The sequence below is a fragment of the Salvelinus alpinus genome, chromosome 7 (assembly GCF_045679555.1).
Source record: "Salvelinus alpinus chromosome 7, SLU_Salpinus.1, whole genome shotgun sequence".
Taxonomy (NCBI): domain Eukaryota; kingdom Metazoa; phylum Chordata; class Actinopteri; order Salmoniformes; family Salmonidae; genus Salvelinus; species Salvelinus alpinus.
This window is the reverse complement of record NC_092092.1, coordinates 5,834,369-5,906,457: the sequence shown is the minus strand read 5'-3', so window position 1 is coordinate 5,906,457 and position 72,089 is coordinate 5,834,369. Positions and strand designations below refer to the sequence as shown.

The following is a 72,089-nucleotide window of genomic DNA, read 5'->3' as shown; positions in this document are numbered from 1 at the left end:
TAGTTAAGCAAATCTTTACTCCTGAACTTATTTAGTCTTGCCGTAACAAAGAGGTTGAATACTTATTGAGTTTTCATTTTTAATTAATTCGTTTTTTTTTAAATCAAAAAACATAATTCCACTTTGACATTATGGGGTATTGTATGTGTCTCCATTTTAACCCATTCTACATTCAGGCTGTAACATAACAAAATGTGGAAAAAGTCAAGGGGTGTGAATACTTTCTGAAGGCACTGTAAATAACATAAATTTGTCTAAACTAATCCAATTTGTTACTTGGATTTATGGCACCCGTTACTGAAATGGTTGTTACAGTTTAGATGCTTTATGTTGTCCCATATCTTTGTCTTCCCAATCCTGCAGTCATTCTGAATACAGGTTCCCGGGTGAATCGAAATATAAAATGTTGGACATCCCCACTCACTTTGCAAGCCGTCATAATGTGATTTGCCAACCCTTGAGTTTCAGGCCACTAAATTAAGGTAAAACTATGCCCTCAGAATAATGCCTAATTTATTAGTTGTATTGAATGTAATTTTAATGTTAGTATCATCCACTTAGGATCTCACTTGCTGGGGGCCACAGGACACACAGAAAGAGACCGCAACAGCCAAGTCTCTGTCACTAACAAATACAGTCATGGGTGGTAACTCTACAATTCACCAGAAATAAAAAGGCACTCTGGGAAATATGCAACTAAGGATTTACACTAAGCAGTGTGTGTATTTAACACTGAAAAGTGTGGACCTGTATAGAGACTGGGCCAGAGTTCAATTTAACACTCGTGTTGATTTCAACAACGGATAATTTGCTGTGCAGCAGACATTTTTAATACTGTGACTTACAGTATAGTGAGTGCATAAAACACATTTTAGTATTTGCATGTGATCCCTGCGGGACTTGATCCCACATTAATGTGACAGGAGATGTCACTAGTGGGCTTGTCAGAACTTCATACATTGAACTTAATAATGGGTGAGCCTCAGTCAACGTGATAAAGAGGGTGGTCCTCCGGGGTTATGCCAAGGTCATTGGTTCAAAGGATCACACATACAGCACACACCAACACATACAGCACATATCAACACATACCAACACACACCAACACATACAGCACATATCAACACATAGAGCACATACCAACACATACCCACACATACAGCACATACAGCACATACCAACACATTCCAACACATACAGCACATACAGCACATATCAACACATACCAACACATTCCAACACATACCAACACATACTAACACATATCAACAAATACCAACACATACAGCACATTCCAACACATACCAACACATATCAACAAATACCAACACATACCAACACATACAGCACATTCACATATACCAACACATATCAACACATTCCAACACATACTAACACATATCAACAAATACCAACACATACCAACACATACAGCACATTCCAACACATACCAACACATATCAACAAATACCAACACATACAGCACATACCAACACATACCAACACATACCAACACATACAGCACATACCAACACATTCCAACACATACCAACACATATCAACAAATACCAACACATACCAACACATACAGCACATATCAACACATACCAACACATTCCAACACATACAGCACATACAGCACATACAGCACATACCAACACATACCAACACATACAGCACATACCAACACATACAGCACATACAGCACATACCAACACATTCCAACACATATCAACAAATACCAACACATTCCAACACATATCAACAAATACCAACACATACAGCACATACCAACACATACCAACACATACAGCACATACCAACACATACAGCACATACAGCACATACCAACACATACCAACACATTCCAACACATACCAACACATATCAACACATACCAACACATTCCAACACATACCAACACATACCAACACATACAGCACATACCAACACATACAGCACATACCAACACATACAGCACATACCAACACATACCAACACATACCAACACATTCCAACACATACCAACACATACAGCACATACCAACACATACCAACACATACAGCACATACCAACACATACAGCACATACCAACACATACCAACACATACCAACACATACCAACACATACAGCACATACCAACACATACCAACACATACAGCACATACCAACACATACAGCACATACCAACACATACCAACACATACCAACACATTCCAACACATACAGCACATTCCAACACATACCAACACATACAGCACATACCAACACATACCAACACATATCAACACATACCAACACATACAGCACCTACCAACACATACAGCACATTCCAACACATATCAACACATACAGCACATACCAACACATATCAACACATACAGCACCTACCAACACATACAGCACATACCAACACATACCAACACATTCCAACACATACAGCACATACCAACACATACCAACACATACCAACACATACAGCACATACTAACACATACCAACACATTCCAACACATACAGCACATACCAACACATACCAACACATACAGCACATACCAACACATACCAACACATACAGCACATACCAACACATACCAACACATACAGCACATACTAACACATACAGCACATATCAACACACACCAACACATACCAACACATACAGCACATACCAACACATACAGCACATACCAACACATACCAACACATACAGCACATACCAACACATACCAACACATACAGCACATAACACACACCAACACATACCAACACATACAGCACATACCAACACATACAGCATATACCAACACATACCAACACATACCAACACATATCAACACATACCAACACATACAGCACATAATAACACATACAGCACATACCAACACATACAGCACATACCAACACATACCAACACATACCAACACATTCCAACACATACCAACACATACCAACACATACAGCACATACCAACACATACCAACACATACCAACACATACCAACACATACAGCACATACCAACACATACCAACACATTCCAACACATACCAACACATTCCAACACATACAGCACATTCCAACACATACCAACACATACAGCACATACCAACACATACCAACACATTCCAACACATACCAACACATACAGCACATTCCAACACATACCAACACATACAGCACATACCAACACATACCAACACATACCAACACATATCAACACATACCAACACATACAGCACCTACCAACACATACAGCACATACCAACACATACCAACACATTCCAACACATACAGCACATACCAACACATACCAACACATACCAACACATACCAACACATACCAACACATACAGCACATATCAACACATACCAACACATACAGCACATTCCAACACATATCAACACATACAGCACATACCAACACATACAGCACATTCCAACACATATCAACACATACAGCACATACCAACACATATCAACACATACAGCACCTACCAACACATACCAACACATACAGCACATACCAACACATACCAACACATACAGCACATACCAACACATACCAACACATACAGCACATACCAACACATACCAACACATACCAACACATACCAACACATACAGCACATATCAACACATACCAACACATACCAACACATACAGCACATACCAACACATACAGCATATACCAACACATACCAACACATACAGCACATACCAACACATACCAACACATATCAACACATACCAACACATACAGCACATACCAACACATACCAACACATACAGCACATAATAACACATACAGCACATACCAACACATACAGCACATACCAACACATACAGCACATACAGCACATACCAACACATACCAACACATACAGCACATACCCACACATGCAGCATATACTAACACATACCAATACATACTAACACATACCAACACATACAAACACATACCAACACATACAGCACATACCAACACATACAGCACCTACCAACACATACCCACACATACCCACACATACAGCACATACTACAAATGTAGATACATCTTCTAAGTGGTCCTATGTAGTGTGGCTTGCGAAAGTATTCACCCCTTTGCATTTTTCATATTTTGTTGCCTTACAATATGGATATTGTAATATTATTTTCTTTTGTATCATTTGATTTACGCAACATGCCTACCACTTTGAAGATGCAAAATATGTTCTATTGTGAAACAAACAAGAAATAAGATAAAAAAACTGAAAACTTAAGCGTGCATAACTATTCACCCCCCCCTCCAAAGTCAATACTTTGTAGAGCCACCTTTTGCAGCAATTACAGCTGCAAGTTTCTTGGGATATGTCTCTAAAGCTTGGCACATCTAGCCACTAGCCCATTCTTCAAGGCAAAACTGCTCCAGCTCCTTCCAAGACATTTAAATGTTTCCCACTTGAGTGTTACTTTAGCAGTATGCTTAGGGTCATTGTCCTGCTGGAAGGTGAACCTCCATCCCAGTCTCAAATCTCTGAGGTTTCCCTCAAGAATTTCCCTGTATTTAGCGCCATCCATCATTCCTTCAATTCTGACCAGTTTCCCAGTCTCTGCCGATGAAAAACATCCCCACAGAATGATGCTGCCACCACCATGCTTCACTGTGGGGTGGTGTTCTCGGTGTGATGAGAGGTGTTGGGTTTGTGCCAAACATAGTGTTTTCCTTGATGGCCAGTCTCATCTTAACAAAGTACCTTCTTCCATATGTTTGGGGAGTCTCCCACATAACTTTTGGTGAACACCAAACATGTTTGCTTATTTTTTTCTTTAAGCAATGGCTTTTTTTCTGGCCACTCTTCAGTAAAGCCCACCTCTGTGGAGTGTACAGCTTAAAGTGGTCCTATGGAAAGATACTCCGATCTCCGCTTTGCAGCTCCATCAGGGTTATCTTTGGTCTCTTTGTTGCCTCTCTGATTAATGCCCTACTTGCCTGGTCTGTGAGTTTTGGTGGGCGGCCCTCTCTTGCCAGGTTTGTTGTGGTGCCATATTCTTTCCAATTTTTAATAATGGATTTAATGGTGCTCAGTGGGATGTTCAAAGTTTCGGATATTTTTTTGTAACCCAACCTTGATCTGTACTTCTCCACAACTTTGTCCCTGACCTGTTTGGAGAGCTCCTTGGTCTTCATAGTGCCGCTTGCTTGGTGGTGGGGCCTTTCAGAACTGGTGTATATATACTGAGATCATGTGACAGATCATGTGAGACTTAGATTGCACACAGGTGGACTTTATTTAACTAATGTGACTTCTAAAGGTAATTGGTTGCACCAGATCTTATTTAGGGTCTTCATAGCAAAGGGGGTGAATACATATGCACGCACCACTTTTACATTTTTTTTATTTTTTATTTAATGTTTGAAAACAAGTTTTTTATTTTTTTTCACTTCACCAATTTTGACTATTTTGTGGATGTCCATTAAATGGAATCCAAATAAAAATAAATTTAAATTACAGGTTGTAATTAAACAAAATAGGAAATACTCCAAGGAGGGTGAATACTTTTGCAAGGCACTGTAGATCCTTGGCTGGACATATACTAACACATGCAGTACATACTAACACATACAGTACCACCTTGTAAGATGGCGCAGGAGCAGAAGGCAGACGTTTTACGTACCCCCTAACCGATTGTGTTTTTTTGTTTGTTTATCTGCGTTGTTTTTAACTTATTTTTTTACTCTTTTTGTACATAATGTTGCCGCTACCATCTCTTATGACCGAAAATAACTTCTAGACATCAGGACTGCGATTACTCACTACGGACTAGCAGAATCCTTTTTCTTCTTTCACTACTCTGACGAGCCCGAGGCGAAGGATATACGGATCCCTCGGGAACAGGCCGCGAGCCTCGTGATCTGCGTGAAGAGGAGGCAGAGAAAGAGAGGCCGGAGAGCGGGCTGCCTGCTGAGAAGTCGGAGGTGACCAAATAAACCCCCACTTCCCTCAATTCTGCTCGCAAACATGCAATCTTTGGACAATAAAATGGAAGCGTTATTGGGAAGATTAAACTACCAATGGGACATTAAAAACTGTAACATCTTATGCTCCACGGAGTCGTGGCTGAACGACTACGATATCAACATACAGCTGGCTGGTTATACGCTGTACCGGCAGGATAGAACAGCGGCGTCTGATAAGACAAGGGGCGGCGGTCTATGTATTTTTGTAAACAACAGCTGGTGCATGATATCTAAGGAAGTCTCGAGCTATTGCTTGCCTGAGGTAGAGTTTCTCATGATAAGCTGCAGACCACATTACCTACCGAGAGAGTTTTCATCTATGTTCTTTGTAGCTGTTTACATACCACCACAGTCAGAGCCTGGCACCAAGATAGCATTGAATGAGCTGTATTCCACCATAAGCAAATAAGAAAACGCTCACCCAGAGGCGGTGCTCCTAGTAGCCGGGGACTTTAATGAAGAGGAAACTTAAATCAGTTTTACCTAATTTCTTTCAGCGTGTTAAATGTGCAACCAGAGGGAAAAGAACTCTGTACCACCTGTACTCCACACACAGAGATGCATACAAAGCTCTCCCTCGCCCTCCATTTTGGAAATGTGACCCTAATTCCACCCTCCTGATTCCTCCTTCCAAGCAAAAATTTAAGCAGGAAGCACCAGTGACTAGATCAATAAAAAGGTGGTCAGATGAAGCAGATGCTAAGCTACAGGACTGGAATATGTTCCGTGATTCCTCCAATGGCATTGAGGAGTACACCACATCTGTCATTGGCTTCATCAATAAGTGCAACGATGACGTCGTCCCTACAGTGACTGTACCGAACAGAAACCATGGATACAGGCAGCATCCGCGCTGAGCTAAAGGCTAGAGCTGCTGCTATCAAGGAACGGGATTCTAACCCGGAAGCTTATAAGAAATCCTGCTATGCCCTCCGACGAACCATCATACAAGCAAAGCGTCAATACAGGACTAAAATCGAGCCGTACTACACTGGCTCTGACGCTCGTCGGATGCGGCAGGGCCTGCAAACCATTATAGACTACAAAGGGAAGCACAGCCGAGAGCTGCCCAGTGACACAAGCCTACCGGACGAGCTAAACTACTTATATGCTGGCTTCGAGGCAAATAACACTGAAACATGAGAGCACCAGCTGTTCCGGAAGATTGTGTGATCACCCTCTCCGCCGCCGATGTGAGTAAGACCTTTAGACAGGTCAACATTCACAAGGCCGCAGGGCCAGACGGATTACCAGGACGTGTACTGCGAGCATGCGCTGACCAACTAGCAAGTGTTTTCACTGACATTTTCAACCTCTCCCTGTCCGAGTCTGTAATACCAACATGTTTTAAGCAGACCACCATAGTGCCTGTGTCCAAGAACACCAAGGTAACCTGCCAAAATGACTACTGACCTGTAGCACTCACATTGGTAGCCATGAAGTGCTTTGAAAGGCTGGTCATGGCTCACCTCAACACCATCATCCCAGAAACCCTAGACCCACTCCAATTTGGATAACACCCTAACAGATCCACAGATGATGCAGTCGCTATTGCACTCCACACAGCCCTTTCCCACCTGGACAAAAGGAACACTTGTGTGAGAATGCTATTCATTGACTACAGTTCAGCGTTCAACACCATAGTGCCCTCAAAGCTCATCAATAAGTTAAGGACCCTGGGACTAAACACCTCCCTCTGCAACTGGATCCTGGACTTCCTGACGGGCCGCCTCCAGGTGGTAAGGGTAGGTAACAACACATCCGCCACGCTGATCCTCAACACAGGGGCCCCTCAGGGGTGCATGCTTAGCTCCCTCCTGTACTCCCTGTTCACTCATGACTGCACGGCCAGGCACGACTCCAACACCATCATTAAATGTGCCAATGACACAACAGTGTTAGGCCTGATCATCAACAACAACGAGACAGCCAGAAACCTGGCCGTGTGGTGCCAGGACAACAACCTCTCCCTCAACATGATCAAGACAAAGGAGATGTGTTATGAATTTTATGAATAATGACTAAACGATGTATACATTTAACTATAACTATAACTAATTGAATTCTACCCTGTTTTTCTGTATTGATAAATAATGTTAGTTCATAAGAAAGAGGTTATGTAGCATGTACCTGGGAAGAGAGGAAGGTATGTGTGTGCCTAAAGAAAACTAAGTGAATCATTAACCTATGATTGAACCTACCCAGCTATAACTCTGTGGAGATAAAATAAGACAGCGAGAGCCCCTCCAGGTTTTCCGTATCTGGGGGGGACTGGAACTGTCAGCTGAGTGGTAATAAAATGTGGTGAGACCTCAGGAGATAATCCAAATATAGCGTGTACTGTATGTTCGTTAGTTTAAGAGAAGGGATAAAAATAACTGTTTTGTATATGCACGTGAGAGCTCTCTCGAGAATAAAGCTATTGATTAATTTTGAGACTGGTCTTTGTCTATTTTATGCAAATGAGGACCTTACAAATTCTTATAAACGGACAGAGTGTTTGCTTTGTTATAATTGAATTGGTTAACGAACACATAGGAATCAAATTCCTCTAACAAGATGATTGTGGACTACAGGAAAAAGAGGACCGAGCACGCCCCCATTCTCATCGACGGGGCTGCAGTGGAGCAGGTTGAGAGCTTCAAGTTCCTTGGCGTCCACATCAACAACAAACTAACTTGGTCCAAGCACACCATGACAGTTGTGAAGCAGCACGACAAAACCTACTCCCCCTCAGGAGACTGAAAAGAGTTGGCATGGGTCCTCAGATCCTCAAAAGGTTCTACATCTGCACCATCGAGGGCATCCTGACTGATAGAATACGGCACAATACTATTCAATAAAACACAACTATATTTGTCCACCTGTTACATCCAAAATGCACCATTTGCTCTGCCCTCGACCCCATTCATGAACAACACAAAAACATATATTTTGAGATTAGCACTTCAATTCCTTTGGTCCGGGGTAGTATATGTATTCATTGTATGTATAACTAATCAGGTAGTCCAGATAAAAGTGCCATACAGTTTACAATAACTTGTCTTTAATACAGTAACTCTCAAATAAAACAAATTTCTTTCCTCAGAATCAGTATTCTATATATACAGTATTATACAGTATAACTAATACTGTATAATATATAAAATATATCCCTTTTTTCCTTCAAACGAGAGCAACATTTACACACTGGGAATGCGAAAAGCCTCATATATTATTCATACTGTATATATTTGCGTTCGTTTAGCTAGGACAGATTCTGCTCTAGGCATTGGCTAGAGATCATACTTATTTATCCTATTCATACTTATTTATCCTATTCATTGTCATTGTAAATAAACCATTAGCAACGCAGCTGCGGCTTATTCTTTTATTCCAGTTCCAGGGGTGTAGAGATTTAATGTGATGCTCAGTGGTGGGCTTTGGAGAATTATTGTCATGTCCGTGGGGACGAGTCATTGAGACCAAATCTGTTTCTGTGACCTTTCGTAAAAGCGTCCTGGTGTAGCATATGGATGTGCACTGCAACATTTTGATAGCTTTATCCATCTCTCTATATGTCACACACTCACACACGTACACACAAATGTACACACACACACACACACACACACACACACACACACACACGTGATATTAACACGTGTGTGAGAGAGAGGTACACTGTAGAATGTTGTTTTGACAGTATTATACCATAAAACATTCAAGTAAAGTACTGTATTAATTATTTACAGTAAATTGCAGTAAATGGCAATGCACTCTTGGTGATTTTAGGCATAAACAGTAAATTATACTGTAAATTCCAAATAAACTTTGGTTTAACAGTACTTTACTGTAACCGCACAGCATTTGGGCCTCCCTAGTGGCACTGCGTCTCAGTGCAAGAGATGTCACTACAGTCCTTGGTTCGAATCCAGGCTGTATCACATCCAGCCGTGATTGGGAGTCCCATAGGGCGGCGCACAATTGGCCCAGCGTCGTCCGGGTTTGGTCAGGGGAGGCCGTCATTGTAAATAAGAATGTGTTCTTAACTGACTTGCCTAGTTAAATAAAAGGTTAAATAAAATACTTTTTATTTTTTTATTCTTTGACCAGAATTCTATTTCTGTCATTTGCCAATGCATGTTAGGGATTTAAGTAATGCCTAAAATGCACATTGTGGCAAACGGTGACTTATACAGCAAATGTGTACATTTATCAACAGTAAAACACTGTAAAGCGTTGAACTTCTGCACACTGTAAATGATGGTGCATTGAGGGAAAATGTTGTGGGCAGGAAAATAATTGCTGTATTTATAATACACACACAGAATACAGTACTGTATCGTATTTTTGGAGTGCCAAAAACCTTTTGACCACTAGAGGTTGCATGGTATTGTGTTTCTGGCTCATTAACATATTTTGAGGCGTGCTTTATAAGAGGCTAAATTTGTACCACCCGTGAGTGAGAGTCCTGTGCCAATTGAACTGATTTGTCGTAGTAGTGTTCCTACACTGAAATGTGTATAGGGGACAGATTGGAGAGGTGACAAGTCTCACTATTTCCCATGTCCTTTGGCCTGTTGTATCCAGTATTCACTGCCAGTGTGGGAGCCTTTGTTAAGGCCTCTTGAAGTGAAAGTGATATTAAACAGATACATTTGGTCTTTTATACCTCCTAAAATTATGGTAAAATACTGTAAAAACAGTATTCTCCCCTTAGTTGTTTGTAAATTACAGTAAAAACAACAGGAAAGCTTTTACGGTGTAGCTAAAGTGTGTCTCTGCACAAGTACAAAACAATGTGCTTTATACTAAGTATCTTCTTCTTTATTTATCTATAAGTACATATCCTCCTCTCTCCTCAAGTCAGGGGCAAAAAGCTGATTTCCATGGTGTTCATGTTGAACTGCAGCTCTGCTCTACACTGAACAAAAATATAAACGCAACATGTAAAGTGTTGGTCCCATGTTTCATGAGATGAAAAGGAAAGATCCCAGAAATGTTCTATACGCACAAATAGCTTATTTCTCTCCAATTTTGTGAACATATTTGTTTACATCCCTGTTAGTGAGCATTTTTCCTTTGCCAAGATAATCCATCCACCTGACAGGTGTGGCGTATCAAGAAGCTGATTTAAACAGCATGATCATTACACAGGTGTACCTTGTGCTGAGGACAATCTCTTTGTGAGACGCGATGTGGGTGAACGGATGATCTCCGCATGTGTATTTCCCACCGTAAAGCACGGAGGAGTTGTGACACTGTCTGTGATTTATTTAGAATTCAAGGCACACTTAACCAGCATGGCTACCACAGCATTCTGCAGCGATACGCCATCCCATCTGGTTTGGGCTTAGTGGGACTGTCATTTGTTTTTCAACAGGACAATGACCCAACACACCTCCAGGCTGTGTAAGGGCTATTTGACCAAGAAGGAGAGTGATGGAGTGCTGCATCAGATGACCTGGCCTCCACAATCACCTGACCTCAACCCAATTGAGATGGTTTGGGATGAGTTGGACCGCAGAGTGAAGGAAAAGCAGCCAACAAGTGCTCAGCATATGTGTGTGAACTCCTTGAGACGGTTGGAAAAGCATTCCAGGTGAAGCTGGTTGAGAGAATGCCAAGAGTGTGCAAAGCTGTCATCAAGGCAAAGGGTGGCTATTTGAAGAATCTCAAATACAAAATATATTTTGATTTGTTTAACACTTTTTTGGTTACTACATGATTCCATATGTGTTATTTCATAGTCTTGATGTCTTCACTATTATCTTACAATGTAGAAAATAGTAAAAATAAATAAAACCTCTTGAATGAGTAGGTGTTCTAAAACTTTTGACTGGTACTGTAAATACTGTATTCTATTCTACTGTATTTTAGTCAATGCCACTCCGACATTGCTCAATCTAATATTTATATATTTATTAATTCCATTTTTTTACTTTTATATTTGTGTTTATTGTTAGATATTACTGCACTGTTTGAGCTAGGAACACAAGCATTTCGCTACACCCACAATAAAATCTGCTAAATATGTGTATGTGACCAATAAAATTTTATTTTATTTTATTTGGTAGTAAGTGCCAGGTGCACCGGTGTGATTGTGCTTCTACACCTGCATTGCTTGCTGTTTGGGGTTTTAGGCTGGGTTTCTGTACAGCACTTTGAGATATCAGCTGATGTACGAAGGGCTATATAAATACATTTGATTTGATTTGATTGTGTCAAGAACTGCAACGCTGCTGTTTTTTTTTTTCACGCTCAACAGTTTCCCGTGTGTATCAATAAAGGTCCACCACCCAAAGGACATCCAGCCAACATGACACAACTGTGGGAAGCATTGGAGTCAACATGGGCCAGCATCCCTGCGGAACGCTTTGGACACGTTGTAGAGTCCATGCCCCGACGAACTGATGCTGTTCTAAGGGCAAAATGAGGTGCAAACTCAATATTAGGAAGGTGTTCCTAATGTTTTGTACACTCAGTGTATATCCAAATTGATATTGTGCAGATATGAGTTATTCTTCCAACATGTATTCTAGCAGCACAACTGGCTGTAGGTAGTAGACATCTGCCTTAACTCGTTCTATTTTTACACCTGAATGACCTCGGCTCAAAATATTTCTGGCATCTCTTCTGCATACCCCCAAGGTTATGTGAGCTACCAGTAGGTATGGAGAGTGGGAGTGGACACACTGTTTGGTTTTTGACGGCAGCGACAAAAATAGCTTTAGAGATACTGCTCGTGTCTTCTGTGTTGATATTTATTTAAAATAATGTTCCTTCACTGTGTGGACACAGCCATTGTCTGAGCTCTGTTTACCAATGCCCTCGTTTGATGGCACTGCTGAAAATAGAGGAAGTCTGTTTTTTTTTAAACATTTATACAACATCCATATACATTTATAATGCCAATAACAGTCTGCTCTTTCAAATGAATTATAAATCCCCCCAAAATTTTGCAACATATTTTATTCAACATACCGTATGTAGGTGAGGTATACTTGTTTGTTTTAGGTAGTTTGTGCACTAGAAAGGGATTTGACATAGATTCATTCCCACTTGATTTGAAAATCAACTTCCTCTTTTTAAGCTTCTTCGTTGTGCACTAATACAAATATTAACTTGTGGCATTTGGTCTGTTTTGCTGTGTTCTGATCTCTACAGAATCAGACAGGTTTTCCATGTTTTCTGTTTTCTCTTCAGCTGAAGATCTAGGTCCAGCAGCAGAGCCAGGAAGTTCCTGTTAGGGTAAATGGCTCTTTTCTGGATGACTTTCTGAAGAGCACAATGGAGGGGGATGTGACAATACAACATGAGGTACGCCAACACCAAGGTAGACGATCTGCTCATACCCATAATGCAATGGACGAGAATCTTCCCTGGAGAGGAGAGAAGAGAATTGTTTGTTTAATTATTTAACTTTATATCCCAGCGAGTCAATTAAGAACTAATTGTTATTTAGAATGACGGCCTAAAAAGTGGCGAGAAAAGATGAAAAGAGAAAATGAAAGTGATGGAGAGGGAGAGGGATTAGTGAGAGGCCACCATGTTATTAATATCATACATGACTGCCCGCCTCAAACTGTGGCCTTTCTGTTCCCCTCAGAGATCTAAAAATAGTTTCCATAATTCATTGCCTTTGATCATTTAAGTTTCCTTTGCAGAAAGAGAGAGAGGCCTAGGCTGCTTGGCTGTCACATAAACCCAATGTTGCCTGTCCTCTGGTGGTGAGGCTCTCTGAGAGGATCCATGGTTAGACTTTATAAAGTACTGTAAGGTAAGATTTTTTATTCTTGTTTGTGTGGATTGGAAGTAGTTACTGTATAACTAACTATTCAATGTGCTATACAGGGACAGAGTGGGGTATTGTGGGAATGGGTTGAGGTCGGTACTATACAGAGACAGAGTGGTGTACTGTGGGAATGGGTTGAGGTCGGTACTATATAGGGACAGAGTGGGGTACTGTGGGAATGGGTTGAGGTCGGTGCTATACAGGGACAGGCTTGGGTACTGTGGGAATGGGTTGAGGTCGGTACTATACAGAGACAGAGTGGTGTACTGTGGGAATGAGTTGAGGTTGGTGCTATACAGAGACAGAGTGGTGTACTGTGGGAATGAGTTGAGGTTGGTGCTATACAGGGACAGAGTGGTGTACTGTGGGAATGGGTTGAGGTCGGTGCTATACAGGGACAGAGTGGTGTACTGTGGGAATGGGTTGAGGTCGGTACTATACAGAGACAGAGTGGTGTACTGTGGGAATGAGTTGAGGTTGGTGCTATACAGAGACAGAGTGGTGTACTGTGGGAATGAGTTGAGGTTGGTGCTATACAGGGACAGAGTGGTGTACTGTGGGAATGGGTTGAGGTCGGTGCTATACAGGGACAGAGTGGTGTACTGTGGGAATGAGTTGAGGTTGGTGCTATACAGGGACAGAGTGGTGTACTGTGGGAATGAGTTGAGGTTGGTGCTATACAGGGACAGAGTGGTGTACTGTGGGAATGAGTTGAGGTTGGTGCTATACAGGGACAGAGTGGTGTACTGTGGGAATGAGTTGAGGTTGGTGCTTTCGTAAAGACCAATTGTAAGCCTAACAGATGAAATGTGTCAACTTCAAATTATCTTTTTTGGTGATCATAACTCTGCTTGTAAAGATATTCTATGTAAAATTACAGGGAAAATCAGCAGTTGCTACATCAATTTTTGGCCTTATTCTCGAAGAATATAACTTATAAATGCTTAATTGAACTGTCGTAGCCCATCAGAACCCAAATATAAGCTTGTTTTACACCAATGTTTGTAAACATTGGAAATGTAAACAAACACTGTACAGCCTCAAAACATGGTTCAAACGATAATGTAGATATCTTGGATGGTCAGTGTTTGCATCCATAGCTCTGTCTATGAATTTGAGAGTGATTCCATTCTTGTTTCGAAACAGGGCCAGGCAAAGCACTTTGTTATAGTTTCAACTGCTGATTGGCCCTACTTGACTTAGAATAGGAGTCTTACCATCTGGTTGTTTCAATGCTTTGTGAATGAAATCAGCTGCGGGCTTGAAGTACACATCCAGATCAAAGTGAGTCGAGTCCTCTGCTGGAATACCATAATAAACAAAGCTGTTGCCATAAAATCTGTGATCCCCTATGCTGCCTCGCTTGGAATGAGCAGCGTTTAAAACATGAGTGACGCCTAACTTCTGCAAGGAACTCCTGTTTTGGGCTATTGCCCTGGTAAGACAAAAAGAGAGAAGGTGTTGAGACTGAACTAATGTGAATGTAGTGCAGCACTAGCTACATTAGTTTGTCAAATAGTTTTCATCTCGTCAGAAACTGTACAAACGATAAATAATACTTCTGTTTAATTACATTAGATGTTTGCAGTAGCCTATGATATGACCTTGGGTTATAGTTGATCTGTTTACTGTGACATCGACATAGAATTGATCATAACTGCTTGAGTATTTTTTATTTACAAATGCTTAAACAATGAACTACGTGTAATGCAGTTAAGATGAATAATTATTCAAATGAATACTTACACATTTCCTATGAATATGTTCGGCCAAACCTCATTTATCTGGGTCAACCGCAGCGTGCAAGAATCCAAAATCTTTTCCAAGTCCTTCACAGATAGGTACTCTTTCCTGGGTTCTTTTTTGGTCTTCAGGGCTGCCATTATTCCAATTCCAAATCCCCCTCAAATTACAAATCAATGACTAGGCTACTAGTCAATGTTTTCACTGTGTTAAAGCAGCAGTACACTCTATACTCCCACTTCAGCTGATATGTGTGAGCTGGCGTTTGTTTACCCTCAGTAAGTCAGGCAGAGGGCAGGATCACAAACTGGCGGCTGTGACTGTGTCCTTTCACACCACCCCGGGCGTGTGTCCCGAATGGCACCCTATTGCCTATGAATACTTTTGATCAGAACCCTATGGGCCCTTGGTCAGAAGTAAAGCAGTATACAGGGAATAGGGTGCCGTTTGGGACGCAGACAAAGACCCTTAATTCAATAAACCACAAACAGAGAGGAAGCACCTGACGAGTACGGGTGATTTTACATGATGGACATGTTAAAGATGTGTTTCTATAGTATACTGTAGAGTAGATTAAAATCATTTTATTCGTCCACTTTCATGTCCAACCTGAAATTTGACTTCCACTTGATCCCAACCTCTGACAGACACACACATATGAGAGAGGTTGGAGCAGCCACACTGGGTGCCCGTGGAGCAGTGGTTGTGGGGGTTTAAATGCCAATGGATTTTGATACCACCCACCCTCCGGTTGCAGCTTGCATCCAACCAGATTTTTCCTGTAAGATCCGGGATTCGAAATAGCAACTCTCCGTTTTCTGGCTCACCTCCTTATCCACTAGACTACCTGCTGCCATTCTACTGAGCTGGGATAGTATTTCAGGAACAGAAAGACAAAGCTGTAACACAGTGCTGCCTATTTATTGTAAATGGGTCAAATATAATACAGAAAGAAGCAAAAAATATATATTTCCAGTGAAAAGTGCATCATACGGAAGAGCATTAGGGCCAAATGAAGAGATAAAAATGTTTATTTGATGGGGATAGTTCTTCAAAAACTCGCAATACTTTGACAATGAAGTCAAAATTGAACTTTGTGAATAAATTTGCAATATTCTGAGAATATTCAACTTCAAGAATATAGTCAAAATATTTTGAGAATCAACTCAACAAAAAAATTGGGAGAATAAAGTCAAAAATGTTGAGAATAAAATAGACTTCTTGAGAATAAAGTTGCAGTTATATTTAAAGATTAAAGTAGGGGAAATGGTTATTAATTACATGCCTCACTGGCTCCCTGTTGCTGGGCATGCCACCTTTGAAATGCCTGGGTTAGACTCCCTGTTGCTGGGCATGCCACCTTTGAAATGCCTGGGTTAGACTCCCTGTTGCTGGGCATGCCACCTTTGAAATGCCTGGGTTAGACTCCCTGTTGCTGGGCATGCCACCTTTGAAATGCCTGGGTTAGACTCCCTGTTGCTGGGCATGCCACCTTTGAAATGCCTGGGTTAGACTCCCTGTTGCTGGGCATGCCACCTTTGAAATGCCTGGGTTAGACTCCCTGTTGCTGGGCATGCCACCTTTGAAATGCCTGGGTTAGACTCCCTGTTGCTGGGCATGCCACCTTTGAAATGCCTGGGTTAGACTCCCTGTTGCTGGGCATGCCACCTTTGAAATGCCTGGGTTAGACTCCCTGTTGCTGGGTGTGCCACCTTTGAAATGCCTGGGTTAGACTCCCTGTTGCTGGGCATGCCACCTTTGAAATGCCTGGGTTAGACTCCCTGTTGCTGGGCATGCCACCTTTGAAATGCCTGGGTTAGACTCCCTGTTGCTGGGCATGCCACCTTTGAAATGCCTGGGTTAGACTCCCTGTTGCTGGGTGTGCCACCTTTGAAATGCCTGGGTTAGACTCCCTGTTGCTGGGTGTGCCACCTTTGAAATGCCTGGGTCGGATGACCTGGTGACACTATACTTAGAATTGGCTTTAGTAGCAAAGAAATTCATGTTTTTTCTTTTGCATATAATAACCATATTACTATAGTGGTAAGTAGTCGCTGTCATGATGCACGTCTAATTCGCTACAATGTTATCCTCAATCCCCGGAGTATGCCAACACCTTACATAGTACGTTAGACAGTAACAGCAGCTAGGCCAGCAGCCTATTATGTCGAAAACAAAAGGGTTATTTTCAAATCTGTAATGGCATGGTGTTTTATGTACACTTATGTACACTTCCAATGAAGTACACGCTAAAAACAAAAAGGTTCTGTACAGAGCCTTCAGAAAGTATTCACACCCATTGACTTTTTCCACATTTTGTTTTGTTACAGCCTGAATTTAGAATTGATTAAATGTGCCTTTTTTTTGTCACTGGCCAACACACAATACCCTGTAATGTCAAAGTGGAATTCAGTTTTTTAGACATTTTTACCAATTAATTAAAAATAAAAAGCTGAAATATAATGAGTCAATAATTACTCAACCTCTTTGTTACAGCAAGCCTAAATAAGTTCAGGAGTAAAAATGTCACTTAACAAGTCACATAATAAGTTGCATGGCTCAATCTGTGTGCAATAATTGTCTTTAACATGAGTTTTAAATGACTACCTCATCTCTGTACCCCACACACACAATTATCTGTAAGGTCCCTCTGCCGAGCAGTGAATTTCAAATACAGATTCAACCACAAAGACCAGGGAGGTTTTCCAATCCTCAAAAAGAAGGGCACTTATTGGTAGATGGGTAAAACAACTTAAAAGCAGATATTGAATATCCCTGTGGGCATGGTGAAGTAATTAATTACACTTTGGATGGTGTATCAATACACCCGGTCACTACAAAGATACAGGCGTCCTTCCTAATTCAGTTGCCAGAAAGGAAGGAAACCACTCAGATTTTTCACCATAAGGCCAATTGTGACTTTAAAACAGTTACAGAGTTTAATGGCAGTGATAGGAGAAAACTGAGAATGGATCAACAACATTGTAGTTGCTCCACAATACTAACCAGTACCATATTTTCAAACATGGTGATGGCTGCAAAACCTGGTCCAGTCTGCTTTCCACCAGACACTGGGAGATGAATTCACCTTTCAGCAGGACAATAACCTAAAACACAAGGCCAAATATACACTGGAGTTGCTTACCAAGAAGACAGTGAATGTTCCTGAGTTGCCGAGTTACAGTTTTGAATTAAATCTACTTGATAATCTATGATTGAGTAGCAGTCCACCTGAAAATGGTTGTCTAGCAACGATCAACAACCAATTTGACAGAGTTTAAAGACTTTTGCACAATCCAGGTGTGGAAAGCTCTTAGAGACTTACCCAGAAAGACTCACAGCTGTAATTGCTGCCAAAGTTGTTTTTACAAAGTATTGACTCAGGGGTGTGAATACTTATGTAAATGACATATTTCTGTATTTCATTTTCAATCAATTTTCAATTATTTTTTTCATTATGGGGTATGGTGTGTAGATGGGTGAGAGAATTGAATCAATTGAATACATTTTGAATTTAGACTGTAACACAACAAAATGTCGAACAAGTCAAAGAGTGTGAATACCTTCTGAAGGCTTAAATTAGGGTTATTTGGCTTGTAGCCATAGCAGAAAAGCCATAGCAGAACCCTTTCTCGTGCTATATGGAACCTTTTTTTTAAGATTCTATGAAGAACCATGCTCATAAGGTTCTAAATGGAACCTGTATGGTGCTACAGCACAAAGAACCCTTTCCTAAGGTTCTATAAAGAACCATTAGAAAGGGTTCTGTATACTGTAGCACCAAAAAAATGGTTCTGCTATGGTTACAACCCTTTCTGGGGCTATATATATATAAAACTATTTTTATGGCTCTTTATAGAACCTATATGGAAAATGGTTCTAGAAAGATCCTTTTGAAGGTTATTTTAGGTTATTTTATTCTGGTTAGCCATATTATATTGTTACAATTTCTAAGGCATTGTTATTGTGTTCATTGAGAAGTTGATTCAGGTGTGCTATGGCTGGGGGACCCTGAAGAGGGAATTAAGAACCGCTGATTTAGTCAACTGTTCTCAGGTGACACAAGGCCATACGTGAGCAGAGTACGAATTATACCGTGACATTCGGGGGGTTCTCAATTTTTTTCTTGGGATTTTTTTTTATGAGCCTAATTGTAAAGACATGTCATTTAATGGTAAAAATGTAATTGCCATTTAATGTGGCATAAACACAACCAGTCATTATGTTTTCATCTGATTGTCAAACAAATCACTTCAAAAAGTAGGCTACCTGCACAAGTTTGTCCACTCCAAAGTAATTCTAGTATCCAAATCCAATCCATTTGATGAATGGAAAGACACGTCCGTTATAAAACACCAAAAAATGACATTCAGCCATTGTCATTAGGCCTACACTCTTGTTGCCCGAGTTAAATGGTGCGTCTTGCTGACAAATTGACCTTTTTGTAAAAAGAAAAGACACCTGAAACGGGGCTGAAATATGGGACCGTCCCGGGTGCAATAAGTCCAAGTAACAGATTGGAATAGTTTAGAAAAATACATGTTATTTTATATTTAAGTAGCATTAGATTAATTAATCAATCAATGTACATGAAAAAACATTGATATTGAAACAAACAATTATATAAAATCAACCTGCAATAGAGTATGCTGGGAAATATGATAATGGTTCAACTCTGGTTATTAACCCCAACACTGGGGTTCTTTTAAAACACTGAGTGTTAATTTAACATTTTACAGTGTTCATTTACCTATTGAATAACAACTAGAAATTTTACACTGAAAAAATAAAATCAACACTAGTTAACACTGGCCAATTTGCTGTGTGCTATGAAAGGGACACATCTGCAGGCTTCCAGAACCTTTCAAGAACCCACATGTTTAACTCAAAGGTTCTTTATCAGGCAAGAGTTCTCCAAGGAACCATAAGAGCTCAGGAAGAACCATTTTAAAAACTATTACTTTTTAAAGTGTACTTCCAACATACAAATCAAATAAAAGTGTATTTGTCAAATGCACAGGATACAGTGTAGTGTAATATACAGTACAATGAAATGCTTACTTGCAAGCTCTTCTGTCAAACAATGCAACAGCTGTACATGATATTCAATAGAATACATTGATAAAGACAAGAACACACATACAGTCTGGTATAAATGGCTCTCATGAGACATCAGCTATCTTTCCTTTTCATTTTCTGATGTTGTAGGATGGTAATTAGCCTAGTTGAGGCTTTAGGCGTATGTATAGTGGCAGGAACAGGTGTTGTTCCTTCGCCTCAGTCTAAAATTAAAAATGACCTGATTGATGTCTGTTTGTGTAATTGAACTTAGACCTATGTCTTAAATCTTACATGTGTCTTGCAACTTTACATAGAGCTAATGTTGGCAACAGTGACTCACCTAATTTAAATATAGTCTACATTATGCAACCTGGACTCAGGGTTAGATGTAACAAAGTAAATGTAAATCCACCAAATGGTATAATATGTTACGTCTCGTATGGTATGTATTAATTTGTGGGTGTCATCAACCATTTTGTATATGTTACAAATAACAATTAGTATATGTTACAAATTGCAATTCGTTCAATATATTATGAATTGTAATTCTTACAAATAGTTACAAAATAGCAAATTCCAATTTGTTGTGGCTAATGTTAGCTAGTTGGCTAACGTTAGCTAGTTGGCTAACGTTAGCTAGTTGGCTAACGTTAGCTAGGCTAGGGGTTAAGGTTAAGGTTAGGAGTTGGGTTAAAGGGTTAGGAGTTAAAAAAAGTAGTAACTAGTTGCTAATTAGCTAAAATGCTAAAGTTGTCCGTGATGAGATTCAAACACACAACCTTTTGGTTTCTCGACATATCTTTCTGTCTTATGTATCCATACCAAACGTAACATACCACATTAAATTAAGTATCCTGGATTTACATTTACTATGTTACGTCCAGTTTCTGAGACCAGGCTGACATGACGTTAGGTAACTTTACTGGTCATGAACAATACATTGTTTCAGAGTACATACTGTGCTGTCTTTGCATACCGATACTGTCATTTCACCAGTAGAGGTCAGGGTAGTGGCTATAAATTCAGCTATGAGCAACGTTCGACTCAGTACGAGAAAACAACCTGGTGCGCGGCTCTTCCAGTGTTTACGGAGCTCCTTCAGTATTGTCAACAGCAAAGCAGATGCTAACCAGCAGCGGACGAAATGATTTGCTTCAATCGTTTTATCACACTAAACGTAAATATAGCTTCGTCAGACTCATGTGAGATGCCGTATAGTCAATTTACTCTCCGCGGCAGCTAACTAACAGTTGAGTCTGAATTCCGGTGAATATTTACTGCTAGATTGCTAACTAGCTAACATATCAGGCTAACGTTTGCATACCAGGAAGCTGGTGACGTGATGCCGGAATGTACACGTTGCTGATAGCTAATGTATTCTGAGCCTTGAAATGTGTTTTGCATAGCTTGCTGTGTGGATAGCTAGCTAACTGGGCTTGGTGGTATATCAGTCACTCGTGCACTTAGCTAGTTATGTAGTTAAAGCCAAAGCTCTCAGATGTGTATGGCTAACTAGCTAGCTACTGTTAGCTAACTAACCCCTGTCTGGCCTACTGGAGACAGTAGGCTTTTGCCAGAGTAGCGGATATACGAGAACGGAGTTCAGCGTTCCTTGGCTATTGCCAGAGATGTCACCACCCTTCTCTGTCTTGTTTAGTATAATGAGTGACTGTGCTATTAGCACCCAACACTAGTTCTCTGTATTGCGTTTTAATGGTTGCAAGAGGTGAGTGGGGACATGACATGGGACAGTTTGTTTTGCCAGGGACACTGACCTCTAAGTAGTCTGCTTTAACTAGGCTGTATTACACAATTACTCGGTATATACAGAGGTTTGTCTGACAGTGTACTGTAGGCTAGACTTAACGTTAGTGCTTAGAAGTTTCAGCCGAAAACTGCTTTGAGTGACTACAATTTAACCAGACTGGAAGAAATGGGGAAGATTGTCTTGAAGCATTGGAAAGTCAGTGCCTCATGTAGAAATATTGTATGCTAGACAGGGAACCAGACAGTATTGCTGAAATGCTGATTCAGTGAAATGGAGAATGCCTAGTTCTCTGTGGCTTGTGTAATGACAGTGTTGCAGTGTTTTCTCTTTTGAAATGGTACTGGCTCCTCCAATCGATATGGGAACTTTTTGTCTATTCCACACAGTGCATATCTTTTAATGTGATATGCATGTTTCCTGTGACAAACTTAAAGAGCGACTGCCCTTTAAAGTTTTTCTCGTTTTGAAAATGGCCTATGTGGCATCGTCATGAGTTAGACACATTTATTCTAGTGTCAAAATTGACTACAAACTGTAAAGTCAGTCTCGTCCAAAACAGAGATTTGCAAGATGATGGGGAATAAAATGTTATGTCACGGATGAAGGGTACAGTAAGTTATCCTTGTGTTTATTTCAATCCAGCTGGCAGCACCCAAGTAATCATCAATTCGGTTTTGTTGCTGAACAACCGAACCCTGCTAGTTAGAGACCATCAGTAAATTGCACAATGCACATGGGACAATATTTTAGGAGTTCAATAGCTCCAAATGTAATGACTTAACCAATTATAAATTGTAGAAATTCAAATACAAATATTGAAAGCATTTAATGAGACAACTAAAAGATGTGCGGCATGAAAATATTTTCTTGTGTAATTTGACGGTCGCGAACTATCCCCAGAAATGAGGTAACCAACTTTGCCACGGTCAAACACCAGCCTGCTGAAGCTAATTGGTGAAATAATTTGGCTAACTCTTCCCACCTGCGAGAGACTCACATCAAACCACACCCCAGACACAAACTCATGTTTGAATTCAGTCACGGCCACTAGCATTTCTTAAATGAATCAAATATAAAACGAGGTCAAATCAGGAATGCAGTCGCCCTTTTTAAGAGCATGTTTGGTTTTGGAGTCGAGATTAATCTTGTCCATTTGTCTTCTACAGTTTACAGAGTGAAGGGGAGATGTCTAGTAGTACCCAGCTGAGCATCCGGCATTGGACCACCAAGCACGTTGCCAAGTGGCTGAAGGACGAGGGCTTCTGCCACTATGTAGACCTACTGTGCAACAAGCACCGTCTGGATGGCATGTCCTTACTCACCCTAAGTGAATACGACCTCCGCTCTCCCCCACTGGAACTCAAGGTGCTGGGGGACATCAAGAGGCTGATGGTGTCCCTCCGCAAGCTGCAGAAACAAAACCTGGATATCCTGGAGGAGCTGGGGGTCCCATTCGACGGACACTCGCCTCAGGGTGGGGACTGGCACTGCAACGGAGACTCCAGTAGAGAGTGCGATAACTCTAACACAGACACAGCACCGGTTGGAGAGCAGTATCTTGAGTATAGGAATGGGAAGTACAAGCATGGAGGGAGCGGGAGGCTGGACCCTGAGTACTGGAAGACAGCGCTTAGTGCCATCTATGTGGTGTTTGTGTTCGGATTTACCTCTTTCGTTATGGTGATCGTGCACGAGAGGGTGCCGGACATGCGCACTTACCCTCCCTTGCCAGACATTTTCTTAGACAGGTGGGTTGCTCATGCTGTTCCCCCACAACCTAAGCAATGTATGTACATTTAGACCGACTTGATCTTGTGACTTTCCAGCAAGCACCTCTTTCCGATTGTCAACATAACTGATGCTTTGACGACACGTTACAAGGAACCAAATACAAGCAAACAGGGAGGAACTAATCTGAATTTCATTAATATAAACTATTTTTCGCAGCAAAACGTTTTCCGTTTGGTGTGAATGGCTTCCGTTGCAAAATGTATTCATTAGTCAGTGTCCGACTAATGAATACAGCCCTGACTAGGCTCTCAGAGCAACAGTGAAAGTTTGTCTCGATATTGAAATTAAATATGATGGTGTACCTGCAGCATCTTGTGATCTGTTAAAACAAGCAATCAAGCTGTTGGATGGACATTGTGATACTTGCCCTACTTTCTGATAGCAACAGTCTATTATAAGCCTGACATGGGCTGTGTCCCAAATTGCTCCCATGAAGTGTACTACTCTATAGGCCTTGGTTGAAAGTTGTGCACTATATAGGAATGGGGTGCCATCAAGTGTTATTGGATTGTCTAATCTTCTGTTCACAATGAATTCCATTGGGCGGCGCTTAAATGTCCGGCTTGTTCTTACCGAGTGCTGAGTCCGACTTACTCACGGTGTGATAATGTGGCAGATTATTGTTGGCGAAATGACTAAGCAGTAACCAGGCTAAATGTAGCTCCCTATGTTTAGGGTCTAGCAGGACTAGAGGTTGACGTCGAGACGCGGCATAGTGAAATAGCAGAAGGGTTAGCCTTTTGTGAGAAACTAATTCCGGTTTGTCAGGTGTTATCCCAGTTGCATTGGATGACCCTTTGCATCCTTTAATTGGGAAAGAAATCTTCTAGGCTATTTAGTTTGTTCCAGTTAAGTAATGTTGAATATAGGTTAATACTTTATCAGGTTATTAGCGATAAGGCTTCAGTGACCCTTTTTTAATTAAGTTGGCTAAGCCTGGGAGAATAACCCACAGTGCTCCGTAGCAGACAGCTTGAAGATCAGCCTATAACCATTTTTCTTTCTTTTTAACAGTGTACCTAGAATACCATGGGCCTTTGCCATGGCAGAGGCATGTGGAGTCATCCTGTGTAATATCTGGCTGCTAGTTCTGCTGCTGCACAAGCACAGGTAGAGTACTGGCTACTGACTGGTCCATAGGGAAACATGTTCATCACACAGCCTAGACATTATTATTATTTATTTTTTTAAAGCTAGTGTCTAGGATGTCTCCCTGACTAGAATAGAGGATTCGTGTAGAATAGAAGTGTATTGTCCAGGAGTTTTCAAGCTTCTCCTCCAGGGAACCTGTTTCATGGTTTCAATCTATTCCAGAGCTATCACACCTGATTCAACTTGTCAACTAATCATTAGGCTTTTGACTACATGAATCAGATGAGTTAGTTTAAGGCTACAACAAAATTGTGAAACTTCTAAGGGTCACTGAGGAGAGGTTTGAAAACCATTGGCCTAGTTATTGAAGTTGTGGTAAGTGCTATGTTAATGTGTGTAATGTTTGCTCTGCTTAAGGTCCATTCTGCTGCGGCGGCTGTGCAGCCTCATGGGGACAGTGTTTATGCTGCGCTGCATCACCATGTTTGTGACCTCCCTGTCAGTGCCAGGACAGCACCTGCAGTGCTCAGGAAAGGTACCACCTCTCCACTAACTAAATCAACACTGTGTAGATATGATGAATCTACATTTTATAGTCTTCACTCTGTCCAGCTTGATAAGTCATCTATAGTCTTTTCACTCTGTCCAGCTTGATAAGTCATCTATAGTCTTTTCACTCTGTCCAGCTTGATAAGTCATCTATAGTCTTTTCACTCTGTCCAGCTTGATAAGTCATCTATAGTCTTTTCACTCTGTCCAGCTTGCTAACAGTAATCGAAACGAAAGCTAGACTACCCCCCCCTACTGTACATTCTATGACCCCCCCTGCTGTACATTCTATGACCCCCCCTACTGTACATTCTATGACCCCCCCTACTGTACATTCTATGACCCCCCTACTGTACATTCTATGACCCCCCCTACTGTACATTCTATGACCCCCCCTACTGTACATTCTATGACCCCCCTACTGTACATTCTATGACCCCCCCACTGTACATTCTATGACCCCCCCCACTGTACATTCTATGACCCCCCCCACTGTACATTCTATGACCCCCCCCTACTGTACATTCTATGACCCCCCTACTGTACATTCTATGACCCCCCCTACTGTACATTCTATGACCCCCCCCCTACTGTACATTCTATGACCCCCCCCTACTGTACATTCTATGACCCCCCCCCCTACTTTACATTCTATGACCCCCCCCCTACTGTACATTCTATGACCCCCCCCCCTACTGTACATTCTATGACCCCCCCCCCTACTGTACATTCTATGACCCCCCCCCTACTGTACATTCTATGACCCCCCCCCTACTGTACATTCTATGACCCCCCTTACTGTACATTCTATGACCCCCCCTACTGTACATTCTATGACCCCCCCTACTGTACATTCTATGACCCCCCCTACTGTACATTCTATGACCCCCCCTACTGTACATTCTATGACCCCCCCCTACTGTACATTCTATGACCCCCCCCTACTGTACATTCTATGACCCCCCCCTACTGTACATTCTATGACCCCCCCCTACTGTACATTCTATGACCCCCCTACTGTACATTCTATGACCCCCCCTACTGTACATTCTATGACCCCCCCTACTGTACATTCTATGACCCCCCTACTGTACATTCTATGACCCCCCCTACTGTACATTCTATGACCCCCCCTACTGTACATTCTATGACCCCCCCCTACTGTACATTCTATGACCCCCCCTACTGTACATTCTATGACCCCCCCTACTGTACATTCTATGACCCCCCCCACTGTACATTCTATGACCCCCCCCCTACTGTACATTCTATGACCCCCCCCCTACTGTACATTCTATGACCCCCCCCTACTGTACATTCTATGACCCCCCCCCTACTGTACATTCTATGACCCCCCCCCTACTGTACATTCTATGACCCCCCCCTACTGTACATTCTATGACCCCCCCCCTACTGTACATTCTATGACCCCCCCCTACTGTACATTCTATGACCCCCCCCCCCCCACTGTACATTCTATGACCCCCCCCCCGCTGTACATTCTATGACCCCCCCCCCGCTGTACATTCTATGACCCCCCCCCCGCTGTACATTCTATGACCCCCCCCCCCGCTGTACATTCTATGACCCCCCCCCCCTGCTGTACATTCTATGACCCCCCCCCCCTGCTGTACATTCTATGACCCCCCCCCCCTGCTGTACATTCTATGACCCCCCCCCCCCTGCTGTACATTCTATGACCCCCCCCCCCTGCTGTACATTCTATGACCCCCCCCCCCCTGCTGTACATTCTATGACCCCCCCCCCCTGCTGTACATTCTATGACCCCCCCCCCTGCTGTACATTCTATGACCCCCCCCCCTGCTGTACATACTATGACCCCCCCCCTGCTGTACATTCTATGACCCCCCCCCTGCTGTACATTCTATGACCCCCCCCCCCTGCTGTACATTCTATGACCCCCCCCCCTGCTGTACATTCTATGACCCCCTGCTGTACATTCTATGACCCCCTGCTGTACATTCTATGACCCCCCGCTGTACATTCTATGACCCCCCCTGCTGTACATTCTATGACCCCCCCTGCTGTACATTCTATGACCCCCCCCTGCTGTACATTCTATGACCCCCCCTGCTGTACATTCTATGACCCCCCTACTGTACATTCTATGACCCCCCTACTGTACATTCTATGACCCCCCTACTGTACATTCTATGACCCCCCTACTGTACATTCTATGACCCCCCCCTACTGTACATTCTATGACCCCCCCCTACTGTACATTCTATGACCCCCCCCTACTGTACATTCTATGACCCCCCCCTACTGTACATTCTATGACCCCCCCTGCTGTACATTCTATGACCCCCCCCTGCTGTACATTCTATGACCCCCCCTGCTGTACATTCTATGACCCCCCCTGCTGTACATTCTATGACCCCCCCTGCTGTACATTCTATGACCCCCCCTACTGTACATTCTATGACCCCCCCTACTGTACATTCTATGACCCCCCCTACTGTACATTCTATGACCCCCCCCCACTGTACATTCTATGACCCCCCCCACTGTACATTCTATGACCCCCCCCTACTGTACATTCTATGACCCCCCCTACTGTACATTCTATGACCCCCCCCTACTGTACATTCTATGACCCCCCCCTACTGTACATTCTATGACCCCCCCCTACTGTACATTCTATGACCCCCCCCTACTGTACATTCTATGACCCCCCCCTACTGTACATTCTATGACCCCCCCCTACTGTACATTCTATGACCCCCCCCTACTGTACATTCTATGACCCCCCCCTACTGTACATTCTATGACCCCCCCCCTGCTGTACATTCTATGACCCCCCCCCTGCTGTACATTCTATGACCCCCCCCCTGCTGTACATTCTATGACCCCCCCCCCTGCTGTACATTCTATGACCCCCCCCCCCTGCTGTACATTCTATGACCCCCCCCCCCGCTGTACATTCTATGACCCCCCCCCCCTGCTGTACATTCTATGACCCCCCCCCCCCTGCTGTACATTCTATGACCCCCCCCCCCCTGCTGTACATTCTATGACCCCCCCCCCTTGCTGTACATTCTATGACCCCCCCCCCTTGCTGTACATTCTATGACCCCCCCCCCCTTGCTGTACATTCTATGACCCCCCCCCCCCTTGCTGTACATTCTATGACCCCCCCCCCCCCTTGCTGTACATTCTATGACCCCCCCCCCCTTGCTGTACATTCTATGACCCCCCCCCCCCTTGCTGTACATTCTATGACCCCCCCCCCCCTTGCTGTACATTCTATGACCCCCCCTTGCTGTACATTCTATGACCCCCCCTTGCTGTACATTCTATGACCCCCCCTTGCTGTACATTCTATGACCCCCCCCTTGCTGTACATTCTATGACCCCCCCCTGCTGTACATTCTATGACCCCCCCCCCCTGCTGTACATTCTATGACCCCCCCCCCTGCTGTACAATCTATGACCCCCCCCCTTGCTGTACAATCTATGACCCCCCCCCTTGCTGTACATTCTATGACCCCCCCCCCCTTGCTGTACATTCTATGACCCCCCCCCCCTTGCTGTACATTCTATGACCCCCCCCCCCCCCTTGCTGTACATTCTATGACCCCCCCCCCTTGCTGTACATTCTCTGAACCCCCCCCCCCCTTTGCTGTACACAGGCTATGGATGGCAATTTACACGTCTCCCAACAGGCTAGAATATCAATCGTGACTCTTTCCTTCTCTTTCCCCTAGGTGTATGGTGACATGTGGGCCAAACTGCATCGAGCTCTGGCCATATGGAGTGGATTTGGAATGTCCCTCACAGGGGTCCATACGTGTGGGGACTACATGTTCAGCGGTCACACGGTGGTCATCACCATGCTCAACTTCTTTGTGACAGAATGTAAGTGTTCCATATCATTTATTGGTGCAGTCGCTCTGGATAAGAGCGTCTGCTAAATGACTTAAATGTAAATGTAAATATAAGATGTAATTGACTGTAGTGGGAAGAACTTCTGTACATCGTGTGTCCATCAGCTATAACTACATGAAGACCTGCCCACTGACAGCTTTAAACTGTTGTCTCAATCTACAGGATCACTTGAAGTTGTCATTCAATTCCTGATTTGGAACAGAACATAACTGAAACTCAAAACCATCCTAACACATTGTTCAATGTTCTGCTTGTATGTATTCACTAACAGACACCCCGCGGGGCTGGAACTTCATCCACACCTTGTCCTGGGTCCTGAACTTGTTTGGCATCTTCTTTATCCTGGCGGCCCATGAACACTATTCCATCGACGTCTTCATCGCCTTCTACATCACGACCAGGCTGTTCCTGTACTACCACACGCTGGCTAACACCAGGGCCTACCAGCAGAGTCGCAGGGCCCGCATTTGGTTCCCCATGTTCTCCTTCTTCGAATGCAACGTCAACGGCCCCGTGCCCAACGAGTACGGCTGGCCCTTCTCTAAACCCACCATGATCAGGAGCATGATTGGGTACTAGGTGGTGGAGTACACTGGTCTGCGATGCAGCCACCACGACGTTGATCTCTTCTAACACTGTTTACTCTGAGACCCGTTGTGTTATTTTCCTGCTGCCGCTGCCTTCAAGGAGTTGCCAACTGTGGTTGTGTGATATTGACTTTATATTCCAATGTCTGCAGAGACTGCGGCTTGTAGGATCCTATCGGTGCCACGGTGCGACAGGGTACGGGAGACATGACTACTCATATTCTGTGACTTAGTGGTTGGCTGGCGTTTGTCCCACGGCAGCCTGTTGAAAGGGATTAAACCTATGTGTCCAAAATGACACACTACTCATTTTATAATGCACTACTTTAGACCAGAGCCCTATGGCCTCTCGTCAAAAAGAATGCACTACATAGGGAATAGGGTGCCGTTTGGGATACATGCTAGAGACTAATTCTCTTCATTTGAAAAGGGATTGAGATTTTTGAAGATATTTCCCACACCTTTTGCCATGATCAATAACCAGGTAACAGATATGATGTATGTGCTTTAGTCAACTCATCTCTTGTTATGCCTTACGGTGTATGGTATGACAGCGAACTCGACAGACGAGTTGGCTAAAGCACAAACTGACCTGCTACTGCCAGGCTTGCATTTCCACGCTTAACAGCTCTTAACTTGCAGTCTGAGGGAACGTTGACGGTAATAAGCAAGCTAGAGGTTTGGGGAAAAACATGAAAGCGGAATTCTCAGGCAGCCTATTGTAACCAAAAATGTTTATTTTTTAAGTCCAATAGAATTTGTTAATCTAAAATTCAACAGTATTATATTAATAAAATCTTCATTTATATATCCTGAGAAATTAGGGTATAATATTATTGTGGTTTTATCTGGCTCTAATACAGGTATGGCCCACTTCTTTTTTTTCTTTTCTTTTTAAGCAATTTTCAAAATGTCAAAGATGATACTGTTCCTGAATTTCTGTATAACAATATCTAAGTTCCAGATGTTGTGACCGGTCTTGTTACTTTATCTTTATTAATTTGAGTAGTGTGAAAAGCTTCTGCATTCCTTAAGACACTACTGTGGGTTTTGGCTGTATTACTAGAATGCTGAATTAGTCATGTTGACATGAACTACATGACCAAAAGTATGTGGACATCTGCTTGTTGAACATCTCATTCCAAAATCATGGGTGTTAATATGGAGTTGGTCCCTGCCCTCTTGCTGCAATAACAGCCTCTACTCTTCTGGGAAGGCTTTCCACTAGATGTTGGAACATTGCTACTGGGACTTAATTCCTTTCAGCCACAAGCATTAGAGGTCGGGCATTGATGTTAGGCAATTAAGCTGGGCTCGCCGTTGGTATTTCAATTCATCCCAAAGCTGTTCGATGGGGTTGCGGTCAGGTCTCTGTGTAGGCCAGTCAAGATCTTCCACACCGATCTCGACAAACCATTTCTGTATGGACGTCGCTTTGTGGACGGGGGCAGTGTCATGCTGAAACAGGGAAGGGCCTTCCACAAAGTTGGAAGAACAGAATTGTGTAGAATGTCATTGTATGCTGTAGTGTTAAGATTTCCCTTCACTGGAACTAAGCGGCCTAGCCCGTACCATGAAAAACAGCCCCAGACCTCGGTAGTGAGTGTTGCAACCGAGGACAGACATTTAAAAAAAATAATTAAACAATGTATGCTCTTCAGCACTCGGCGGTCCCGTTCTGTAAGCTTGTGTGGCCTACCACTTTGCGGCTGAGCCGTTATTGCTCCTAGATGTTTCCACTTCACAATAACCACACTTACAGTTGACCATGGCCGCTCTAGCAGGACAGAAATGTAAAGAACTGGCTTGTTGGGAAGGTGGCATCTGAGCTCCTCAATAAGGGCATTCCACTGCCAATGTTTGTCTATGGAGTTTGCGTGGCGGTGTTCTTTTTTTATACACCTGTCAGCAACGAGTGTGGCTGAAAAGGCCGACTCCACTAATTTGAAGAGGTGTCCACATACGTGTGTATATAATATATTTGGTTTCCTTTATAATATTTGTATTCAGTTAATCCTACCTTTTTCCGAACTATACCTTGCCGTAAACGGGGATGTTACCCCCAAGGAGATCGCAAAAAGCAGCCAAAACTATGGAATGGAAAATGGTGAACAATCGTTTTTAAATATCATTCCATTTGCCAATAACTTTAGGTGTTATAGTAACATTGTCTTTTTTATAAGAGCTGCATATCTCAGATGTTGCGTACTCGCTTGTAATTTAGTGAATGCCCAGGCTTCGCGATTAACATACAAGGATATAAATCCTTACAAAAAATAGTTTTACTTCTTCCACAGATCCCTTGGACTGTCTTAATTTATTTAATTTTGTATATGTCAATAGAATTGTTTTATTTAATTAAATATTTGATGTACAGAAAGGATATTGCAATATACACTTGAACAGGAATATGTTTACAGTTGTGGGGAAATATATTTGTTTAAAACACAATGTGCTTTTATGTATAGGATTGATTTTTCAGAATCATCCTCTCACCCAAATCATTAAACAAATTCGAACCACCCCGTCACTCAAATCAGATCTGAAACGGCCATTAATGGTATTGGTTACAACCCACTTTTGTAAGACAATTAAGGGTTACTTTACTGGGCAGAGACGTCAATTCAACGTCTAGTTAAATGTATCCTACAATTGTTTTGAATTCACGTAAGTTGACAACTCAATGTAAGAAAATATAGATTTGAACCATGTCATTGGATTTAAGTCAGGTGAAAAAAGGACACATTTTCCAAATTCATTTTATGTTGATGACTTCTTGAATCTAATCAGTTATCCACCTTGATTCTATTTGTTTCTACGTCATAGATTTTTTTATGTTGATTCTACCGGGTTGTGTCCAGTGGGTTAAGTCTCATCTCCATCCCATGTTTTATTTGGAATTTCAGCTGTGGAATAGTTACTAGATCCCTTACATGCTATGAGTCTTTTATTACCCCCCCCCCCCCCCCCTCCTAATAAAGTAATGCGTCGAACTTCTGACTAATGCCAGCTCGTGCTAACTGCAAATCTATCATTTGCTGCTAAGATTTTTATTTTTTTGATATATACAGGAGAATTATGACTTCTCTCATGTATTTGTTCTTGTCACTTTTAACCCCCTCTAATAAATTGTTACTAATCCTTATCACTGGTGTGGTTATAATGGTATGTTACATACCTCCAAGATGCAGTAATTGGCTACCATTTTGAAATGTAGCAATCACACAAAGTGTGGTTGTATTGGGTTAATTGATTAATGTTCTGCAAATGACATGTCTTTACCATCATTAAACAGTTGACATCAATGCTGTGACTTGGATGTGATTCTTCAGAAGAGAAGGGTTTGAGTGTAGTGTGACATTGTCCCGGTATGCTGATCTTGTTGCAGGTTCCCTACAAATGGTTAAAGTTAGTATTGGGGAGGGGAAGGGGATCCTAAATCTTTACCTAGTGAAACGTCACCCTGGAGCACTGTGGGCAAGACTGTAATTCAGTTAGCTACACGGTTAGAGGACGTGGTGACACATCTGCACGGGATAGAGCCAGAGTGCAGTGGATTTAAGCGGATTCTGGGAATCGGCTCAGAGCTATCCTGAGCAGTTGACATTTTTGAAATCCCATCCAGTTGATGGCCATGGTTCCCACTGTGTCTGAGGTCCAGTGTCTAATCATGGATTTAACCTACTACTGAGTTTACATGCCAGGTCTGTCTGCTATGGAAAAACAGCATGTCTGTTCAGCCTGATCTTGTTAGCTTAGTTAGTCCCACTTCAGGTCAAGACCTCTGACGATGCTGATTCACTGTTTTTAGTTAGCTAGACCACCGGTTTCTGTTTTGACAATCAAAAGCTTTCTTCAACCACACTGCAGCCCTCCGCTAGCAGCACAGTGATCAGCTCCAGCAAATGTTTATTTAATCACAGCTCAGTTAGTGTAATTCCTTACCATGCAGAATTCCTCCAGTTAAGGTTTCTTGAAGTGTTTCTGACAGCCCGTTATAGTTGCTAATCCAGCTGTCAACAAAATGCAAACCTCCTGAAACTGTGCAGAGAAAATATGACTGCTCAACATATTACCAGGATGTGTACTCTGAGCATGTGCTGACCAACTGGCAAGTGTCTTAACTGACATTTTCAACCTGTCCCTGACTGAGTGTGTAATACCAACATGTTTCAAGCAGACCACCATAGTCCCTGTGCCCAAGAACACTAAGGTAACCTGCCAAAATGACTACTGACCTGTAGCACTCACATTGGTAGCCATGAAGTGCTTTGAAGGGCTGGTCATGGATCACAACACCATTATCCCAGAAAACCTAGACGCACTCCAATTTGCATACCGCCCCAACAGATTCACAGGTGATGCAATCTCTATTGCACTCTACACTGTCCTTTCCCACCTGGACAAAAGGAACACCTATGTGAGAATTCTATTCATTGACTACAGCTTAGCGTTCAACACCACTGTGCCCTCAAAGCTCATCACTAAGCTAAGTACCCTGGGACTAAACACCTCCCTCTGCAACTGGGTCCTGGACTTCCTGATGGGCCACCCTGAGGTGTAAAGGGGAGGTAACAACACATTCACCACGCTGATCCTCAACACGGGGGCCCCTCAGGGGTGTGTGCTCAGTCCCCGCCTGTACTCCCTGTTTACTCATGACTGCATGGCCAGGCACAACTCCAACACCAAGTTTTCCGATGACACAACAGTGTTAGGCCTGATCACCGACAACGATGCGAGAGCCTATAGGGAGGAGGTCAGAGACCTGGCCATGTGGTGCCAGGATGACAAGCTCTTCCTCAACGTGATCAAGACAAAGGAGATGATTGTGGACTTCAGGAAAAAGAGGACCGAGCACACCCCAATTCTCATCGATGGAGCAGGTTGATTGCTTCAAGTTTCTTGGTGTCCACATCACAAACTCATGGTCCAAACAAACCAAGACAGTCGTGAAGAGGGTGCGACAAACGCCTATTCCCCCTCAGGAGACTGAAAAGATTTGGCGTGGGTCCTCAGATCCTCAAAAAGTTATACAGCTGCACTATCGAGAGCATCCTGACTGGTATGGAACTGCTCAGCTTCCGACCACAAGGCGCTACAGAGGGTAGGGCGTACAGCCCAGTACATCACTGGGGCCAAGCTTCCTGCCATCCAGGACCTCTATACCAGGCAGTGTCAGAGGAAGGCTCTAAAAATTGTTCGACTCCAGCCACCCTAGTCTTAGACTGTTCCCTCTGCTACCGCACGGCAAGCGGTGCCGGAGCGCCAAGTCTAGGTCCAAAAGGCTTCTTAACAGCTTCTACCCCCAAGACAAAAGACTCCTGAACAGCTAATCAAATTGCTACCCAGACAATTTGCATTGTCCCCCCCCCCCCCCCCCTTTACACTGCTGCTACTACTCTCTGTTTATTATCTATGCATAGTCACTTTAACTCTACCTACATGTACATATTACCTCAATTATCTCGACTAACCTATGCCCCCGCATATTGACCCCAGCCTCTCTACTGTTATTTTTACTGCTGCTCTTAAATTAAAATATATATTTTTTTACTTAACACTTATTTTTCTTAAAACGGCATTGTTGGTTAAGGGCTTGATAGTGAGCATTTCACTGTAAGGTCTACCTACACCTAGTGTATTCGGCGCATGTGACAAATACGATTTGACATTAGCTGACTGCTAGACCTATCGTGTTAGGTAAAGCACCGTGGTTTCTATGGTGATAAAGACGTCTTCCAGTTGCCAGGTATATTATTTATGAAGACAATTGTATTAAGTTAATTAATACACAAATGTTCAAGTTTTTCAGTCTTGTATTAACACAATTATTAAATATGGGCATAGAAATACTCAAATAAACCCAGAACTCAGTCATCCTACTTTGATTTAGACAGGCAAAGAAACGAACAGCTATATTTATAGGGTCCTGCGATCCTGGGGTCATGAGAGGTTGTTTTGCTTTTGCTGTTTCTCCTTCATCGCCCTCCAGCTGGATAGGACTGTCGCGACGCGGTGTTAGAAACTGCTTGAACAACGAACCAACTATCTGCACCAACGCAAAACTTCCAGTAAGTAATTGCCATAGTTTTGTTTGCTATCTAATTAGGTACCTTGCTTGCCAGCTAACTAGCTAAATGTTAGCTAGGTAGGGGACATGGCCGGGATCCAGCGCTGAGAAATCTGTAGCCAGATAGCTAGTTAGCTAACGTTACATGGATAGCTAACGTTAGTCCATTGTCAAGGGTAAATACATGCCCCGATCTTTGACATATTAACTACAGTATAACTAATTACATTTGGACTTTTATTCGAGGTGGAAATATGTGCCATTGCCTAGCTAGCTAGCTACGTCTTCTTATTGTCTAGTTCAAGTTGAGAGAACAGATTGCTGCTGTGAGTAAATCCCTGTCTGTGATGTAATGGCTTGTTAACTTGCTCGCCGGCTAGCTATTTTGTTAACGGCTACTAGCTAGCTAACTTGACTTTCATTGAACCAGCCGCCAGTCACATTGATATTGCATGTTGTAACGATCTACTGTAGCTAGCTAGGCAAGCAGACAACTTGAGACTTGGCAGGGGCTTTGACGTGCAAATATCGACGTCAAGATGGCTGCTTGCAGATAACCTTGTTCTTCAAAGCTTTACGTGTGTAGAGATGGTTGTGTAGGCCTGGCTATATCCCTTAACGTGTTCACAGTCCTACGAGGAGATGATCCGTACATTCCCTATTATCTGATCAGTTACTTGGTGGTGGAGTACACTGTTACTAGTGAATAAATGGCGAACAACATGCATGTTAGGACTATCCCTTTGTGGCAATACCATCTTTGTCCTACATTTGCTGTAATAGGCTACATGCTGAACTCGGTCAGTAGTACTACGATAGCATAATTTGTCATCTGCCATTTTCCTTCTTGTCACAGGTAGAATGGCTGTCCCTCCATCATATGGTGACCTTGGTAAATCTGCAAAGGACATCTTCAACAAAGGATATGGTAAATGTCTTTGAAACTGGTTGGTTTACCCCTGTAGGAATGATGAGCAGGACACACATTGACCTTAATGTAACAGAGGCCTCTTCTGACAATTTAAACGGTTCACATCACTTTCGTTTGGCCTCTCTTGAGCCCGTAAGGGAATGTTTCCATCAATGCACAGAACACATTTCACACTGACATGACATTTTACAAGGAAGTTAACATAACACCCAGTTAACATTCAATTTGTTCAAGACATGTCACAATTGGGTCCGACTGGATCAGTATTCTCCATGTAGAAGTCCATTTGGCAAGTATTTAAATGTTAATGAGACGCCAATCAAAACAAGGTTAACGCCACTACCTTAATATGTAATGGAACATGTGGTGTCCTGAATGTTATGGTTTGTTCTTTTATTAGGTTTTGGATTGGTGAAACTTGATGTCAAGACCAAGTCTTCAAGTGGAGTGGTGGGTTTGGCTTTTCAATCCTGCCAGGATTACTGTACATTCTGGTTCTCCATAGCAAGATATAGGTGTGCTAAGTCTGTCATTATTGTTATTTAGGAATTCAAAACCTCTGGCTCATCCAACACGGACACCAGCAAAGTCAATGGCAACCTGGAGACCAAGTACAAATGGGCTGAATACGGCCTGACGTTTACAGAGAAGTGGACCACAGACAACACTCTGGGGACTGAGATCACCGTTGAAGACCAGGTAGAGAGGAGAAACCAGTCCATACTGTAATTTGTGAGCTTTCTATTCAGTTATGCTTATTTTTGTTTCTTCCATAGATCACCAAAGGACTGAAACTTACGTTCGACACCCAGTTCTCACCAAATTCTGGGTAAGGTTTGTGGCTTTTTTAATTTCAAGCACAACTAAATGTTTCTCACCAGTCTTTTGAAACCCTGATGTGGATAACATTTATTGTGCATGTTCAGCACTGCATAATCCACCACCAATCTTCCTTTATTGAAAATAATCAGTGATGACTGAACTAGAACAACAGAAATATCAGACTGATGTTTATTCATCCTATCTTCCTCCTCTATTCTCCTTCTAACAGCAAGAAGAGTGGGAAGGTGAAGACTGCGTATAAGCGTGAATATGTCAACTTGGGCGTGGATGTAGACTTTGACTTTGCCGGCCCGGCCATCCATGGGGCAGCGGTGGCCGGATATGAGGGATGGCTGGCTGGCTACCAGATGACCTTCGACACGGCCAAGTCCAAAATGACCCAGAGCAACTTCGCCGTTGGCTACAAGACGGGAGATTTCCAGCTGCACACCAATGTGTAAGCTTCATATCGATTGTATTTTTGGAGGACTTGTGTCTCAGCAGTGAAGTGAAAAGTATGACTGTTTCTACTAGAAAGATGGTCTCCTTTTGTGCTTATTGGTAACTATGGTCTTACCAAGTTACATCGATTTTGAATAAGTTGTAGGTTGATTTGAGTGTTTCAGTTCATCTTTTGTTGAGTTATTATTAAACAAAAAGAGCTCTTCATCAGACAAGGATAACACAATGTATGTTTATGTCCTATATCCCAGTAATGATGGCACAGAGTTTGGAGGGTCCATTTACCAGAAGGTGAATGACAAGCTGGAGACTGCTGTGAACCTGGCCTGGACAGCAGGCAGCAACAGCACGCGCTTTGGCATCGCTGCCAAGTATCAGCTGGACTCCAGTGCCTCCATATCTGTGAGTGCTGCTCTTTTGCTTGTCTTGTTTATCAGCCTGACGGCTGTTTAATATTCAGGGACGGGTTCTGCACGATTAGCAGTTTATTAAATGGGAATGGGTTGTATCAAATTAGATATTTTAGGAAGTAACTGGACAATAGTGACGTTCTTACGCAATGCCAATAATTATCATAACCCGTTGTATTCCATTGTTAATTGTATGTGTTTGTTATATTTCCCAGGCTAAAGTTAACAATGCCAGCTTGGTGGGAGTGGGCTATACCCAGACGCTGCGACCAGGTAAGAACTGTCTCTCACTACTTTGCAATAGCACTGCCAGCCATCACCTAAGTGGGTTGTTGTAGCGAAGTTATTTCTTTTTCCCGTTCTGCAGGTATGAAACTTGTCCTGTCTGCACTGGTCGATGGTAAGAGCATCAACGCCGGTGGCCACAAACTGGGACTGGGCTTGGAGCTAGAGGCATAAGTATCTAGCTATCCTTTCTAGTGAAGTCTTCATATTTTAATATTTGAGGGAATATCAGAAGAATTTGGCCTTATTTATTTCCAACCCAACAACCAGTAAGGGATGTCTCAAAGGAAAGTGATGAATCTAATCTAAAACATGAACAACATAGCCCTCGGTTCTGTCAGTTAGATGGATCCCTGACCTATCAGCCACTGTCATTTCCTTTCAGTTGGTTTGTAGTCAGTCATCCTGTGTGTCCTATGAACAGTAGCCCAGTACCACTAAGCCTGTTATGTATTGGTTTGTAGTCAGTCATCCTGTGTGTCCTATGAACAGTAGCCCAGTACCACTAAGCCTGTTATGTATTCAGTCATGTATTCCTGTACCACTAGTGAAATACATCCTCCTTCTCAAAGAGCGTGTTCATTCTGCATGTTTTACGTTTGTTTTCTTGGTTTTGCTCGGGACAATCCGAGGAGGGTTATATTAAGATGTATACTTTGATTTAATTCTATATATAATAACAATGTTATTATGTTGTCATTGTGTGACAATCCTGAACTGTTGTTTTTCACACTAGCGTATTATATTATACCTTAATTTATATCCTTTCTTTCCCTGTTTCATTTGCACATATAGTAGCCTTCGGTTAGCAACGCTTTGCCTGTTGTCAGGACGGCTCCTACTCAGAATGTTCATCACGTATTCTAGAGACCTTAAACCTCTATTCTATTGGGTGATCTATTTAGCTAATATTCTTGAGGACATGTTAATTAATTATGCTTACTGCTTCGCCACCCATTCTGCGGTCTTTGGCAGACCCATACGATCTTGATTACCTAACCTGTTTCCTAGTTGAACATGGTAATATACATTGCCAAATGGGATTTTCTGGGTGTCATTAGAAAGGAAAAGGGGAAACTATTATAACTGAGCGAATCCTCCACCTCCCCTTCCCCTAGCTGTGTATAAATGATATGACTGGGAAACCAGAAACCAAGTCCACTTGTCTGTCTACCTTTACAATAAAGTCTTTAAACAAGTCAGTCCTTTGTTCTTGGATAAGTCATGGCGCCTTCACACGGTTGGACAACATGAAAAGTCACTTGTTTTACAATTTAATGTACAGCTAAAACATAATGAACATTTAAAACAACATTACACATTACTTTGGTCCTTTCTAGGACCATCAAGTTATTTAATCGCATGGTTTGCTGTGAATTATCGCAACTTCAGAATTTGCTCAAATTAAGGTGTGATTTAAGATTCTTCATAAAAAAAACAAGAATATTGACATCTTAATTTTATCTAAAGTAACAGTTGGCAAAATTATGTAAATTGAGAAAGCAGACACCCGACTTGTTTTAAGAGGTATATTTTCAGACAATGATATTTAAAAAAATAAAAAAGTGCACTAAAATTACAAAGTTACCTGATTCTGACAGCCCTAGTTCTTTCATTTAATCCTTTTCAGGTCACATATATTCAAGGGCAGCATTACACACATGGATTTAATGACAAACAACAATTTGAAAAGTCAGCACTTGTACCAAAAAGATGGCAAGTACTATCTGATTATCATAACGTAAAGCTACTTCTCAGTAATTGGGTACTACAGTTTACCACAGTAAAGGCCAGTGTTGGTCAATTATAACCCAAAGGTATTTGATACTACAGTACAGACCAGTGTTGGCCAATCTCCCATTTAGTACTAAAGTTTTAAGACCTGTCTCCTACATAGTGTTAGAGTTTGAAGGCCAGTGTCACGCCGTCACCCACAGTGAGCATGCTGATGTTGATCCTGACATCCCGGTACAACTTCTTGTTCAGCTTGTCAATGGCCTGGGTGTCAATGTCATCAGCTGCAGGGTTTACCACCTTACCACTCCACAGAACCTAAAGCACAGAGCAGCAGCATCATTATATTGTGTATATGTATATTACCATTCAAAAGTTCGGGGTGATAAATGTCCTTGTTTTTGAAAGAAAAGCAAAAAAAACATTGCAGTTAAAATAACATCAAATTGATCAGAAATACAGTGTAGACATTGTTAATGTTGTAAATGACTATTGTAGCTGGAAACGGCTGATTTTTTATGGAATATCTACATAGGCGTACAGAGGCCCATTATCAGCAACCATCACTCTTGTGTTCTAATGCCACGTTGTGTTAGCTAATCCAAGTTTATCATTTTAAGAAGGCTAATTGATCATTAGAAAACCTTTTTGCAATTATGTTAGCAAAGCTGAAAACTGTTGTTCTGATTAAAGAAGCAATACAACTGGCCTTCTTTAGACTAGTTGAGTATTTGGAGCATCAACATTTGTGGGTTCGATTACAGGCTCAAAATGGCCAGAAACAAATAACTTAGAAATTATCTCTAACCAGGATAGAAAGAGTGGGAGGCCCCGGTACACAACTGAGAAAGAGGTACATTAGAGCGTCTAGTTTGATTAACAGACGCCTCACAAGTCCTCAACTGGCAGCTTCATTAAAAAGTACCCGCAAAACACCAGTCTCAACGTCAACAGAGAAGAGGTGTCTTCTAGGCAGAGTTGCAAACAAAAAGCCATATCTCAGACTGGCCAATAAAAAGAAAAGATAAAGATGGGCAAAAGAACAGACACTGGACAGAGGAACTCTGCCTAGAAGGCCAGCATCCCGGAGTCGCCTCTTCACTGTTGACATTGAGACTGGTGTTTTGCGGGTACTATTTAATGAAGCTGCCAGTTGAGGACTTGTGAGGCGTCCGTTTCTCAAACTAGACACTCTAATGTACTTGTCCTCTTGCTCAGTTGTGCACCGGGGCCTCGCGCTCTTTTTTTCTATTCTGGTTAGAGCCAGTTTGCGCTGTTCTTTGAAGGGAGTAGTATACAGCGTTGTACGAGATCTTCAGTTTCTTGCCATTTTCTCACATGGAATAGCCTTCATTTCTCAGAACAAGAATAGAATGATGAGTTTCAGAAGAAAGGTCTTTGTTTCTGGCAATTTTGAGCCTGTAATCGAACCCACAAATGCTGATGCTCCAAATACTCAACTATTCTAAAGAAGGCCAGTTTTATTGCTTTAAATCATGACAAGTTTTCAGCTGTGCTAACATAATTGCAAAAGGGTTTTCTAATGATCAATTAGCCTTTTAAAATGATAAACTTGGATTAGCTAACACAACGTGGCATTGAAACACAGGAGTGATGGTTGCTGATAATGGGCCTCTGTACGCCTATGTAGATATTACATTAAAAATCAGCCGCTTCCAGCTACAAGTCATTTACAACATTAACAATGTCTACACTGTATTTCTGATCAATTTGATGTCATTTTACTGGACAAAAAATTGGCTTTTCTTTCAAAAACAAGGACATTTCTAAGCGATATCTTTTAGTTGCTTACGGCTGTCCATGTGATTTGAGACTACAGTCCTCATATTGAAACACTCACGTTATCAATGGCAATAATGCCTCCTTTCCTCACTAGCTGGAGTGATTTTTCATAGTAGTTGTCATAGTTTGCTTTGTCTGCATCGATGAAGACGAAGTCAAATGTCTCGGCCTCGCCATTGGCCAGGAGGTCATCTGAGGAAGAGGAGCGAGTGTGAATACATTTGTTCATTGTCTTGTTTGTAATGGATCTGTTATAAACATGTTATTACTATACCTAGAGTTTTCAATGCCGGCTGGATGCGTAGATCTATTTTATGTTCCACTCCAGCCTGCAAAGAAAGCACAGAAGTAGACCTGGTGGTTGAGTTATGCATGGTTACACATGGTTACGCATGACTTTCTGACACCAATTTTGTGCTCTGCTTACAATGTCGACAATAAGGGCTTTTCTTGAAGGTGGTAGGTAGGTGAGATAAAAACGTCTGTTATCAGGTGAGACCATTAGTAATGGATGCTCTGACAGACTCTCTATGATGGATCAGATTACTTTCACATTCCCATCAATCTATTACACAACCACAGCCAGTCTATCAAAAGCTTGAATTGATTTTGACGAGGGACTGTGAAAAAGCTGAGTTTATATATTTTTTGTAAGGTCCAGAATATCAGCAGTGTACTGTACATCTACAGGTTCACATCTATGGGAATAATGATGAACTTAAAGGTATTTTTTTCATAACAGAGTGTTTTGTGCTTGGTATCTTAGCTCCATAAAAGCAACAACCATAACAAGCTGCACACCCATCGAGCCGCGAGGTACCATCGAGGTGCACACCCATCGAGGCGCTCACCCATCGAGGTGCAGCTAGTTCTTAGCCCAGTGAGACAGCTTTTCTGATGCCATGCAAATGTGTTTTTTTTTTATTTTTTATTAATTTTTATTTCACCTTTATTTAACCAGGTAAGCTAGTTGAGAACAAGTTCTCATTTACAACTGCGACCTGGCCAAGATAAAGCAAAGCAGTTCGACACAAACAACAACACAGAGTTACACATGGAATAAACAAACATACCAATAATACAGTAGAAAATATATATATACAGTGTGTTCAAATGAGGTAAGATTAGGGAGGTAAGGCAATAAATAGGCCGTAGTGGCGAAGTAAATACAATATAGCAATTAAACACTGGAGTGATAGATGTGCAGAAGATGAATGTGCAAGTAGAGATACTGGGGTGCAAAGGAGCAAAATAAAAAAGTAACAGTATAGGGATGAGGTAGTTGGATGGGCTATTTACAGATGGGCTATGTACAGGTGCAGTGATCTGTGAGCTGCTCTAACAGCTGTGCTTAAAGTTAGTGAGGGAGATATGAGTGTCCAGCTTCAGTGATTTTTGCAGTTCGTTCCAGTCATTGGCAGCAGAGAACTGAAAGGAAAGGCAGCCAAAGCAGGAATTGGCTTTGGGGGTGACCAGTGATATATACCTGCTGGAGCGCGTGCTACGGGTGGGTGCTGCTATGGTGACCAGTGAGCTGAGATAAGGCGGGGCTTTACCTAGCAAAGACTTATAGATGACCTGGAGCCAGTGGGTTTGGCGACGAATATGAAGCGAGGGCCAGCCAACGAGAGCATACAGGTCGCAGTGGTGGGTAGTATATGGCACTGTGATAGACTACATCCAATTTGTTGAGTAGAGTGTTAGAGGCTATTTTGTAAATGACATCGCCAAAGTCAAGGATCGGTAGGATAGTCAGTTTTACGAGGGTATGTTTGGCAGCATGAGTGAAGGATGCTTTGTTGCGAAATAGGAAGCCGATTCTAGATTTAATTTTGGATTGGAGATGCTTAATGTGAGTCTGGAAGGAGAGTTTACAGTCTAACCAGACACCTAGGTATTTGTAGTTGTCCACATATTCTAAGTCAGAACCGTCCAGAGTAGTGATGCTGGCAGGTGTGGGCAGCGATCGGTTGAAGAGCATTTAGTTTTACTTGAAAATGTAGCTTGAGTGCCAGTCTGTTTCATCATGCCAACTATTACAGTAAAGGAGTTGGCAAGAGCACAAACAGATCTGGGACCAGGCTATAGAAGGAGACAACAGATCTGGGACCAGGCTATAGAAGGAGACAACAGATCTGGGACCAGGCTAATGTGAATAAAATAGTTTCAGAATGTAACTTGTTACCTGGGGAGCTTGACAAGGCTAGTGGTGCTATCCCTTACAAATACACCCATGTCTGGCCTGTACACGCCAGAATCACTACAATGGTGTGAGAGATGACATATAGTCAATCAAATGATTCTGCTCGCTGAAATGCCTGTCTAAAAGAGTTACGTCAACAGTAGGTCGCGTAGCACTGGTGTGTCAGAGAAAGCAAACACAAATCCACATATCACCTCTTTCCAGAAGGGTTTGCCGATGTTGGGGTATTCGTCTTTGATGTCACAGGCCACCATCTTCCCGTCGTCTGGCAGAACCAGCGCTATGCTCAGAGTGTTGTACCCTGTGTATACTCCTACAGGGAAGACAAATAAAACAAGTATTATGAGACTCGTATACAGTAAATGTTTTACATAAAAACAGTATATAATTTTGCGAGCCAATATGGACTAGAATTACACTACGTTATTGGTGGTGATAGCAACATTAAATAAAACCCTAGGCTACAGAAACTAGTGAGAAGAGATTATTACATGTGATAAAGAGTATAATGTGAATAATGTTTACCGATTTCTATAGCCTTCTTGGTTTTGATGAGTCTCGCCAGGTTAGCCATCAGCTGAGACTGCTCAGCGGCAACCATGATGAAGTTCCAGGAATCATCCATCGTCCTCTGGAAGATAAAACAGAAGAAAGGAGATGTTCATGTTTTGTTTTTCTCCAAAAATAGAAAAGTTAACATGATAAACAGCCTGTTTACTAAGTGTACATTTATATTTACAAGTCCCAGACCCAGACACTTGTGAACAGAGAGTGTGTGACTCCCTGTTCACCTACGACTGCATGGCCAAGCACGACTCCAACACCATCATTAAGTTTGGCGATGTGGTAGGCCGACAACAATGAGATAGGGACGATTTCTATAGCCTATAGGGAGGAGATCAGAGACCTGGCAGTGTGGTGCCAGGACAACAACCTCTCCCGCAATGTGTTCAACACAAAGGAGATGATTGTGGACTACAAGAAAACGATGACTGAGTACGCCACCCCCACTCTCATCCACAGGTCAGTAGTGGAGCAGGTTGAGAGCTTTAAGTACCTTGGTGTCCACCAACAAACTATCATGGTCCAAACACACCACGACAGTCGTGAAGAGGGCACGACAATGCCTATTCCCCCTCAGGAGACTGAAAAAATGTGGCATTGGTCCTCCGATCCTCAAAAAGTTCTACAGCTGCACCATCAAGAGCATCCTGACTGGTTGCATCACTGCCTGGTATGGCAACTGCTTGGCATTCGACCGCAAGGCACTACAGAGGGTAGTGCGTACAGCCCAGTACATCACTGGGGCCAAGCTTCCTGTCATCGAGGACCTCTATACCAGGCGGTGTCAGAGGAAGGTTCTAAAAATTGTCAAAGACACCAGTCACCCACGTCATAGACTGTTCTCTCTGCTACCGCGCGATACCGGAGTGCCAAGTCTAGGTCCAAAAGGCTTCTTAACAGCTTCTACCCCTAAGCCATAAGACTCATGAACAGCTAATCAAATAGCTACCCAGACTATTTGCATTGTGCAGTCGTAAAAACCTTCCAAGCGCTATGATGAAACTGGATTTCATGAGGACCGCCACAGGAAAGGAAGACCCAGAGTTAACTCTGCTACAGAGGAAACGTTCATTAGAGTTACCAGCCTCAGAAATTGGAGCCCAAATAAATGCTTCACAGAGTTCAAGTAACAGACACATCTCAACATCAACTGTTTAGAGGAGACTGCGTGAATCAGGCCTTCATGGTCGAATTCCTGCAAAGAAACAACTACTGAAGGACACCAATAATAAGAAGAGACTTGAGTGGGCCAAAAAACACGAGCAATGGACATTAGACCAGTGTAAATCTCTCCTTTGGTCTGGTGAGTCCAAATTGGAGATTTTTGGTTCCAACCGACGTGTCTTTGTGAGACGCAGAGTAGGTGAACGGATGATCTCTGCATGTGTAGTTCCCACCGTGAAGCATGGAGGAGGAGGTGTGATGGTGAGGGGGTGCTTTGCTGGTGACACTGTCTGTGATTTATTTAGAATTCAAGGAACACTTAACCAGCATGGCTACAACAGCATTCTACACCGATACACCATCCCATCTGGTTTGGGCTTAGAGGGACTATCATTTGTTTTTCAACAGGACAATGACCCAACACACCTCCAGGCTGTGGAAGGGCTTTTTGACCAAGAAGGATGGAATGCTACATCAGATGACCTGACCTCCACAATCCCCTGACCTCAACCCAATTGAGATGGTTTGAGATGAGTTGGACTGCAGAGTGAAGGAAAAGCAGCCAACAAGTGCTCAGCATATGTGGGAACTCCTTCAAGACTGCATTCCAGGTGAAGCTGGTTTAGAGAATGCCAAGCGTGTGCAAAGCTGTCATCAAGGAAAAGGGTGGCGACTTTGAAGAATATCAAATATAGTTTGATTTGTTTAACACTTTTTTTGTTACTACATGATTCCATGTGTTATTTCATAGTTTATGTCTTCACTATTATTCTACAATGTAGAAAATTGTAAAAAAAACTAAAAAATGTTTGACTGGTACTGTACATATTGCATCAACTAACCTGTGACTAACCTGTGCCCCCACACATTGACTCTGTACTGGTACCCCCTATACATCTAGAGCTCGTGCTGCTAGGTGACCTAAACTGGGACATGCTTAACACCCCAGCCATCCTATAATCTAAGCTTGATGCAATCTCACACAAATTATCAATGAACCTACCAGGTACCACCCCAAGCTGTAAACACGGGCACCCTCATAGATATCATCCTAACCAACTTGCCCTCTAAATACACCTCTCTGCGATCACTGCCTCATTGCCTGCATCCGTAATGGGTCAGCGGTCAAACGACCTCCACCCATCACTGTCAAACGCTCCCTGAAACACTTCAGCGAGCAGGCCTTTCTAATCGACCTGGCCCGGGTATCCTGGAAGGATATTGACCTCATCCCGTCAGTAGAGGATGCCTGGTTATTTAAAAAAAATGCCTTCCTCACCATCTTAAATAAGCATGCCCCATTCAAGAAATGTAGACCCAGGAACAGATATAGCCCTTGGTTCTCTCCAGACCTGACTGCCCTTAACCAACACAAAAACATCCTGTGGCGTTCTGCATTCGCATCGAACAGCCCCCGTGATATGCAACTTTTCAGGGAAGTTAGAAACTAATATACACAGGCAGTTAGAAAAGCCAAGGCTAGCTTTTTCAAGCAGAAAATTGCTTCCTGCAACACAAACTCAAAAAAGTTCTGGGACACTGTAAAGTCCATGGAGAATAAGAGCACCTCCTCCCAGCTGCCCACTGCACTGAGGATAGGAAACTGTCACCACCGATAAATCCACTATAATTGAGAATTTCAATAAGCATTTTTCTACGGCTGGCCATGCTTTCCACCTGGCTACCTCTACCCACAGCACTGCACCCCCCACAGCAACTCGCCCAAGCATTCCCCATTTCTCCTTCTCCCAAATCCAGTCAGCTGATGTTCTGAAAGAGCTGCAAAATCTGTACCCCCACAAATCAGCCGGGCTAGACAATCTGGACCCTTTCTTTCTAAAATTATCTGCCGAAATTGTTGCAACCCCTATTACTAGCCTGTTCAACCTCTCTTTCGTGTCGTCTGAGATTCCCAAAGATTGGAAAGCAGCTGCGGTCATTCCCCTCTTCAAAAGGGGGGGACACTCTTGACCCAAACTGCTACAGACCTATATCCATCCTACCCTGCCTTTCTAAGGTCTTCGAAAGCCAAGTCAACAAACAGATTACCGACCATTTCGAATCCCACTGCACCTTCTCCGCTATGGAATCTGGTTTCAGAGCTGGTCATGGGTGCACCTCAGCCACGCTCAAGGTCCTAAACGATATCTTAACCGCAATCGATAAGAAACAATACTGCGCAGCCGTATTCATTGACCTGGCCAAGGCTTTCGACTCTGTCAATCACCACATCCTCATCGGCAGACTCAATAGCCTTGGTTTCTCAAATGATTGCCTCGCCTGGTTCACCAACCACTTCTCTGATAGAGTTCAGTGTGTCAAATCGGAGGGCATGTTGTCCGGGCCTCTGGCAGTCTCTATGGAGGTGCCACAGGGTTCAATTCTCGGGCCGACTCTCTTCTCTGTATATATCAATGATGACGCTCTTGCTGCGGGTGATTCCCTGATCCACCTCTATGCAGACGACACCATTCTGTATACTTCTGGCCCTTCTTTGGACACTGTGTTAACAACCCTCCAGACGAGCTTCAATGCCATACAACTCTCCTTCCGTGGCCTCCAACTGCTCTTAAATACAAGTAAAACTAAATGCATGCTCTTCAACCGATCGCTGCCTGCACCTGCCCGCCCATCCAGCATCACTACTCTGGACGGTTCTGACTTAGAATATGTAAACAACTACAAAACCTAGGTGTCTGGTTAGACTGTAAACTCTAAACTCTGGTTAGACTGTAAACTGTAGCACGCGCTCCAGCAGGTATATCTCTCTGGTCACCCCCAAAGCCAATTCCTCCTTTGGCCGCCTCTCCTTCCAGTTCTCTGCTGCCAATGACTGGAACAAACTACAAAAATCTCTGAAACTGGAAACACTTACTGTATCTCCCTCACTAGCTTTAAGCACCAGCTGTCAGAGCAGCTCACAGATTACTGCACCTGTACATAGCCCATCTATAATTTAGCCCAAACAACTACCTCTTCCCCTACTGTATTTATTTATTTTGCTCCTTTGCACCCCATTATTTCTACTTTGCACATTCTTCCACTGCAAATCTACCATTCCAGTGTTTTACTTGCTATATTGTATTTACCTCGCCACCATGGCCTTTTTTTGCCTTTATCTCCCTTATCTCACCTCATTTGCTCACATTGTATATAGACTTATTTTTCTACTGTATTATTGACTGTATGTTTGTTTTACTCCATGTGTAACTCTGTGTTGTTGTATGTGTCGAACTGCTTTGCTTTATCTTGGCCAGATCGCAATTGTAAATGAGAACTTATTCTCAACTTGCCTACCTGGTTAAATAAAGGTGAAAAAAAAATACAAAAAAATATATAGCTACTGTTATTTTATTGTTACTCTTTAATTATTTGTTATTTGTCTACTTTCTTTTACTTCAGTTTATTTTTGTAAATACTTTCTTAACACTTATTTTTTCTTAAAACGGCATTGTTGGTTAAGGGCTTGATAGTGAGCATTTCACTGTAAGGTCTACCTACACCTGTTGTATTCGGCGCACGTGACAAATAAAATTAGATTTGATGTGATTTGTACAACATAATAAATGGTTCCCCCTTGTGGCAAAAGACAGACACTATGGACAGACACTATGGACTTTGGACAGTTTCTACTGCTAGGCAAATATCTGAACATATTTGATAATGAAGACATGAGTAAATCCGGACCTTCTTACCAGTCGGAGTTTTTTCAGGGCCGGATGCTCCCTCATTGAATGATTGAGGACATACTGCATCAAGGGGTTATCTTTCGCCCCAGAGTGACTCTTGAAGATGTCCATGGAAAATGTGGATCTTCTTTTGCCTGGAGGGAGCAATCATGTCAACTGATGAGTAATCTCAAGATGGCTATATGGTACAGATACTGTGGTTTAAGTGTTTGATAATTTAACAATAATGGGAAACAATACACGATGACTCTCGCTGTCTTATTTGACTGTTCAACGTCATCTTGACATGTGATGAAATTGATAAGGCGGCCACGTTGATTCTACCCCCCTTACCAATGTAATAACCAGCCACAAAGACAACTCCAAGTGTAGCGGACCCGATCAATGCTTCTCTGGATACACTGTGAAAAGACATTGTAACAATGTTTCTCCTCGCTTATTCATTGACCGTTTGACAGATCAATGACTTCTTACCGTGTAACAAGCTGTTTCCTTGTTTGCTATACGTAACCGCGGAGCTGTAATATAGTGGCGCACCCTAAATATAATGCATACACATCAACGGACAATATATTAAGTTGCGCTTATATTACAATGTTCTAGGTCAAATTAATAATAAGCGCGTGCACGTGACCGCTCATGCGCTAAAACCACCCCAACGGCTGTAACGTCCATAGCCACAAGTGGTCTGCAATTTAACACCATTTTACTTTGAGCAAGATACTGTTGAATTGTTCACTTGTCATCCAACTCCATTCAGACACTGACATTTTGTACCATTATATCTTATGGCTGCAAAATTATCAGAAAGATTTGTACAAAGTTCCTCATCAACATGAACAAATAACCTGATCTTCACACGATGGAGCACGTATGGAGCACGCACCAAAAGTAATGCATACAGTAACCTACTTACCGCGTATAAAGAGATGAATTCGACGAACTATGAATCTGCGTGGTGCCAGTTATGTTGTACCGTTAGGTGATTCACTGTATAAAATGGCCTCTGAGAACAGGGAGGGATGGAGGGAGGGTCTCTGATCCCCGATTCATGAATAATCCAGTTAACACTTGCTTCACCAAATCTAGATAATGGTATTGCTTTATCATGTGCTCATAACCACGGTAGTTTTACACAAAGACCTAGCTGTGTAGGAGCGTCACCAGACACATGGTAGTTTTACACAAAGACCTAGCTGTGTAGGAGCGTCACCAGACACACTGTAATAGTTGCCAAGGTTGTGAGTCTTCGGTGTCGCTGTAAAGTTTTGTATTCTATTACGACAGTTCCCCCTATCCTATTCCATTACTGGTTTGTGGAACATACAGTTCCATGGACTCTGCTGTTACAGAAACAACAACACAGTATCCTAGAACACTTAAGAGAATGTGGATCATTGGTTGTCATCACAACACAGAGGCCAACAAGGACAGTCAGTTTGAGCAGTGTGTTAATTTTGAACTCAATGTTAAACTCGTCTGACAATAGTTCCAACAGGAATATGTGAATAGGCAATGTCCAAAACATTAGCCTATAGCATATTTGCAAGTCCATGTCCCAAAAAATCATATCATTCTAGACTACTATAATTTTGCAATGTCATTGTTGATTTGCAAATTCTATAATCTTAATGACTACAGTCAGTGTCCCAGGTATGTAGTATTTACTTTTCTACCACAGCACAGTCGGTAACCATGGTAACCGTGGACTATTATTTACCTTTTGATGTCATTTCAGATACCTTACGAGGGTAATGACACGGTCACCCTCCAGTTGATTCTGTATCACAGAAAATCCAGGTCAACCCTACCTACCTCAACCCCTTGTTCATCTGGCCTGTTTGTGACTGTCTGAAATACCTCTTTAGAGCAGCCGCGACGCATGTAACGTGATCATGAAAAAATAAATAGCTGGGGGAGATGACCAACATGTGATGCATACTTTCGTACAGAGAGGGGCGCTGTTGTCATGTTCAATGTTCAGTATACTGTATTGTTGGAGATATATATCCACTGGGCCATTGGTCCGCTACTTTCACCTAACAAAAATGTCATGTTATTGCATCTACAATATGCTCTTGCATGTCGGCTGGTTGACTTATTTTCTATCATATTAAAAAGCAGTATGATTTTTCACGAGGCTACACAATGAAGTCCATGTGAACAATGTAACATAGACTAACTCTCTGCCTCTGTGGTATTTTGACCCAGTTACATACAGTATGTGTTGGTGTGGTGATCAGCAGGCCAGTGGGAGCTGATATCTCTGATCTGTAGCTGAAGTCTTCTCCTCAGGGCCTTTTAGTTCCACAACCATGCCGTGTGATAGTGTGGTGACAGCATGCTCCCACCGAGAGGCAAGGCTCTGCATGGAGAGACGGCTGGAGGATGGGGGGCGTCATCACAGGGCCCTGTGTAGGATCCTAATAGTGCCAGACACACACCATAGCTACATCCCAAATGGCATCCTATTCCCTATTTAGTGCACCACTTTTGACCAGGGCCCATAGGGCTCGATCTGGTCAAAAGTAGTGCACTATGTAGGGAATAGGGTGCTATTTGGAATGCACACATCCCATATCAGTGGTTAATCCAGTCATGAGGGGACGACTCCCTTTCATCTGCTGCTCTGAGACACATGAGCACAAGGTCAAGAGCAGCTGGCGTTATGTCAGAGACAAATGGTGTAGATAATTAACTTCAGGGGAAAGAGGGGGATGAGAGAGGAGGGGAGTGAGGAGGGGAGAGGAGGGGCGAGAGGGGGTGAGAGAGGGGGAGAGGAGGGGAGAGAGGAAGAGAGAGGAGACACTGAAAATGTCAGTGCCTCCATGACTATGTCATTACATAATCTAAAATCATTATTGACTGCATTAGTTCATGATATGCTTCAGTTTTAAGAGCTTTGGGTGATGATATGCCTCAGTTTTGACAAGCATAGGGCAGAATAAACACAGGATAACACAGTGACTAACCAATTATATTATTATTTCTCGTCCCCAGTAGAAAGGTCAGGGCAAGCAGCTGCCAGGTGTGCCACTAGAGGGGTGCAAATAGCACCAATTAATTTACTGACAGAGAGAGAGAGAGAGAGAGAGAGTATACTACTTTGTGACCTCAGCGGCATACATTGTGAATAGCAGAGTATTATCTCAGAGACCTGGTGAGTAACAAAGTTCCCAATATAAAATACAAATCACGTGAAGTGATACACAGTTCCAGAATCTGTCTGTCTGAGTGTCTACAGGTTCCATCCTGTCCAGTTGAACCGTGAATACAGAATCTGTCTCTCTGAGTGTACATCCTGTTCAATTGAACTGTGAATACAGAATCTGTCTGTCTGAGTATCTGCAGGTTCCATCCTGTCCAGTTGAACTGTGAATGCAGAATCTGTCTCTCTGAGTGTCCATCCTGTACAATTGAACTGTGAATACAGAATCTGTCTCTCTGAGTGTCCATCCTGTTCAATTGAACTGTGAATACAGAATCTGTCTGTCTGAGTATCTGCAGGTTCCATCCTGTCCAGTTGAACTGTGAATGCAGAATCTGTCTCTCTGAGAGAGTATTTCCCCATGGGGACCAGACATGGGAGCTCATAGCCACAGCTGGCCCCTTGAGGTGAGGAAAAGACTGGAGGAGTCTGCCAAGGGGCACCCCTCACCCCTGGTAAGGGAGTAAAGGCAATATCACACCATCACACAACAAATCCAGATGGGATGCATTACTCCTCCGTATGTCTGGGAAATTTCTGTGGTGTGAAGGATATCATTATGAATGCCATTCTATTTCTCTGATCTCTACAGTCTTGGGCTACTGTGAAGGATATTATCATAAATACCATTCTATTTCTCTGATCTCTACAGTCTTAGGCTACTGTGAAGGATATCATCATAAATACCATTCTATTTCTCTGATCTCTACAGTCTTAGGCTACTGTGAAGGATATTATCATGAATACATTTTTGTACATAATGTTGCCGCTACCATCTCTTATGACTGAAAACAACTTCTAGACATCAGGACTGCGATTACTCACCACGGACTAGCAGAATCCTTTTTCTTCTTTCACGACTCTGACGAGCACGAGGCGGAGGATCTTCGGCTCTCTCGGGAACAGCATACAAAGCTCTCCCTCGCCCTCCATTTGGGAAATGTGACCATAATTCTATCCTCCTGATTCCTCCTTCCAAGCAAAAATGAAAGCAGGAAGCACCAGTGACTAGATCAATAAAAAGGTGGTCAGATGAAGCAGATGCTAAGCTACAGGACTGGAATATGTTCCGGGATTCCTCCAATGGCATTGAGGAGTACACCACATCTGTCATTGGCTTCATCAATAAGTGCAACAATGACGTCGTCCCCACAGTGACTGTAGGTACATACCCCAAGCAGAAACCATGGATTACAGGCAGCATCCGCACTGAGCTAAAGGCTAGAGCTGCCGCTTTCAAGGAGCGGGACTCTAACCCGAAAGTTTATAAGAAATTGTGCTATGCCCTCCGACGAACCATCAAACAGGCAAAGCATCAATACAGGACTAAGATCGAGTCGTACTATACCGGCTCTGACGCTCGTTGGATATGGTAGGGTCTGCAAACCATTAAAGACTACAAAAGGGAAGCACAGCCGAGAGCTGCCCAGTGACACGAGACTACCGGAAGAGCTAAACTACTTCTATGCTGGCTTTGAGGCAAATAACACTGAAACATGCATGAGAGCACCGGCTGTTCCGGAAGACTGTGTAATCACGCTCTCCGCAGCCGATGTGAGTAAGACCTTTAGACAGGTCAACATTCACAAGGCCGCAGGGCCAGACAGATTACCAGGACGTATACTGCGAGCATGCGCTGACCAACTAGCAAGTGTCATTCAACCTCTCCCTGTCCAAGTCTGTAATACCAACATGTTTTAAGCAGACCACCACAGTGCCTGTGCCCAAGAACACTAAGGTAACCTGCCTAAATGACTACTGACCCGTAGCACTCGCGTCTGAAGCCATGAAGTGCTTTGAAAGGCTGGTCATGGTTCACATCAACACCATCATCCCAGAAACCCTAGACCCACTCCAATTTGCATACCGCCCCAACAGATCCACAGATGATGAAGTCTCTATTGCACTCCACACCGCCCTTTCCCACCTGGACAAAAGGAACACCTATGTGAGAATGCTATTCATTGACTACAGTTCAGCGTTAAACACCATAGTGCCCTCAAAGCTCATCAATAAGCTAAGGACCCTGGGACTAAACACCTCCCTCTGCAACTGGATGCTGGACTTCCTGACTGGCCGGCCCCAGGTGGTAAGGGTAGGTAACAACACATCCGCCACACTGATCCTCAACACAGGGGCCCCTCAGGGGTTCGTGCTCAGCCCCCTCCTGTACTCCCTGTTCACTCATGACTGCACGGCCAGGCACGACTCCAACACCATCATTAAATTTGCCGGTGACACAACAGTGTTAGGCCTGATCACTGACAACAACGAGACAGTCTATAGGGAGGAGGTCAGAGACCTGGCCGTGTGGTGCCAGGACAACAACCTCTCCCTCAACGTGATCAAGACAAAGGAGATGTTTGTGGACTACAGGAAAAAGAGGACCAAGCATGCCCCCATTCTCATCGCCAGGCTACAGTGGAGCAGGTTGAGAGCTTCAAGGTCCTTGGTGTCCACATCACCAACAAACTAACATGTTCCAAGCACACCATGACAGTCGTGAAGCCTCACGACAAAACCTATTCCCCCTCAGGAGACTGAAAAGATTTGACATGGGTCCTCAGATCCTCAAAAGGTTCTACAACTGCACCATCGAGGGCATCCTGACTGGTTGCATCACTGCCTGGTATGGCAACTGCTCGACCCACTACAGAGGGTAGCGGGAATGGGGTCAAGCTTTCTGCCATCCAGGACCTCTATACCAGGCGGTGTCAGAGGAAGGCCCTGAAAAGGATATCATCATGAATACCATTCTATTTCTCTGATCTCTACAGTCTTAGGCTACTGTGAAGGATATCATTATGAATACCGTTCCATTTCTCTGATCTCTACAGTCTTAGGCTACTGTGAAGGATATCATCATGAATACCATTCTATTTCTCTGATCTCTAGTCTTAGGCTACTGTGAAGGATATCATCATGAATACCATTCTATTTCTCTGATCTCTACAGTCTTAGGCTACTGTGAAGGATAACATCATGAATACCATTCTATTTCTCTGATCTCTACAGTCTTAGGCTACTGTGAAGGATATCATCATGAATACCGTTCTATTTCTCTGAGCTCTACAGTCTTAGGCTACTGTGAAGGATAACATCATGAATACCATTCTATTTCTCTGAGCTCTACAGTCTTAGGCTACTGTGAAGGATAACATCATAAATACTGTTCTATTTCTCTGAGCTCTACAGTCTTAGGCTACTGTGAAGGATAACATCATGAATACCGTTCTATTTCTCTGAGCTCTACAGTCTTAGGCTACTGTGAAGGATATCATCATGAATACCGTTCTATTTCTCTGATCTCTACAGTCTTAGGCTACTGTGAAGGATATCATCATGAATACCGTTCTATTTCTCTGAGCTCTACAGTCTTAGGCTACTGTGAAGGATATCATCATGAATACCGTTCTATTTCTCTGAGCTCTACAGTCTTAGGCTACTGTGAAGGATAACATCATGAATACCGTTCTATTTCTCTGAGCTCTACAGTCTTAGGCTACTGTGAAGGATAACATCATGAATACCGTTCTATTTCTCTGAGCTCTACAGTCTTAGGCTACTGTGAAGGATAACATCATGAATACCGTTCTATTTCTCTGAGCTCTACAGTCTTAGGCTACTGTGAAGGATATCATCATGAATACCGTTCTATTTCTCTGAGCTCTACAGTCTTAGGCTACTGTGAAGGATATCATCATGAATACCGTTCTATTTCTCTGAGCTCTACAGTCTTAGGCTACTGTGAAGGATATCATCATGAATACCATTCTATTTCTCTGAGCTCTACAGTCTTAGGCTACTGTGAAGGATATCATCATGAATACCGTTCTATTTCTCTGATCTCTACAGTCTTAGGCTACTGTGAAGGATATCATCATGAATACCATTCTATTTCTCTGAGCTCTACAGTCTTAGGCTACTGTGAAGGATATCATCATGAATACCGTTCTATTTCTCTGATCTCTACAGTCTTAGGCTACTGTGAAGGATAACATCATGAATACCATTCTATTTCTCTGAGCTCTACAGTCTTAGGCTACTGTGAAGGATATCATCATGAATACCGTTCTATTTCTCTGAGCTCTACAGTCTTAGGCTACTGTGAAGGATAACATCATGAATACCGTTCTATTTCTCTGATCTCTACAGTCTTAGGCTACTGTGAAGGATATCATCATGAATACCGTTCTATTTCTCTGAGCTCTACAGTCTTAGGCTACTGTGAAGGATAACATCATGAATACCGTTCTATTTCTCTGAGCTCTACAGTCTTAGGCTACTGTGAAGGATAACATCATGAATACCGTTCTATTTCTCTGAGCTCTACAGTCTTAGGCTACTGTGAAGGATATCATCATGAATACCGTTCTATTTCTCTGAGCTCTACAGTCTTAGGCTACCACCTGATGCTGTTTTGACTTACTGGACTTGACTTATTCCTTTCAGCTCCTAGCGGAGTGAAGGGCCTCAACAGCCTTTGGGGCGGCAGGTAGCCTAGTGGTTAGAACGTTGGGCCAGTAACCGAAAGGTTGCTAGATCGAATCCCCGAGCTGACAAGGTAAAAATCTGTTGTTCTGCCCCTGAACAAGACAGTTAACCCACTGTTCCTAGGCTGTCATTGTAAATAACAATTTGTTTTTAACTGACTTGCCTAGTTAAATAAAGGTTCAATTAAAAAAAAAAAGTAAAATAGTGTATCTCCAGCTAACTTAATGTGTTGATATTGTGGTATCCCGGGAGGTCTACCCTGGGGGGTGGTAATAGAGGGGAGGTACGTGCTGCGACGTTGGCTCCCTCTGCTGGCAGTACACGAGCTGAGCACCCTGACACGGATGGCTCCAAGTAGAGGTAATTAGGGGAAAGTGCCAACCAGCTGTGGAGGCCACATAAAAGGAGCACTGTGGCACACCGTGGGAGAGACTGACAGAGAGCCAAACTTATGTGATTTTCTTTGTTATGTTTATTTTATGGCCTAGTAAAGTCATGTTTGCTGACTAAAACCTCCTGGTCTCTGTGTTAATCACTGCACGCTCAACCCAACGCCCCACGGTTTACCGCAATATGTTATGAAAGATACAAATAAATTCAGGAAGACTATATTGACCGGTACGGTATGTAGTTTAGCTGAGTTGCTACGGCATGCGTAAATCATAACCTACAAGTCAAGGGGGCTTTTGTTGAAATGCTATGTATCTATAGTATGTGTGTGGTGTGGTATACTTCCTCATTCATACCAGAGAGGTTATATCCTATCATCGGCTACCCAAACGGCACCCTGTTCTCTACATAGTGGTCTCTGGTCAAACGTAGTGCACTATGTAGGGAATAGGGTGCCATTTAGAAAAACAACCCTTTTCCTGAGATCCCGTTAAGTAAATAGAAATACCCTTCGAATACCTCCCTATCACCCGGCTCTCACTGTGAAATGTTAGCTTGTCAGAATACCCTTCAAATACCTCCCTATCACCCGGCTCTCACTGTGAAATGTTAGCTTGTCAGAATACCCTTGAAATACCTCCCGATCACCCGGCTCTCACTGTGAAATGTTAGCTTGTCAGAATACCCTTCAAATACCTCCCGATCACCCGGCTCTCACTGTGAAATGTTAGCTTGTCAGAATACCCTTCAAATACCTCCCTATCACCCTGCTCTCACTGTGAAATGTTAGCTTGTCAGACAACTTCGTTTCTCTCAACTCTTCAATTTGCCTTTGACAGGAGTATTTCTCCTTTGATTGACAGATGAGCGAGCAATAAGGCTTCATCCAAAAGTGCAGTCTTGATGGTTCGATTTGACAACCCTCTTCAAGCTAAATATACTCATATTGCATCATCTTGACAACAGAGTGAAGTGAGAGACAAAACCTAGTGTTGAGGAGGTTGATAGTCTAGTATTCTGCTTCATTCCTTTTAGCCGGTCAAATCCATACATATTATATGATATATTCCATAGCATCAAATGTAATATTACTGTTTTATTTGTATCTATTATGGATCCCCATTAGTTCCTGTCGAGGCAGCAGCTACACTTCCTGGGGTTTATTATTGATCCCCATTAGTTCCTGCCAAGGCAGCAGCTACACTTCCTGGAGTTTATTATGGATCCCCATTAGTTCCTGCCAAGGTAGCAGCTACACTTCCTTGGGTTTATTAAGGATCCCCATTAGTTCCTGTCGAGGCAGCAGCTACTCTTCCTTGGGTTTATTATGGATCCCCATTAGTTCCTGTCGAGGCAGCAGCTACTCTTCCTGGGGTTTATTATGGATCCTCATTAGTTCCTGCCGAGGCAGCAGCTACTCTTCCTGGGGTTTATTATGGATCTCCATTAGTTCCTGCCAAGGCAGCAGCTACTCTTCCTGGGGTTTATTATGGATCCCCATTAGTTCCTGCCGAGGCAGCAGCTACTCTTCCTGGGGTTTATTATGGATCTCCATTAGTTCCTGCCAAGGCAGCAGCTACTCTTCCTGGGGTTTATTATGGATCCCCATTAGTTCCTGCCGAGGCAGCAGCTACTCTTCCTGGGGTTTATTATGGATCTCCATTAGTTCCTGCCAAGGCAGCAGCTACTCTTCCTGGGGTTTATTATGGATCTCCATTAGTTCCTGCCAAGGCAGCAGCTACTCGTCCTGGGGTTTATTATGGATCCCCATTAGTTCCTGTCGAGGCAGCAGCTACTCTTCCTGGGGTTTATTATGGATCCCCATTAGTTCCTGTCGAGGCAGCAGCTACTCTTCCTGGGGTTTATTATGGATCCCCATTAGTTCCTGTCAAGGCAGCAGCTACTCTTCCTGGGGTTTATTATGGATCCCCATTAGTTCCTGTCAAGGCAGCAGCTACTCTTCCTGGGGTTTATTATGGATCCCCATTAGTTCCTGCCAAGGCAGCAGCTACTCTTCCTGGGGTTTATTATGGATCCCCGTTAGTTCCTGTCGAGGCAGCAGCTACTCTTCCTGGGGTTTATTATGGATCCCCGTTAGTTCCTGTCGAGGCAGCAGCTACTCTTCCTGGGGTTTGTTATGGATCCCCATTAGTTCCTGTCAAGGCAGCAGCTACTCTTCCTGGGGTTTATTATGGATCCCCATTAGTTCCTGTCAAGGCAGCAGCTACTCTTCCTGGGGTTTATTATGGATCCCCATTAGTTCCTGTCAAGGCAGCAGCTACTCTTCCTGGAGTTTATTATGGATCCCCGTTAGTTCCTGCCAAGGCAGCAGCTACTCTTCCTGGAGTTTATTATGGATCCCCGTTAGTTCCTGCCAAGGCAGCAGCTACTCTTCCTGGGATCCAGCAACAGGTTCGAAGACCAGATAAATATAATGTGTAGTACATCTGGCCCTTTAAAAGCCATTCAAGTTTTATTTCTCAATTATTAATCTGTAATCTGAAATGTGTTTTGCCATTAGCAACGCCGTTCTGTGTGCCGTTCTGATTATTTTGTTACTTCTGCTGTCTACATTTGGAGAGGGTTAATTCAAATCATTGTGATGTGCTTACATTCCGTTCCCCCATTTAGCTAATAAAAAGCATAAATGATTCATGCCATATACCATTTACATAATTCCTAATTAAATCGCAACTCGATGGGGTGGAATTTATTAATTGTGAAAATGCATGTGCCACCATCATAATACACAAATTAATATATTTGGTTTTGATTGGCACATTGCTCGCTCAGCTGTAGTCGGAGCTGCTATCTGTAGTTATGGGGTAGGACTAACAACAATTGATCTGTACGTTTAGATGGGATATGGGGGGGTGGGGGGGGGCTCACATCACAGTGATGGCTACAATATGCATTTGCCTTAAGTACTTTAATGTGGAATCTCTTCTATTGAACTTGTCATATGCTCGGGGTAATCAGTCTGAACACTGTTGAAGATTAGAGATAATTCCTTTCCGTCCTCCGGCTAGACTTCAGCGCGCAGCCAGAGCTACAGGCCTATACGGCGGCTCGGATGATGGGGTTCGGAGGCCTTTCCTACAGTCCACCGAACACATTAAGAATCTACTTCCTGATGGAAATGTCTACGGCCGTTGGTTCATAAAGATAAGCAGTGTGTCTTAGTGTCATGTAATTTTCAGAGTAATTCACAAAAATGTTATTTAGAATTTAGCTTGACTTGACTTTCAGGTCAACTTCTAAAGTAGAAATGTCTTTGTCCACAGGTGAAGAGAGAATCTCAGGTTGCATAACTTATGGTACCTTATTCCCTTTATAGTAAACTTTTGACAGAAGTAGTGCACTATATAGGGAATAGGGTGCCATTTGGGATGGGCTGGCCTTTCACCATTAGACAAACAAAGAAGTCCTCTCCACTAATGGCCCCTCAGGGTGAGAAAGCCGTGACTATCTATTGGTCCGGTGTCACCCACTTTCTGTGTGACTTACTCCTCCCCTAATTCCCATTACCGTGTACATTGTGGTCTTATCCGTGAGAGCAATATGCCTTGTGTCACTCAGGGTGGAACTATGGGTGGATAGTGTGTGAAGAGGGAAAACATGAGGTTGAGTTGGTGCATGCTTGTGTGCATGTGTGCACGTGTACGTCCGTGTGTGTGTGTGAGTGTATGCGTGTGTGTCTGTGTGTGCGTGTCTATTGTGCGTGTGTGTCTGGTGTGTGTCTGTGTGTGTGTCTGGTGTGTGTGTGTGTCTGGTGTGTGTGTGTGTGTGTGTGTGTGTGTGTGTGTGTGTGTGTGTGTGTGTGTGTGTGTGTGTGTGTGTGTGTGTGTGTGTGTGTGTGTGTGTGTGTGTGTCTGGTGTGTGTTTGGTGTGTGTGTGTGTGTTCCTGGTGTGTGTCTGGTGTGTGTGAGTGTGTGTGTGTCTGGTGTGTGTGTCTGGTGAGTGTGTGTGTCTGGTGTGTGTGTGTGTGTTTCTGGTGGGTGGGTGTGTCTCTGGTGGGTGGTGTCTAACTTAGGAATGTTTGCAGATGAATCAGAAAATTGGATCTTGCTCATTTCATAAAGAGTAGCGGCTCCAAAAATAAAGACCTAGCCCCTTCTGCTATTAACCTGTCACCGAGATATGTCTCTACCAATGATGATACTCAATCCCCTTTCCCCCTCCAGTCCCCCCTAGCTCCCAGAGCCGCTAGCTAGCCTCTATCTCTTCCTTTCAATTATATGTTTCTCTGCTCTTTTAGACAAAGAGTAATAAAGCTATAAATCGTGTATCCTGCTGCAGGTATAGACCTTTTGTCTCCGAGCTGCTGTTGAAACTGCCATAAACCACCCACAAAGTCAAAGATAAGGATTTACAGCTATTTAACATTCACCTTGTCCCCTAAATCACAGTGATAAGGTAATTAAGTGATGACTATAGGTTCTTTGCTCTCTGGATATTGATGTTTCGAACAGAGAAGCCCCACGGGCAGCAGTGTTTTTATTGAGTACCCTATTGGCTTACAGTTTACCCCGTACTCTGCTAGTTCTTTGATTCAGACAGAAATTTTATGTACACAAATACGCAATGTCTTGATCTAGCAATTGACCCCAGATTTTATTTCAGAATTGTTATTTCCAAAATGCTTTTTAAAACAGCATCTTAGGTTACATTTGTATAAACCTCAGAATAGACAAAGCTCAAGTCAAGTTGTTGTTAGCGTTAGCTATTTTCAACTCTCATCTTTACAACCCATCGGTGGCATTCCTTCCATTGTAGCCACTCTGAACTAAGCCAGGTCAAGACGCAACCTGGTCTCAGAGCATTTTATATTATTCTGTACGTAAACCTGAGACACTTCATTTAGTATATGTTACATTTGGTATAGTTACATAAGACAGATGGTTACTTAAGGCAAAAGTGAAAGGAGGGCAGTTGGTTGGTGTGGATGGGTAGACGTATAATGCGAAGGCCTAGTTTGTCCCTGACCTGCTCTCCAAACAGGTCAGGGACAAAGTTGTGGAGAAGTACAGATCGGTGTTGTGTTATAAAAAAATTACCGAAACTTTGAACATCCCACGGAGCACCAAAAAATACATTATTAAAAATTCAAAGAATATGGCACCGCAACAAACCTGCCAAGAGAGGGCCGCCCACCAAAACTCATGGACCAGGCATGGAGGGGATTAATCAGAGAGGTAACAAAGAGACCAAAGATAACCCTGGAGGAGCTGCAATGCTCCACAATGGAGATCGAAGTATCTGTCCATAGGAACACTTTAAGTCGTACACTCCACAGAGCTGGGCTTTACGGAAGATTGGCCAGATAAAAGGCATTGCTTAAAGAAATAAATAAATAAGCAAACATATTTGGTGTTCGCCAAAAGGCATGTGGGAGACTCCCTAAACATATGGAAGAAGGTACTCTGTTCAGATGAGACTAAAATTGAGCTTTTTGGCCATCAAGGAAAACGCTATGTCTGGCGAAAACCCAGCACCTCTCATCACCCCGAGAAACCCATCCCCACAGTGAAGCATGGTGGAGGCAGCATCATGGTGTGGGGATATTTTTCATCGGCAGGCACTGGGAAACTGGTCAGAATTGAAGGAATGATGGATGGCGCTAAATACAGGTAAATTCTTGAGGGGAAACCTGTTTCAGTCTTCCAGAGATTTGAGACTGGGACAGAGGTTCACCTTCCAGCAGGACAATAACCCTAAGCATACTGCTAAAGCAACACTCGAGTGGTTTAAGGGGGACATTTAAATGTCTTGGAATGGCTTAGTCAAAGCCCTGACCTCAATCCAATTGAGAATCTGTGGTATGACTTACAGATTGCTCTACACCAGCGGAACCCATCCAACTTGAATGAGCTGAAGCAATTTTGCCTTGAAGAATGGGCAAAAATCTCTGGGGTTAGATGTACCAAGCTTATAGAGACATACCCCAAAAGACTTGCAACTGTAGTTGCTGCAAAAGGTGGATCTACAAAATATTGACTTTGGGGGTTGAATAGTTATGCACGCTCAAGTTCTGTTTCTTTGTCTTATTTCTTGTTTGTTTCACAAGAAAAAATATTTTGCATCTTCAAAGTGGTAGGCATGTTGTGTAAATCAAATTATACAAACCCTTCAAAAATATTTTTTAATTCCAGGTTGTAAGGCAACAAAATAGGACAAATGCCAAGGGGGTGAATACTTTCGCAAGCCACTGTATCTACAGTACTAAATCCATGTGTATTTATTGTGCGTGTGTCTTGTGTGTCTGTGCCAATGTTTGTGTTGCTTCACATTCCCTGCTGTTCCATAAGGTGTTTTATTATCTGTTTTTTAAATCTAATTTTACTGCTTACGTCAGTTACTTGATGTGGAATAGAGTTCCATGTAGTCATGGTTCTATGTAGTACTGTGTGCCTCCTATAGTCTATTCTGGGGGACTTGGGGATTGTGAAGAGACCTCTTGTGGCATGTCTTGTGGGGTATGCATGGGTGTCCGAGCTGTGTGCAGTAGTTTAGACAGACAGTTTGGTACATTCAACATGTCAATACCTCTCATAAATACCACTTTCAGCCAGGAGAGATTGACATGCATATTATTAATATTAGCTCTCTGTCTACATCCAAGGGCCAGCCATTCTGCCCTGTTCTGAACCAATTGCAATTTTCCTAAGTCCTTTTTTGTGGCACATGACCACACGACTGAACAGTAGTCCAGGTGCGACAAAACTAGGGCCAATAGGACCTGCCTTGTTGATAGTGTTGTTAAGAAGGCAGAGAATCGCTTTATTATAGACAGACTTCTCCCCATCTTAGCTACTACTGCATCAATATGTTTTAACCATGACAGTTTACAATCTAGGGTTACTCCACGCAGTTTAGTCATCTCAACTTGCTCAATTTCCACATTATTTATTACAAGATTTAGTTGAGGTTTAGGGTTTAGTGAGTGTTTTGTTCCAAATACAATGCTTTTAGTTTTAGAAATATTTCGGGCTAACTTATTCCTTGCCACCCACTCTGAAACTAACTGCAGCTCTTTGTTGAGTGTTGCAGTCATTTCAGTTGCTGTAGTAGCTGACATGTATAGTGTTGAGTCATCTGCATACATAGACACTCTGGCTTTACACAAAGTCAGTGGCATGTCGTTAGTAAAATTGAAAAAGCAAGGGGCCCAAACAGCTACCCTGGGAAATTCCTGATTCTACCTGGATTATATTTGAGAGGCTTCCATTAAAGAACACCCTCTGTGTTCTGTTAGACAAGTAACTCTTTATCCACATTACAGCAGGGGGTGTAAAGCCATAACACATACATTTTTCCAGCAGCAGACTATATGATCGATAATGTCAAAATCTGCAATGAAGTCTAACAAGACGATATTGCCACTCCACAATCATTTTATCATCAATTTCTCTCAGCCAATCATCAGTCATTTGTGTAAGTGCTGTGCTTGTTGAGTATCCTTCCCTATAAGCGTGCTGAAAGTCTGTAAAATAGCATTGCATCTGGTCAAACACAATTTTTTCCTGAAGTTTACTACGGGTTGGTAACAGGCTGATTGGTCGGCTATTTGAGCCAGTAAAGAGGGCTTTACTATCCTTGGGTAGCGGAATGACTTTAGCTTCCCTCCAGGCCTGAGGGCACACGCTCTCTAGTAGGCTTAAATTGACAAATAGGAGTGGCAATATCGTCTGCTATTATCCTCAGTAATTTTCCATCCAGATTGTCAGACCCCGGTGGCTTGTCATTGTTGATAGACAACAATACTTTTTTTCATCTCTTCCACACTGACTTTATGGAATTCAAAAGTACAATTCTTGTCTTCCATCATTTGGTCAGATATACTTGGATGTGTAGTGTCAGCGTTTGTTGCTGGCATGTCATCCCTAAGTTTGCTTATCTTGCCAATGAAAAAGTCATTAAAGTAGTTGCCAAGATCAGTGGGCTTTGTGATGAATGAGCCATCTGATTCAATGAACGAAGGAGCCGAGTTGGCTTTTTTTCCCCAACATGTCATTTAAACATAGTGGTGTGTCATTTCTGACCCTTAAGACAACACAAGGGTTAAGAGCCTTGGTCAGGGGCACATTGACAGATCTTTCACCTAGTCAGCTTGGGGATTCAAACCAGTAACCTTTCAGTTACTGGCCCAACACTCTTTACCACTAGGCTACCTGCTACCCCTGTATGACTCTTTGTTATTTCACTTTACAAATGTGGGCGCCGTGTGTACGTGTCTTTCCATGTGGTTCCTGCCTTCTTCGTCTCACAAGGCGGTAGTAATGTGAACTTCTCACGATCCTGGCTAGATTACAGGATATGGTTAGGTCAGCTCTCTGAACCAGCTCTGTGGTCTCTCAACAGAAGAGTCATGTCTACTTGGGCTCCCGAGTGGCGCAGTGTTCTAAGGCACTACATCTACAGTGCTTGAGGCATCACTACAGACACCCTTGTTCAAATCTAAGCTGTTTTACAACCAGCTGTGTTTGGGCGGCGCACAATTGGCCCAGTGTTGTGTGGGGTAGGCTATCATTGTAAATAAGAATTTGAAATGAACTGACTTGCCTAGTTCAATAATAACAATTAAATAAGAGACATATTATGTTTGGATGTAGGATAACAAAACAGATGATACTGCAAAATCCTCAGGGGCGTCTTTTCAAAGATTTCCGTTTGTCATTAATCAAGACTATTGCCGTGCGTCTCCATACAGGAGGTGGATAAACAGTTTCTTTAATAATTCCTCTGCGTTTATGACCACCTAGACATGTGTGAAAGAGCACGCATGACAATCACATCCTCTTAGGAGTGTCATCCCCCCTATGCTAAATCACAGATGAACAAAACAACAGTCAACACTAAGGCCTAAGCATTTGAATTGTACAACATGCTAAGAACAAGTTATTGTAGGCTATATTTCACCTGAATACATCGTATATTATATCAATCTGTCTTTATTCTGTATGTCGATGAGAAACAGTAGGTTTTAATGTAATTACATGTGGCAGCGAATCTTCCCTAATGCTTGGATTTAAAGATGCCCGTTTCCCATGTTAGCTAATGTGAAGTCGATTTCCTTTACTGTATGAATCACAGGAGGAATCATTACTAAGATAGACTCTTTCATTATGAATCACAGGAGGAATCATTACTAAGCTTGACTCTTTCATTATGAATCACAGGTGGAGTCATTACTAAGATAGATTCTTTCATTATGAATCATAGGAGGAGTCATTACTAAGATAGACTCTTTCATTATGAATCACAGGAGGAGTCATTACTAAGATAGACTCTCCTGTGATTCATAATGAAAGAGTCTATCTCCTTCTTTACCTCATGCCTCTGGTAGAATACACTGTACATCCTACAGAGAGAAAACACATTGAAGGCAGCAAGGTGTTACTTCATTCATCCCACTAATGTAAAACATTGATTCTCGGTGGGAAAAAAAATAGCTTACAACAGATTCTCTACATCAGTTTACATCATTAAGCTTTCAATATTTTTTATCTGGTTCGTGTGATAATACATACACTGATGAAAGTTAAATTGGGCCTAGTGGATGATAAATGTGATTGGAAAATGTTGCACTTATCTAAAAGAGTAATACGAACAAGCCCTGGAAATGCATTAATACAAATGTACCAGCTACACCCACATAGAAGCCAGAATACCTTCACATGACGTGTTTAAAAAAACACACTTTAAATGAGATCGTTGATAACGGATTACTTTACTCCAGATTGCTCTCCGTCATTTCTCTCTCACGCACCAACTCAGACACTGTATTGACTCTCTAAATGAACAGACATTCATGTAGATAATGGCCATTTTGAATTCTCATTTAGTCATTGGGGTTTCACTGCCAATCTGGAGACATTGTCGATATATTAACAGTGGTGTTCACGGCTAGTTATTAACGGAGAAATAAAATAGAAAATAAATCCAATCGTGAAGGAGGAATGGCTGCTGTTCATCTTGTTGGGGACCATTGGGTTGTCTGCTTAACATTTGTATTTAGTCGTTTGTGTCCACTTCCTGATAATGCATTTATTCTGAATAATGTTCTAGCGATAATGTAGTCAACACTACTAAATGGAAAGCCACCTTTTAAAAGCGGTTGCATCTCCCACTGTGGATCACATCCAACCAGTGCTTCTACACCTGCATTGCTTGCTGTTTGGGGTTTTAGGCTGGGTTTCTGTACAGCACTTTGAGACATCAGCTGATGTAAGAAGGGCTTTATAAATACATTTGATTTTATTTGAATCATTCATTGAACATGGTGTAGTACACTTCATTGTGTACATTTTCATCTATATATTATGGACACTTTTAAATCAATGTGCGTTGGTACAGTTTCAATTCTATGATCTTGTTTAGGAGAAGTACAAACATTTATTTTTTTAATTGAACCTTTATTTAACTAGGCAAGTCAGTAAAGAACATATTATTATTTACAACGACGCCTTATATACAAACAGTAGTTCCATAAAAAATAATTTGTGGTTAATTTTACAACACCACAACCGCTACACGTGAAGTCATCGCCAAGATGCTGTCGTAGTGGTGCATAACGTCATGAGCCTATGGGACATGAAAACGATAAGTGGTGATGAAGTTTTCCATTGTAATACACACGGCTGACATCACTAATCACATGCAAAGGCTGCCGAGCCTCAGCCCTTTATACTTCTGCGTCCAAAACGGCACCCTGTGACCTATTTAGTGCTCTGGGCTAAAGTAGTGTACTAAATAGGGAATAGGGTGCCATGTGGGACAAATCCCTTCTTTCCAGTCCTCTTGAAGTGGCTCTGACAGCCGGAGCATCTGCACCTCTGGGTTGTTGACAAGGGTCCCGAGAACCAGGCAGGAATGCCAGAGCGGCAGGCAGGGCCTTGTGGATTATCTTCCCCTGTCTAGTCACCCAGGAAGAAGCTACTGACTGAGTCCTGAGCTCACTGATAGTGATAGGGAGTGTCAAAATGTGTTCGTTTACAGCCGGGAAAGTTCTGGCAGATTTTTTAAAAGGCGGTTCTGTCAGCGACATCCTTGCACTCCCGACTTAAGAGTGACTGCTACGGACCACTGATGACAAACGATGTTGACACTGAGCTCAGCTCAGTGATTAATTGTGTTGTAGAGTTTACTGGAGGACTGAGGCCAAAACATACAGACAGGATAGCCCTGTTTGACACATAGTACTGTAATCCAACACATACAGAGAGGATTAGCCCTGTTTGACATAGTACTGTAATCCAACACATACAGAGAGGAATAGCTCTGTTTGACATAGTACTGTAATCCAACACATACAGAGAGGAATAGCTCTGTTTGACATAGTACTGTAATCCAACACATACAGAGAGGAATAGCCCTGTTTGACACATAGTACTGTAATCCAACACTTACAGAGAGGATTAGCCCTGTTTGACACATAGTACTGTAATCCAACACATACAGAGAGGATTAGCCCTGTTTGACATAGTACTGTAATCCAACACACACAGAGAGGATTAGCCCTGTTTGACATAGTACTGTAATCCAACACATACAGAGAGGATTAGCCCTGTTTGACATAGTACTGTAATCCAACACATACAGAGAGGATTAGCTCTGTTTGACACATAGTACTGTAATCCAACACATACAGAGAGGAATAGCCCTGTTTGACATAGTACTGTAATCCAACACATACAGAGAGGAATAGCTCTGTTTGACATAGTACTGTAATCCAACACATACAGAGAGGAATAGCTCTGTTTGACACATAGTACTGTAATCCAACACACACAGAGAGGAATAGCTCTGTTTGACACATAGTACTGTAATCCAACACACACAGAGAGGAATAGCTCTGTTTGACACATAGTACTGTAATCCAACACATACAGAGAGGAATAGCTCTGTTTGACATAGTACTGTAATCCAACACATACAGAGAGGAATAGCTCTGTTTGACACATAGTACTGTAATCCAACACTTACAGAGAGGATTAGCCCTGTTTGACACATATTACTGTAATCCAACACATACAGAGAGGAATAGCTCTGTTTGACACATAGTACTGTAATCCAACACTTACAGAGAGGATTAGCCCTGTTTGACACATAGTACTGTAATCCAACACATACAGAGAGGAATAGCCCTGTTTGACACACAGTACTCAATACTCCTAAAGTCTTTACTGACATGGGCATAGTTCTGTGAAAAAAGTACTAACAACTGTGTTGTAATATACAAAGCATAACACAAGATTAGTAGCTGTTACAGTAATGATTACAGATGGGATGGCCTTGCTTCCCAATCATGCTAGATGAATGCATGTGGCTGTACTGTACATTTAGATATTAAGCGTTTATGTTTTCCTCAGTAGAACGTCTCGTAGGGATATGGCCCCCAAAGAGTCAGGACTGAAACCATGAACCCTAATACACTAATGAACATTAGTCAGACCTGGGTTCAAATAATATTAGTTTTCTTTCAAATACTTTGAGCATTTGATTGTGTCTGCCCGCCTAGAGTTCCAGATGAGTAGGGTTTGTACTTTTTGGACAATTGCATTGATTCCGTTGCCCCAGGCAAGCTCAATCAAACGCAGATAAAAAGCGTTCGAAAGAAAATAAATACTATTTAGGTCTGGCACTAGCTGATGACTGGGTTCTGCAGGGAGTTTCTGCTGTTACAATAACACAGTCAACACAGTGTCATCATAGAGAGATCCTGAATTATTATTCAACATGTCCTCACCGGGGATTTGTGTCGCACCCCTCTTGGTTCACGGGCAGTCCAGTCTTCTTGCTACACCAACATGTCTGTCAGTAACTGATTTCACCTGTATTCGTACACTTTGAACTTCAACGTCAATCTCAGTTTTCCTTGATTATACAAAGCTATTATATTTATCATAGTGATTGAGGAGTAACATTAAAAGGGAATAATATGCCCCATCAACATTAGACAACTATACAGAAAACCCTCAAACTGCTGAGATGGCAGTGTGTTGGCAGCAGAATGATCGGAGTACCCTCAAATCCAGAGATCGTGAGTTCAAATCACAGGTGTGGTCATATTGAAAATACAAGTTATCATGTTGTTGTTGATTAAAGATTTTTACACTATTTTAGCTGAATAATAAACAACTTACCTTAAAACACCCATACAATTTCATTACTTCTCTTACCCCCCAAAAAACATGTTAAATTTGCAGTTGCGAAAATTGAAATAACTGTTTTCACATGTTGAGTTGAACATTTCACATGTAGAAACAGAAGAGACACACGTGAGGTCAGTTGTTCACAATGTATTCAATATAGAGTTCACGTGTTTACACCACCTCTTCACACGTGAGGAGAATAACATGTTTTCAACTCACATGTGAATTGCAGAATTTGCGGTATCACGTGACAAACTCTCAGATGTGGAATTCAGTGGCGGTCGGTGCTGTTTAAGATTATGGAGGACGATTTAGTTTTTTATGAGCATGGCCTTGTTTGTAATATAGCATATTGGATGACTGTCATTCATATTCCATTCACCAAGTTCAATGTAACATGGATAGGTTTAGGCTACTACATGATA

At 42.6% G+C, this 72,089-nt stretch overlaps 4 protein-coding genes across 14 annotated transcripts; 2 read left to right on the top strand and 2 right to left on the bottom strand.

Annotated features, from left to right (window-relative positions):
- Nucleotides 1–12,940: 12,940 nt before the first annotated feature.
- On the bottom strand, nt 12,941–15,886 carry LOC139580359 (dual specificity protein phosphatase 13A-like). 2 transcript variants are annotated; one of them, XM_071408970.1, is made up of 3 exons: nt 15,525–15,886; nt 14,996–15,213; nt 12,941–13,365 (listed from the first exon to the last, which is right to left on the bottom strand). In XM_071408970.1, exons 1-3 carry the CDS (start codon nt 15,659–15,661, stop codon nt 13,145–13,147), a joined length of 576 nt encoding a protein of 191 aa, XP_071265071.1. In that variant the 5' UTR covers nt 15,662–15,886; the 3' UTR covers nt 12,941–13,144. The 2 variants fall into 2 exon arrangements, 1 of the variants encoding a protein (XP_071265071.1); XR_011676023.1 differs by having other exon boundaries at nt 13,310–13,365; nt 14,996–15,079; nt 15,525–15,663.
- A 5,729-nt stretch (nt 15,887–21,615) lies between these two features.
- On the top strand, nt 21,616–33,583 carry LOC139580356 (sphingomyelin synthase-related protein 1-like). 6 transcript variants are annotated; one of them, XM_071408953.1, is made up of 6 exons: nt 21,616–21,759; nt 23,517–24,098; nt 25,156–25,251; nt 25,651–25,768; nt 29,511–29,661; nt 29,963–33,583. In XM_071408953.1, exons 2-6 carry the CDS (start codon nt 23,536–23,538, stop codon nt 30,268–30,270), a joined length of 1,236 nt encoding a protein of 411 aa, XP_071265054.1. In that variant the 5' UTR covers nt 21,616–21,759; nt 23,517–23,535; the 3' UTR covers nt 30,271–33,583. The 6 variants fall into 6 exon arrangements, with proteins under 6 accessions (XP_071265054.1, XP_071265055.1, XP_071265053.1 ...); XM_071408954.1 differs by having other exon boundaries at nt 21,622–21,831; XM_071408952.1 differs by having other exon boundaries at nt 21,623–21,848.
- Nucleotides 33,584–36,196: 2,613 nt separating this feature from the next.
- Nucleotides 36,197–40,463, top strand: LOC139580354 (voltage-dependent anion-selective channel protein 2). Its single transcript, XM_071408945.1, has 9 exons — nt 36,197–36,352; nt 37,208–37,279; nt 37,683–37,732; nt 37,829–37,981; nt 38,059–38,111; nt 38,334–38,561; nt 38,818–38,968; nt 39,192–39,249; nt 39,344–40,463. Exons 2-9 carry the CDS (start codon nt 37,213–37,215, stop codon nt 39,433–39,435), a joined length of 852 nt encoding a protein of 283 aa, XP_071265046.1. The 5' UTR covers nt 36,197–36,352; nt 37,208–37,212; the 3' UTR covers nt 39,436–40,463.
- Nucleotides 40,464–40,522: 59 nt separating this feature from the next.
- LOC139580355 (catechol O-methyltransferase domain-containing protein 1-like) lies at nt 40,523–52,262 on the bottom strand. 5 transcript variants are annotated; one of them, XM_071408950.1, is made up of 8 exons: nt 51,335–51,456; nt 50,752–50,819; nt 50,425–50,552; nt 45,527–45,632; nt 45,196–45,314; nt 43,073–43,127; nt 42,857–42,990; nt 40,523–41,313 (listed from the first exon to the last, which is right to left on the bottom strand). In XM_071408950.1, exons 3-8 carry the CDS (start codon nt 50,527–50,529, stop codon nt 41,161–41,163), a joined length of 672 nt encoding a protein of 223 aa, XP_071265051.1. In that variant the 5' UTR covers nt 50,530–50,552; nt 50,752–50,819; nt 51,335–51,456; the 3' UTR covers nt 40,523–41,160. The 5 variants fall into 5 exon arrangements, with proteins under 5 accessions (XP_071265051.1, XP_071265049.1, XP_071265050.1 ...); XM_071408948.1 differs by lacking the exons at nt 50,752–50,819; nt 51,335–51,456 and adding an exon at nt 52,139–52,262; XM_071408949.1 differs by lacking the exon at nt 50,752–50,819 and having other exon boundaries at nt 51,335–51,620.
- Between the last annotated feature and the right edge of the window lie 19,827 nt (nt 52,263–72,089).

Excerpts from the sequence above, each read along its gene's own strand:
- LOC139580359 (XM_071408970.1), bottom strand. The coding sequence starts at position 15,661 with ATGGCAGCCCTGAAGACCAAAAAAGAACCCAGGAAAGAGTACCTATCT. Across the intron at positions 15,214-15,524 it reads AACATATTCATAGGAAATGT|GGCAATAGCCCAAAACAGGA; the intron begins GTAAGTATTCAT and ends TTGTCTTACCAG. Across the intron at positions 13,366-14,995 it reads AGCATTGAAACAACCAGATG|GGAAGATTCTCGTCCATTGC; the intron begins GTAAGACTCCTA and ends TCTCCTCTCCAG.
- LOC139580356 (XM_071408953.1), top strand. The coding sequence starts at position 23,536 with ATGTCTAGTAGTACCCAGCTGAGCATCCGGCATTGGACCACCAAGCAC. Across the intron at positions 25,769-29,510 it reads ACCTGCAGTGCTCAGGAAAG|GTGTATGGTGACATGTGGGC; the intron begins GTACCACCTCTC and ends TCTTTCCCCTAG. Across the intron at positions 29,662-29,962 it reads CAACTTCTTTGTGACAGAAT|ACACCCCGCGGGGCTGGAAC; the intron begins GTAAGTGTTCCA and ends ATTCACTAACAG.
- LOC139580354 (XM_071408945.1), top strand. The coding sequence starts at position 37,213 with ATGGCTGTCCCTCCATCATATGGTGACCTTGGTAAATCTGCAAAGGAC. Across the intron at positions 38,562-38,817 it reads TTCCAGCTGCACACCAATGT|TAATGATGGCACAGAGTTTG; the intron begins GTAAGCTTCATA and ends CCTATATCCCAG. Across the intron at positions 38,969-39,191 it reads ACTCCAGTGCCTCCATATCT|GCTAAAGTTAACAATGCCAG; the intron begins GTGAGTGCTGCT and ends TATATTTCCCAG.
- LOC139580355 (XM_071408947.1), bottom strand. The coding sequence starts at position 50,833 with ATGTCTTTTCACAGTGTATCCAGAGAAGCATTGATCGGGTCCGCTACA. Across the intron at positions 50,553-50,751 it reads TGTGGCTGGTTATTACATTG|GCAAAAGAAGATCCACATTT; the intron begins GTAAGGGGGGTA and ends TGCTCCCTCCAG. Across the intron at positions 45,315-45,526 it reads CAAGAAGGCTATAGAAATCG|GAGTATACACAGGGTACAAC; the intron begins GTAAACATTATT and ends TCTTCCCTGTAG.